Source organism: Megascapheus bottae, chromosome X, assembly GCF_031878675.1.
Source record: "Megascapheus bottae isolate mThoBot1 chromosome X, mThoBot2.hap1, whole genome shotgun sequence".
NCBI classification, from domain to species: domain Eukaryota; kingdom Metazoa; phylum Chordata; class Mammalia; order Rodentia; family Geomyidae; genus Megascapheus; species Megascapheus bottae.
In genome coordinates, this window is record NC_143547.1 from 12,638,299 (window position 1) to 12,710,387 (window position 72,089).

The following is a 72,089-nucleotide window of genomic DNA, read 5'->3' on the forward strand; positions in this document are numbered from 1 at the left end:
TGAAGAAAGGAACCTGTGCTCTGTGTTGGGTATATTCAATGTACCAGTGTCTATCTTTGAAGCTCTTACCACTTTAAAGAGAAAACTCAAGATGGAGATGACAGGTAGTTCTCTAGGTGACAGGATAGTTAAGGGTCTCCCTAGACAACTAATTTCATCCCATGTGTGGGTTCCAGTGGTAAACCTTTAGGAAGAGAGAATAAGAAATGTCACTTTGGCCATATAATTTTTTTGCATATATTTTTTCTTATAATTAATAGAAGGGTTACATTATATTCACCAGATAGAAGGTACATTACTTCATAAACATTGACACCCTTTCTCATGTTTTGGTCCCCATTTTGGCCTCAGAATTTTTGACAAGTTTGTTTAATGGACATAAATTTGTATGATGTGGTATTTTAAGATCCATGCTGAAGTTAAACACATTATTCTTGATTTTACTCTTGTTTTATTGAGCTTATATATTTCTGTTGAAGTGCCTTGTGCAGATTTTGCCATTAGAGGAGGTCTTCAGGTCACTAGGGGTGTACTCTTCAATTAGATTGTGAGACAATTGTTTCTTTCCTTATGTCTTTTTCTTTCAGGCCCCAAAGTAATCAGTTTGTCTCCCTCATACACTCATAGTATGTTGTCTTGTCACAGATCCCCAAGTAAAAAGGGCCAAAATGTCATGGACTGGACCCTCTGAAAACATGAGCCTAAATAGACATTCTGTCTTCATAGGTTAGTTATCATAATGCAAAGTGAACTAACATATGTGGCAAAGAAGGTATGTAGATATGGGTTCTATACAACATGAAAACATTTGCAGGGATATGTGTGCCAACTGCATAAAGCTTAGCTCAGCCATGGCTTTTAGAACAAGAAAGTAATAGGGTGGGTGTCTACATGGAGATAAAATATGACATGATTTCAATATACCTTGTAAATTCATATTGAAGACTGTAAAAGTGATTAGTGTATATGAATATATAATCATTTTATGACTGCTTTCTCATTTTTGTATTAGAAGCAAATGACAGTAAAGAAGTAGCAGAAATGGCACAAGTATATTATCTGTAGCTTCTGCAATATCCTCATCATTTCTGGCACCATGCTGCTCTCTGTAAATCATATGGGCCCATTGAAGCAGCAACCGACCCAAGTGGCATCAAGCTATTGGTATCCCCAGCTTGACTTTCAAATGTCAGTCCTCAGTAAAATAAACCAAGGGATCTAGAAAGCTAGATGGTTAAATATCTAGGGTAGCAAAAATAAAAGATTAACCTACAGCAGCAAAAATGATGCTCAAAGAATCATAAAAAAAGCATTTTAAAAGTACACATATTAGTGTCTCCTACTGAGCCAGGTCACGATGGCTAATTCCTGTAATCCTAGTTTCTTTAGAGGCTGAGACCTGGAGGATCATGGCTAGAAGCCAGGCAGAAAAGTCTGAAACTATTCATTTCATTTCTTTTCTTTTTGCCAGTTCTGGGCTTGAGCACTGTCCTTGGACTTTCTCAAGGTTAGAGCTCTACCTCTTGAGCCTCAGCACCACTTCCGGCTTTTTTCTATGTATGTGGTATGGAGGAATCGAACCCACTAGGCTAAACTTCCAGCCCGAACATTTCTAAGTATCATGTAAAATGAGAGATACAGCCATGCACTGGTGCCTTACATATGTATTCCTAGCTAATAAAGAGGCTGAGATCTAAGGATAGTTCTAAGACAACCTGGGCAGGAAAGTCAGTGAAATACTTTCTCCAGTTAACAACCAACAGTCTAGAAGTAGAGTTGTGGTATCAGCGATAAAGTGATAGCCTTGAGTAAAACAAAACAAAACAAAACAGAACAGTGTCACCATCTAGGACTAGCACAAAGTAGACAGACAGACAGACAGACAGACAGACAGACAGACAAGGTACAGCTCAAGTCCATGAACAAGCAGCCTGAACTAGGGCAAAAACCCTGAGTTCAAGCTCTGATAATAGCACAAAACAAAGTATCCTTGTGGCCAAGTCCAGAATTAAGATACAAATTGAGATTCTAAGATTAATAAAAATAAGGACACATATTTTCTTTCAAGCAAAGAAGTTAAATCTAAATTATAGATATCAATGAAAATATATGCAGTTCTATGTATGAATACATAAATACAGTAACTGAAGTATGGTATAGTATGGGGGAGAAGGGGAGGATTCCAATGGGGTAACTCATTTGAACAACCAAATTATACCAGGAAGCTGGAACATGATGGGAATGAGGGTAAGGTAGTGGGTTGGGGGGCAGACAAATAGAGGGAGGAAACCTGGGTAAATACAGTCATAACAGTCAATGTGTGTGTGTGTGTGTGTGTGTGTGTGTGTGTGTGTGAGAGAGAGAGAGAGAGAGAGAGAGAGAGAGAGAGAGAGAGAGAGAGAGAGAGAGAGAGAGAGAGAGAGAGAGAGAGAGAATGGAAACAGATAAGGAGGGAATGGATAGAGTTGGGAGAGATGAGGGGAATAATAGAAAGGGTGACACTGATCAAAATGCTTGTACTAACAAATTGACGAATTGAAACCCTTTTGTTCAACTAGTGAAAGATAATAAGCAAACAAATGTGACAAAAATATTAGAAAAAGCTGGGCACCAGTGGCTCACACCTGTAATCCTAGCTACACAGAAGACTGAGATCTGAGGATCACGATTCAAAGCCAGCTCAGGAATGAAAGTTGTGTCTTATCTCCAATTAACCACTAGAAAACTGGAAGTAGTGCTGTGGCTCAAAGTGGTAGAGTAGTAGCCTTGAGCTGAAGAGCTCAGGGACAGCGTTCAGGCCCAGAGTTCAAGCCCCACAATCGACACACCAAAAAGATAGAAAAAAAGAAAGAGAGATAGAGGGAGAGAGGGAGAGAGGGAGAGAGAGGGAGAGAGGGAGAGAGAGGGAGAGAGGGAGAGAGAGAGAGAGAGAGGGAGGGAGGGAGGAAGGGAGGGAGGGAGGGGAGGGAGGGAGGAGAGGGGAGGGGAGGGAGGGGGAGGGAGGGAGGGAAAGAGAAAAAATATAAGTCCATACCGACATAAAGAAGTAAAATTTGAGGCGGAATAAAACAAAAGCTGACTGACCCAAAAACAAATTTCTAGCCTGGAAGATGACATACTCAAAGGAACCAAAGTCAGTACCATCAATAATGACTCACATAGAAAACTGGGCATCTCCTCTTAGGAACCAAGTTTTGGGACTCATTCAGCATCTCCAAAAATGTGTGGATCAGGAATGACAATGATTGAGTGTATTCCACACAAATAGTCCAAATAAAGAACTGTGGGGAGAAATGATTCGCTAATACATTATCTGATCAGGAACGATTATTTTTGTTAGAAATGGAATGATTGATACAATTGTGATTTGAATGATACCTGGGAATTAGATGATACTCATTTCATAATGGTAATTTTCTGACTTAAAATTAAACATGTAGGGGATATTAGGAAATTAGGTGAGCAACATATTTTGTAGTTAAAAATTATAAAAAGTATACTTGTAACTCCTCTGCCAATTTAAGATTATTTTACCTACTTATGTAAAATTGATAAATATAGCAACGGTCAGTTGTGCCTGAAATACAGTATATAATCAAGCAATCTTTATAAAGTGATTTGATGAAAGAATTGAAAGAAAATGAAAAAAAGCTTTTCAATTTTGGTGGAGTTATTTATACAACTAGGAGACAATTAATGGATATACAGTTCATAAAAATAACTTATTCAGTATATAAAATTAGGCTATATTACATTTAAAATTAAGTTACATTACATTTAGAACTGTACATGTAACCTATGCCTTTTAAAGAAAAATGCCTTAAAAGAAAACAATAATCAAAATAGCAAGTATGAGTCAGTATTTATCAGCCACTACCACAAATCATTTGTGGAAAATGTCTAACACCTAAGTTTTTCAAAATGGTTCCAGGTGTAATGGCTCTCTTTAACCAATAGGTGGCAGCAGTGATTCCCTGACTGCTAGGCTCCAGTTCCCTAGGGTAAGGTTGCCTCTTTCTGTTGATGCTAATAGGCAGCAACAATTTTGTCATTTCCCTCAGAAGTTACTGCTGTTGCTCATGCCTGCCAAAGGCAGTGTTTCAGATATTGGTGCCTGCTGATACTTCCGTCATGTTGGCTAATGCCTGGTATTAAGAATGATTAATGTCTGAGCTGAGAATATTATCTCTTGTCATTGCAAAGCTACAAACGTGCCAGCATCATCCTTCAGAAGTCACCACTCTATTTTTTGAAGAGAACTAAACAATGCTGTAACCATGAACCTGTTTTATGTGTTAATTCAACTTAAGTTTTTCCCTTCCCTGTGTCATCATATTATATTAGGATTTATCAAGAGTCTAAGGATTTGGAACAGCATACAACACAAGTGACATATTCATACCATTCCTTGTAATTTTTCTCCTCATCAGTTTTCTCCACTTCCTGTGTTGTCTTTCCTAGAAGACTAATTAGAAGCCTACTTTTTGATATGCATAGATAGAAGTAAACTTGAAAGTCACCAAAGCATGATGTGTAGTTATCCTCTCTATATAAGAATGCTCTTCTGGTGCATATATGTATGCAAGCACATGCAAGCCAAGAAAATGACAAGGTTTTTATTTTCCAGGAAGATATGGCAGCCTCCACTGGGCTATTATACATTGCAAGTGTCTTATTCCCAATGGTAATGTTACCAGTGACACAGAACGCGTACTGAAGTCCTAAGATATCAGTGGAGTAGGATAATGCTTGCACTATCATCTCAAACTTTCTTCTTACATTTCATTTCAGCCTTACAAATATCATAGAAAGCCATCATTTTTGACTATATCATATAACTATGATATGTACACCTAATAACAATATAGTAAATCTAAAGTACTTATATTCAAAATATGAATATTTGAGATTGTACATTTTTTAATTGAAGCACATCAACTGTTCTTTAAAATAATTTTATCTGTGGTATGAATTTAGCCCTTTTATTTCAACAAAAATAACCATCAAATATGTTAAATTAGGCTTTTGAAAGAAACACATTTCAGAATTCATTGACATATTCAGCTACTACACATTTGATAAAGAAGTTTTCATTGTTGCAATAAAAATGATCATAGAAATTATTTATTGTAGGGAAGAAAGCAATCATTTAAAATGAACATTATATAAATAATAAAGTTTCTGTAAGAGAGGGTCTTCATTTGTAACCCTTATAAGTCATTGTATAATTTAAATTCCTATGGGATTTTCAATAAGGTCATATAAATTTTACACACATATACACAATTAGTAGGAAATGGAAGCAAGACTCAAACTTTCATGAATAACAATCTTTGAAAAACAAAAGATTAACATTGTATATGGGAAAAATGATAATTTCAACGACTGCATATAATAGTAAATACTCAATAAGATGACACTGCTATTAAAACATTGTTTTGAGGGATATTTTTTGCCAGTCTTAGGATTTGAACTCAGGGCCTGGGCACTGTCCTTGGGCTTTCTTAAGGCTTGCACTCTACCACTTGAGCCACAGTACCACTTCTGGCTTTTTTCTGTGTATGTGGCACTAAGGAATAAAACCCAGGGCTTAGTGCATGCTAGATGAGCACTCTACCACTAGGCCATGCTCCCAGCCCCAGGATATATTTTAATGAAAACCTCAGTTTGCTAATTTTACTATTTCAATTGTAATTTCAACCTTTGGTTTATAATCTTATTACATGGATTATATTCTGTAGCTGATGGATTATAAATACCACTAAGTATTTACATGCTACTTAAAAACAGTATTGTTAGCTGGGAATTTAGCCTATTGGTAGTGTGCTTGCCTAGCATGCACGAAGACTGGGATTTGATTCCTTTGTACCACATATATAGACAAAAGCTGAAAGTGGTCCTGAGTGTCAAGTGGTATAGCTCTAGCCTTGAGAAAGCAAAAGGACAGTGCTCAGGCCCTGAACTCAAGCCTGGAACTCGCCAAAAAAAAATAGTATTGTTAATGGAAGAACATCTAAAGATAAATAATATATTAAAATGAAGATAAAGAAGCACTTAAGAGTTTTTAATTGAGACTTTGCATTTTCTTCTATAGAGTGTGACAATGGAGGGATGTGATGATATAACTGGGTTAGAGGGTAGATGAACAGCCAATAAACTCTTATTCATACCTTAGGCATTTCCTCTTTGCCCGTGAAGGAATTTATTTCCTGACCTATTTCTTTCCCAAATTGGTTTTATGCTCCATTGAATTATATATTAGTAATCATGAATTTAAGAACTTCTCACAGATAGTTTTTCCCATTTCCTTTAAAAGACCAATATTTGTGTCAAGAAGGTTTTTGAACACTCAAGCATCTATATGAGTTCTTATTCCTCTTCTACCAAACTAATTGAGTTAGCATCCTTATGTTAATATCTGAAGGTATTTGCTATACCTATACTTGCATATACAATAAAAATTGGCAAGGCTTGGATTATAATTTTTGACTGTTAAAGCACAGCCAGAAACACCATTTCATGTGATTATAGCTTTTCAAGAACTCAAAAGAATGAGAGAAATACATTGGACTAGTTAATATAATAAACATTCAGATGAAAGGTAAACGGTTACACTCATGAGTTAGGGGCTTTTTTTGCCTTTAAAAATCAAATGCTTTTATAATCCAACCATTTCTCCTGTGAATGGGAGGTTTATTGGATGAGCAGAAAAATTTGTAGACTAGACAAGGACTAGATTCAGCTTAAAAGATCATTTAAAAAGCTTTTCTCGGAGATTTACTTGTTCTGGAAACTGCTTTCTCAATATACAATGTAAGCTACTTGTCAAAAGACTCGTGAATATTTAATCTACAAATGGTTTCTATTTTTACTATGGCTCCTGTAGTCAAGTGTTTGTAGGAGGTGTGAGGCACACTGGAGATGCAGCAGAATGTTGCGCAGTTGCTTTATCATTTAGCTTATCACTGGGCATTTTCTTTACATGATCTTTACTGGAACTAATAGATGATGGCAGTAAGCTAGTCTTAATGTGTTGTTATTGTTATTATTGCTGTCATTTTGTGATAAGGGAGACTTGTTCTAACAGTTATTCCCAGAAGTGCTAGTTAATAGAGTATTACAAACTTTTATTATTATCATCATCCTCATCATTCTCATTATCATTATTACATAGTTGTAGAAAAGGGATACAATTCTACAAAAGAGTGATTCTGGGGCCGGAGTTTGGCCTAGTGGTAGAGTGCTTGCCTAGCATGCACAAAGACCCGGGTTCGATTCCTCGGTACCACATACATTGAAAAAAGCTGGAAGTGGTGCTGAGGCTCAAGTGCTAGAGTGCTAAGCCTTGAGAAAGTCCAAGGACAGTGCTCAGGCCCTGAATCCAAGCGCAGGACTGGCAAAAAAAAGAGTGATTCTTGGTCACTCTTAACTTTTCTTTCATTCTATCCTTTCCTCCTCCTCCTGTCCCTAACCTCAAATTACATAGTTTAACTATTGCAGTCATGACAAATGCTGGTGAGGATGTGGAGAAAGAGGAACTCTACTGCACTGCTGCTGGGAATGTAAACTAGTGCAGCCATTCTGGACGGCAGTTTGGAGGTTTCTCAAAAAACTGAAAGAGCCGGGCATGGTGGCTCACGCCTGAAATCCTACCTACTCAGGAGGCTGAGATATGATGATCAAGGTTCAAAGCCAGCCCAGACACAAAAGGACCTCCAATTAACCTCTAGAAAATGGGAAGTGGGTCTGTGGCTGAAGGGTAGGGTGGTAAACTTGAACTGAAAAGCTCAGGGTCAGCACCTGAGCCACATTCAAGCTCTGTGACCCACAAAACACACACACACACACACACAAAAAAAAAAAAACCTGAAAAGAAACCTTCCCTATAATCCCGCCATACCACTCCTGGGAATCTACTCTGAGCATCATAACCCAGGATATGATAAGGACACCTGCACAGTCATGTTCATTTCTGCACAATTCACAGCCCCGATCCCCCACAGCAGATGAATGGATAAAAAATGTGGTATACATACATATATATATATATATATATTCAATGTAATTCTACATAGCCACCAGACAAGATAAAATAATGGCATTTGCTGGAAAGTGTATGAAACTAGAGTAAATCATGTTGAGCGAGATAAGTCAAGACCAAAGGAACAAAAGGCACATGGTCTCCTTGATATGTAGATAACAGATCCAAACAGTATAGGAGTGATGACATAGGTGATGACAAGGTTATAGACATGGTCTTGGAGATATAAATATAACTACAAAGACATAAAAATCTATGATGGGGGCTGGGAGTTTGGCCTAGTGGTAGAGTTCTTGCCTAGCATGCACAAAGACCTAGTTCGATTCCTCAGTACCACATACATAGAAAAGACCAGAACTGGTTGTGTGGCTCAAGTGGTAGAACACTAACCTTGAGGAAAGCCCAAGGACAGTGTTCAGGCCCTGAGTTCAGTCCCCAGGACTGGCAAAAAAAAATCTATGATGGGATATATATTCTATAGACATAATGTTATGTAGATCGATATGATATACAAACTCTCAGCTTAATTTTAATTATGTTCTAAAATTTATGTGCCAGTGATTACATGTAGAAATTCCCTTCTTGAATACTTGTTTGATAAATATGACATTTGAAATATGATGTAAAAATCAGTGTTAACAAAATCTTTCAATTAAAAAATACTGTTAAAATTCTAAACAACCAGAAGAATTTACAGTATAATTTAACTAACTCACCATCCAGATAATACAAATGTTCATATTTTACTGCAAAAAACAATATTTCCTAAGAATGACTCTAGCTTTATTGAAGTGTTATGTGAAGATATACATCAGTTCCTCTGTCTATAGGTTTCTTTTCTTCCCTGTTTTTCTTATTAACTAGGCATGTTATAAAATATTTAAAGCATTTTAGTGTATAATTAGAATCACAAACTACACTCACCAAAGTTTACAATCATTGCTGATCTTCATTCCTATAACTTCTAGGTCATTTCAAATAGAAACTTAATATCCATTAAGCAATAGCTCACTATTGTTCTATCCTTCAATCCCTAATATATTCCTCCCAGTTCTTGACAACGACCTTTCAATTTGTTCTCCAAGAATTGACTATTTTAGGCACTTCATATGTGCAATCATACAATACTTCTTCTCTTTTGGTATATTTTTTACTTAGCTTCATGTTTTCTTTTTTTTTACATTGTAATCAATGTCATTTTTATTCCTTCTAAAATCTACATAATACGATATTGCATTTAATATTATGTTCATTATCTTAGGCTTTTCATCTCTGAAATGCCTTTTGGGTATTCACTTAGAAGTACAATGGATGAATCATATAGGAATTCTGTAATTAATTTTTTGCTTTTTTTTGGTCAGTCATGGGGCTTGAACTCTGGGCCTGAGTGCTGTCCCTGAGCTCTTCAGCTCAAGGCTACTGCACTACCACTTGAGCCACAGAACCACTTCCAGTTTTCTAGTGGCTAACTGTAGATAAGAGTCTCACAGGCTTTCATGCCCAGGCAGGCTTTGAACCATGATCTCAGCCACCTGAGTAGCTAGGATTACAGTCATGAGCCACTAGCGACTGGCTTGTGATTCAATTTTTGAGCAAGTACTATTCTACTTATGCTCTGACTGTACTATTTTACATTCTTATCAGAGATACACCAGCATCCCAACTTTTCCATATTGCCAACAAATATTACTAGTTTTCCATTTTATGTGTGGTATCTAGGTTTGAAGCCACATCCCAAATCATTTTAGTTTTTAGATATTTTATGGATGATCTTACATTCTTTTGGCCTCAGACCACAATCCTACAATGTATGACTTTCTATGTAAGCTGTTATTGCAGAAGTGAATGATCAAGTTGGACTTCTTTGTTAGAAAGGGGTCTTGCTAACATTTTGTGAAGGCTGATGTTGTACCACAGCATCAAATTCTACCTCTCCAGTAGCTGGGATTATAAGTCTGAACCCCAGAACCCAATCAATTTTTCATGGTTCATAATAGCCATCTTGATAGAAATGAAGTGTTAGAGTTTTTTAACCTTTCTTATATTTTATAATATTGAATTAGACTGTTTCAAGTATGTATTTCTTTCTTTTGCTTTCTCTTTCACATTGTATCATAAAGCATGTACTATTTCTTGAATGCCCACTCAACTGATTTTGGGTAGTTGGATATGGCATAATTTTGGTTATGTTTTTTTTCTTTTATATCCCTTTCAAGATAGGAAGGCATTGTAAGATAAGTATATTTTAATAGCCATTACAATCAATTTCATTATGTAAGAAAAAGATTAAGGATTTGGGGGGAAATTACTGAAAGTCAGCAAAAAGATACCTTGGCAGAAATATTAAACAAACTATATACCTCTGCAGCTAAAATTTAATGGCACAATTGTTATAAAAATGATTGCGGGGACAGAGTGTGGCTTAGTGGTAGAGTGCTTACCTAGAATTCATGAAGCCCTGGGCTCAATTCCTCAGTACCACACACACAGAAGTGGCAGAGCCACTTTAGCCACAGTGCTACTTCTTGCTTTTTCTGAGCAGAATTGTTTCAAAGTCAGTGCTCAAGCCTGGAGTTCAAGCACCAGGACTGGCAAAAAAATCAGTGGGAAAAAATCGGTGGGGTGTTAGTTTTATTTATGTTTGGTATTATCATTATGGAAATAGTTTAGGGTTTTTATTCTCTTCCATTAGTCAACACAATATATGTCATGCTGTTTGCACTTGGCCCCCTGTCCATGGTGTTAGAACTCTGCTGAGGACAAGATACCCTTTTAGAACCAAGTTGCCCAAGTTGAATAGAAATATAGGCTCTGTTACTCGATGGTAACAAAATTGTTAAAAGAGCAACATCAACAAAAACTCAGATGTTACTCTGGATTCTAACTGGATTCTCCTAACAATTATGTGCAAGTGATGCCCATCTGTGTCTCTACATATCTGTGTCTCTACATATGGCTGGACAAAGAGAAAAGGTCACCAGCCAGTAGGCAAAGATAAGATGGTATTAGTATATTTAAGAAGATTTTATTTATATATAGGATGTTTAGGGGGAAAATAAGGCTTTAAGTGATATAAAAGGATAAGTTGGAGGGGCTGGAGTAATGGCTCAGAGTGCCACCTAGCAAGACTGAGATCCTAAGTTTAAACTGTAATATTACAAAAATAGTTATAGGAAGGAAGCGTTATCATATTCTGAGGAATTTGTGCAATCAGCTGCAGGCTAAGTCTTCAACTCCCAAAACAAAAGAGTGTAGAATTCAGAAAATAGAAATATAGACTTGTTACTAAACTTTCTATCATTAAGAATAAGTTTAAAGGGCCAGGAGTTTGGCCTAGTGGTAGAGTGCTTGCCTAGCATGCATGAAGACCTAGGTTCAATTCCTCCGTACAACATACATAGAAAAAGCCCAAAGTGATGCTGTAGCTCAGTGGTAGAGCTCTAGCCTCAAGAAAGTCCAAGGAGAGTGTGCAGGCCCTGAGTTCAAGCTCCATGACTGGCAAAAAAAGAATATTTTAAATGTATTCATTAAGCCCATATATTCTAAAGATGAGCTGTTTGTTTCTATTAAATGACTTACCTAAAACTTAAATTGGTCCTATAATTATGTATAGTATGTATCCTTTCCCAAATCTAACCTTATCTTAATTTTCCAAGTATTTAAACAGTCAGATGAAAAATAGGCTTCCACAAAATACTGATCTCAATGGACACTGGTGATAATTTCCCTGTAGATAAGTAAAGGAAGGAATTGATTTTCTCTTGGCTGTGCTCCATGATTTGAAAATAGGTAAAGAGCTAACAAAGTTAGCTCCAAAGATGCTCTAAACTTATCATTTTAAGTATGCAGTGAGGGGACTGAAAAGCTCAAAGGAGCTAACTTGCATTTGTAATGGCTAGTCTCTTGAAAAGTACATAAACACTTGCTTAGTTACAGTCCACCCATTAACCTTTCTTTATACTATTCAAGCTATACAAACATTGATTATAAAGTTCTCAAAATATCTGCTTTTTATATTTCATATTCTCATTTTAGCTCAAGGAAATATGATAATTGAGTCTGAAAAAATAGAAAAATAAACACAGTATTAGTAGAATAGAAAATATATCAGTAGACAACAACTGATAGACAGAATCCAATGCATAGACATGTAGAAAAAGTTCAATGTTGGTAAAAAAAATGTCTTTTTTATACTAGTCAGGGTAAAAGAGAAATTTACATAAATGGGAGATAATTTGATATACCATTGCATAAAATGGGAGACAATTTTATGTATACATTAATTACTAATTAAAGTGATTCTCTAACGTACTCATAAAAGTACAATAAAAAATGAGAAACTTAAAACTAAATCTTAGAGAGGGCAAAGTTTAGTATCAACAGCTAGAAATAACTTAAACCAAGACAAAAAATAGAATAATGCACATGATTTGGTCATAGTCAATTTGTTTATATGAAAAATGAAAAAATTGATAAATCAAATGAAACATTATAAGATCGTATTGAAAAATTTATAAAAGACAAAGAGATTAGTATCAAGAAATGCAAATATTAGAAAGGATATAAACAAATTAACATGCAGGCAAAAGATCAAAAAGCAATTTTCAGAAAGTAATTTATGTGCTACAGCATACAAATGGACGAGAACATTATAAAAGATAACCTAGCAATAAGGGGAAGTAAAATTTAAGGAAAGGAAACCAATACATACCACAGATTTTAGCCCATTATTCTAATAAAATTTGATTTTTGCCCACTGGTGTATAAAATCTGAAAATACCATTGTTGATAATGTTGGAAAGGGTTAGGCTATCACTTCCTTTGCTATTGAAAGTATAGCTGTCACTTTGTAAAATAATTGAACATAGAAACATGTATAGTTCATGACCCTGAAACTTATTTTTATTATTCATAAACATAATAAAGATAAACTGAAACATGTACATATAAAGTTTAGTTTAGTTTTGTAAGAAAAACTTTTGTATACATCCACACTATGAAAGACTGTATAGCAGTTAAGAACAATCAGATGTAAACGAACCTATTTACTCATGATATTGCTGAATGTAAGTCATCTTATATGAATAAAGAATATAAAAATAATTTTGTGAAAGCAAATAAATGATTCCAAACAACAGTATCATTTCAACATATATAAGTATGTGCCAGAATAATCAATGATGTAGGTTTCATTGATTTAACTCTTGGATATTATACAATATAAATAGTATATAGTGTATGTTAGATAGTGATAAATAGTAAGAGTAAATAATAATGTAAAAGAAGGTAATTGGAAAAGCAAGGGGAGAATGAAAATAAAAGTTAAATTTGATTGCCAGAAAAATATATAATTAAAAAGAGTTTGTCTAGAAGAAAAAGCCATAAAGATATGTAGAAAAGCAAAGGGTATTATTCCTTGACATGGAATGTTTGAGAAAGAACAAAGAAGCTAGTGTTATTGCGAATTGAATGAGTATAAAGTGTATGAAGTCAGACAGTAATGAATTAGGGAGAAAGCATTTATTATATATGCCCTTGAATATCACAGAAAGATTTCTGGCTTTTACTTTGGGAGAGCTGAGAAGCCATGGCAGGAGGTTGAGCCCAAAGGTGATATCATCTGGCCTAAGTTTTTAACAGAATCATCTAGATGGTTCTCTAGAGAATAGACTGGAGGGGAGAAACAGAAAAAACTGGAAGGGCAATTAGATTATTGCAGACAGCCAGACACAAGATGATGTTATTTTTTTATGAGGGGAGACAATTATAAGAAAGACAATTATAATTTGAAGGACAAGTCTCCAGGATTTCTAACAGAGAAGAAGCAACATCTGAAATAAAGTAAAAAGTCAAGTATGGTACAGAGGACATTTATCTGAAAAATTGGACATATATAATTGTTAGTAATTAAAGCAACCAAATATGGAAAAGGGACCATTTCATGTAGGGGAAGCAAGGTGGTCAAATTGGTCCATATTGAGATGTAAAATTAAATAGCATACCAAATCGCAAGAAGTTTAAGTTATAGCTACTCATTAAAAGGAGTCATCAGCAGGAAAATAGTATTTAAAATTTTGATCTTGGAGGCAAGGAGTTTGGCCTAGTGGTAAAGTCCTTGCCCAGCATGCACAAAGACTCAGGTTTGATTCCTTGGTACCACATATATAGAAAAAGCTGGAAGTGCAGAGTGAGAAAAGATCTTTACTAACCATACAACAGACAAAGGCCTCATATCTAAAATATATCAACAGCTCAAAGAATTGAATCACTCCAAAACTAATCTCCAAAGACACAACCATCCCATTAAAAGATGGGCCAAAGACTTAAAGAGAGTCTTCTCTGAAGAAGAAATAAAAATAGCCTATAGACACATGAGGAAATGCTCGATATCTCTGGCCATAAAAGAAATGCAAATCAAAACAACTCTAAGATTCCACCTCACTCCAGTCAGAATGGCCATGATCAAGAAAACTAATAACAACAGATGCTGGAGGGGATGTGGCTAGGAGGGAATGCGACTACACTGTTGGTGGGAGTGCAAACTCATTCAACCACTATGGAAAGCAGTATGGCAGTTCCTCGAAAGATTAAACATAGAGCTCCCCTATGGCTCAGCAATTCCACTACTTGGCATTTACCCAACCATCCAGAAACAAGGGCATACTAAATCCACTAGCACAACAATGTTCATTGCAGCACTATTTACCATAGCAAAGATATTGAACCAACCCAGATGCCCCTCAGTTAATGAGTGGATCAACAAGATATGGTATTTTTACACAATGGAATTCCATGCTGCTGTCAAAAAGAACGACATCGCCCCATTTGTAAGGAAATGAAAAGACTTAGAAAAAATCATATTAAGTGAAGAAAGCCAGACTCAAAGGAACATAGGCTCAATGGTTTCCCTCATTTGTCATAATCAGTAGAAACCTTTGGCTCTCCTAGCAGAGATTTGCAATAGAGCAAAACCTTGATACAAAAGGCCATATAGTATGACACTAAATGAAAGTATCTCTAGGATATAGAAACATAAGCCATATAATGAATGATTGTTATCCTTAAGGTACTATGTTATTTCTCATCTCTTTTGCTGTTCCTTGGTTATCTCATATTGTTACAGTACCTCACTTTGTTCCCTGATATATCAGATGTATTTGTATTTGGTTATTTTAAATTGGATAGAGAAGGGGGGAAAACAAGAAGAGGGGTCTGGATGGGGCGGAGGGAAATGGGGACCAAGACATGTGAAAGGGTATCAATGTATGTGAATTAATGCACCTTCTATCTGGCAAATATCATGTAACCCTTCTATTAATTACAATAAAAATATTTAAAAAAATAATAACTAAAACATAAACAAGAATTCCAAAGGAACATTCCTACAAGTAGAAAGGTACAGGTGAGTAACAACAGCCTGGGGAATATATGATATAATGAAATGAAATTGTGTAATACCTTTTTAATTCTATTTTGAATATAGCTCTCAATAGCAGGGCTTTTAAAATTAGCCTTTATATGTCAGCATTTAAATTTTCCTGTCTTTAATTCCCATTTCTCAAATTTCTCTTTCATACTGTCAAGTGAAATTATCTTGCATTTTAAATAAACCTTTAAAATTTTACATAAATTTGGAATTACGTGCACACGTAGATTAAGAAACAATATAAAAGATTGTGTATATTTTCACCCTGTTTTCCCCAATGGTAACACATTACAGTCATACAAAATACAATCAGGAAATTGACATTGTGAAAATATGCTGGTCACATTTATGTTATCCTAGGCTGACTTCTACTTATGTGTGCTTACTCATCATTTTTTCTCCTTTCCAATATCAAGCATATTAAGTATGTTATCATAATTACAAGACAAGAGAAAGGGTATCAATGTTTGCGAAGTAATGCACCGTCTGTCTGGTGAATATAATGTAACCCTTCTATTAATTACAATAAAAAATAAATGGAAGAAAAAGAAAAAGCTGGAAGTGGTGATACAGCTAAAGAAGGAGAGCTAACCTAAGGACAGTGCGCAGGCCCTGAGTTCAAGCCCCAGTACTGGCAAAAAAAAAAGAAAAAAAGTTTTGATTTTGGATGAGATTTTAAGTTTTGCTTATAAAGGGGTGAATATAGTTAGCACATAGGTCTAAAGGAAATACCATGATTTCAGTGACCAGAAAATCAAAAAACAAATGACAAAAGCAGATACGTTTTTAAGTCATGTGTAAGACAATGCCACATTTCAGGAATGAGAATAGTTCATGTCTTGAAAAGCAACAAGGGAAGTTTTGGTGACCTTGATAATAAAAGATTTGGTAGGTTGAAAATAATGGCAAGCATGCCCCCCAATATTTTTATTGTTTTAACAAAAGTGAACTTTTATTTTTATTGTAAATAACTTATTCTCACACTGTTCTCAATTAAGTCCCAGTCACAAGGAACAACCACCTTTGGAAATGGCTAGTTGCTGTGACAGAGAAGATGAAGTAGAAAACAATGCTGAGACATGAGGTAGCTCTCAAATATTATTCAATGAGAAAAGTGGAAGGGAGTCGATACAGTTTAGTTGTAATTTCACTGGAGTACAAGTATAACTGTAAAATATTTTAGAACAATAAACACCACCTAAATATCCTTCTCTAAATTGTTTAAAGTGTAAAGTTCTTATAATTCTTGACTAATAGGCTTAAATAACATTTAAAATAGTAAAATTAAACATGCAAGAATATTCAAAGATTAAATTTGTCTTAGAAATATTTGGATCCAGATCAGGGAAGACAGGCATGGCATTTAAACATCCAATTAGAGGAGACGATGGTACGGTCAAGACTATCCTGCTTGCTTGATTGCTTCTCACCACGTGTCCACCACCTGTTTCAATCCATGGCTTAGGGATCATTTATTCTCTGGACCGGTAAAGCAGGATTCACAATGTAATATTAGTTACCATTTGTAAGCAATAAAGATCAGATATTTTCCCAGGTATGGTGATCCATGCCTGTAATCCTAGCTACTCAGGAAGCTGAGATCTGAGGATCAAGGTTCAAAGCCAGTACCCCAGACTCTTTATCTCTAATGAACCTCTAGAAAATGGGAAGTGGGGCTTGGCTTAAGGCTGGGGTGGTAGCCTTGAACTGAAGAGCTCAGGGACAGTTCTCAGGCCAAGTACAAGTCCCATGACACCCCTACATATACATAAAATTAGATATTTTTCTTTATTAGCCCCAAAACCACGTGGATTTCTTGCAGTGGATAGGCATTGTAACTCAGAACTCGGTTTTAGGTCCTGTCAATTTAATCAGAGGTCATTTTACCTTAGTTACAAGACATCGGGTCTGAATTCTAGGTCCTTGGTCCTTGACACTTTTTTCATTTTTTGTATATGTGCATGTGGTAGTGGGGATTGAACTGAGTGTATTGTACTACTTAGGTAGGCATGTGTGTTATCACTCCATCTATAACCCCATTTGTTTACTTTTTGTTGGTTTTTCAGATAGGATGTTTTAAATTTCCTCAGGCTTTCAGAGTAGCTGAGATTATAAGCATGAACCACAACATTCAGCTTGTTTTGGGAAATAGGCTCTCACTAAATTTTCACTTGTTCGGGCTTTAAACTGCAATCTTCCTATCTCTATCTATTGCTGTGATCCTTTCTTTACTTTTTCTACTTCCTGTTGCTCCATCCTTTAGGCTCTAGATATAATGACACTTGGCTGCTTCTTCATAGCTGTCCTAAATCTCTTTTTGTCCTTAGATCCTCCTATTAAACATTACTTCAGAAAAACACTATACCTACCCCCTCTAGTTTATCTTTTCACATATTGAATCCAATTAATGGCCCTAAGACCTCTAGTGACTTGTCTTCAAATCACATGAGGAAATAAAATTAAATATGGCTTTAATAACATACCGCTATTTTCCACTTTGACATATATAGAATGCAGTTTTTTATATAAGATTATTTAACCAAATAGATTTAAATTATTTAGGATCTATCAGCCAAAATACAAACCAAAGTAAGTGGAAATTCACATGGATATTGCTAGAGCTGAACTAACTGGATTAAAAAAAATATGTCCCTGAACATGGCATTTATTATGGTCCTTAAGGAAATATTGTTCCTTTTCCCCTATATTATTAATATCGGTTTGGGCAATGAAGTACATGCTAGACTATTTATTTTGAAAAATATCTTATGTCTCAAGTTATACCTAGTTGAACCTCATATAATTCAGTTTAGAAATTATACTGAATTCTCTTAAAGTAGGTAAACATATGAGTATAAGGGGGGAGAATCTATAATATATAAAGAATAGATCAAATTGACACAAGAAAAGTTAAAACTTTGGAGGAAAATCCATAACTCTTTCGAAAAACCACTCTCTTTTTTCCAATGGAGGAGAGTAAAACTCTCACATATAAAACAACCTGAATTTGCTTGAGTCTGTTTCTACCCTGTGACTTTCATTAGTTCTTTTCGCATTCAACTTTTTCAGTCTCTTTTCAAGTGTCCCCAACTTGGTCCTTCCTAGCTCAGGATTTTGGCAGAACTAATCAAACAATAATTCCAGGAAACAAATTCATTCCCTCTGTACACAAAAGAAGGGTCATACATTAAAATGACCACATACATATAAACCTATAAATTTTCTACAATAACCTTTTTGTTTACTCTAAAAGGTCAACTTTAATCAGTAAACCTACCAGGCATTACTGACTAGTCTAGCTATACTACTGACCTAAATGATATTCTTATTCACCACACATAAATAATTGCCCACCATATTCGAAAAGCACTCAGAATTTACTCTATTGCCTAAATCAGTCCCTTGATATCCATATATTCTAATAACTATGAGATCTGTAAGATTGCCATCAACTGCACTCTATTTCTTTATATACCAGTCTTATTTGATTTTACATGTTATTGCCTGAATAGGACAGCTACCCACTCATGGTCCACAAACAGTGGAACAATATGCTGCTTCACAAGAATAAAGAGGCTCATGACTGTAATCCTAGCTATTCAGGAGGCTGAGATCTGAGGATCACAATTCAAATCTAGCTCAGGTAGGAATGTCTGTGAGACTATTCTTTCTGACAAACAAAAGAGCCAGAAGTGGAGATGTGGTTCAAGTTGTAAAGCACTAGTCCTGAGAAAAAATAAAGGAAACAATCTGAGAGACAGTGCCCGGCCCTGAGTTCAAGCCCCAGGATGGGTATAATGAGCAAATAAATAACTAAATAACTAATAAATAAATGTGAAGGACATGTTCAGTGATAAAGATGTCAGATTAATACTTTATCTCCTTTGTGTTATTTTGCCAGATCAATTTCATAGTCACATAAACAATACTCTGAAAAATATTAGTCAGTATTTCTCTACAAAGAACAGAAGTCACTCCGGCTACATCAGGAAAATATTCTTTACAGAAAATTCAATACCTTGCTATGTCCTTTCAATGTATGAAAACATATTGAGAGTGAGTAGATTGTTTTATTACTGGCTGTTTGTTCTCCCTATGTTAAAGGACTATACATCAAAGTTCTATTCTAGGTGAAATGAAAATTTTCCTAGTACAGCAAGCATTGTATATGTTCTCATCCAATCTGCTTTGATCAAACCAATGTTTACATTCTGGCAATACCATGTATAAGCCTTAAGAATCTTCTACTCTACCACCCATGGTCAGTGTTAGGAACTTGAGTACATTCTAGGGCTCTCTTGTTACTTCAGCCCGGATCTCAGAATGACAGATCTATGAAACACCATGGAAACTTCTTTGCAGTCTGAAACAGAACTGCCACAGTCAATATACTACTTATGAAAAAGAAAAACATGTTGAAGGAATTTGCAATTTTCAGTAAAAGTTGAATACTGAATTGAAGTTCTGAGACTGGATCTTAAGGGTATGCTGCAGGATTGAATAGCCACAGGAATGTTCCCAGAATCTACCACAAAATACTTTTAGTATACTCTACTGACTTGAATTGACTTACATGCCCACACTCACTTGTTAGGACATGTTTTCTTTATGTTGAGAGGTTATTTCAGTGGTTACTTTCATAAAACTATGGTGAAAAGAAATTTACATAAATATCTATATGAATTAATTATAATTAAAGAAAAATGTTTAAGTAAATGAATTATTTTTTTTCTCAAGGCTAGCTCTCTACCACTAGGCCACAGTCCTGGCTAAATGAATTCTTTGGAAAGAGATAAAATATACAAATTGGAAACAGAAAGAAAGATTCATAGCTAACATATTTGAACAAAGAAAAAAATATAACTATCAGGATATTGTTGATTTAGAATAAATATATATATACATATATATATATATATACACACAAAACTATCTGCACACACACACATACACACACACACACACACAGTCCTAGTATGAGGAATGAAGAAATTATAAATGGTCATAAGCATAAATATAGAACATCTTAAAATACTGAAGTGAGCCTAGTTACCTGTGGCTCATTGTTTCTAATCTAGCCACTTAGGAGGCTAAGATCTGAGAAATGTGGTTCAAAGCCAGACAAGGCATGAAAGTTTATGAGATAAGGGGTCAGGAGATTGGCCTAGGGGTAGAATGCTTGCCTAGCAGACACAAAGACCTGGGTTTAATTCCTCGGTATCACATAGATAGAAAAAAAAAGCCAGAAATGGTGCTGTGGCTCAAGAGGTAGAGCTCTAGCCTTGAGAAAGGCCAAGGTCAGTGCTCAGGCCCTGAGCTCAAAACCAGGAGTTGTAAAAAAAAAAAAAAAGAAAGTTAATGAGATTCTTATGTCTAATTAAACACCATAAAAACCAGAAGTTAGAGCTATGAATCAAACTGAAGCAAAAAATTCTGTTACAGAAACCAGGCTCTGAGTTCAAGCCCGAGGACTGGCATAAAACTCTGCACGTGTACACACACAAATACATGCATACACATCAAATACATGCATACACATCAAATAAAATGTTAAAATACCGCATTATGTAAAACAGAATGTGTCTGAGATTAAAAAAAAAAACTTCTTCAATGAGTTCTGACAGTATACATTATATATTTTGAAAAATGTTCTGAGTCTTTTTTTTCAATACCTGATCTACTTCAGGGCCTCTCACATGCTATGCAAGAACTCCACTACAATATGCTTAGCCCTTTAGTTTTGTAGGTTATTCTGACACAGGATTTTGATAACTTTTGCCATCTCTGGCCTCTAATTTGTGACCTTAATATCTGTGATTAGAGGCATGTGCCACTACATTTGGCCAAAACTACCCTGGGTCATAGTAGCTGCATTCATAGGAATTTGTCTTAAAGTTATAACCACAATTGATATTGCTTGGTGCTGGTAGCTAAGACCTGTTTGGAGTCAACATTGGCAAAAAATGTCCTGGGGGTGCAATAATGTCCATTTTTCCATTCTTACTACACTCATATTGCTCAGTGTAGAAGATACTTAAGAAATATTTAAATGGAACTTCTCATTCATTTGGGGAAAATTGAGTGAAGATCAAAACAATTCAACTTTTTTTTGTTTTAGAAGCATCTACATCAGTGAATTAGATTTAACATATTTTAATATAATTTAAGCATGATTCTTCCTGTAGAAATAGCTAATTGGCTTGCTTTTGTGTGTGTGTGTGTGTGTTTGGGTACGTGCTAGTGCTGGGAATTGAACTCAGATCTTTCTGCTCTTGTTTGGCTTTTTTGCTCAAGGATGTCACTCTATTAGTTGAGCAACATGTCCACTTTCAGCTTTTTCTTAATTAACTGGAGATTACTATCTCTCAGATTTGTCTGCCTGTGCTGGCTTTGAAACTCAGTCCTCATATTTCAACCTAAGTAGGTAGGATTTTAGACAAATTCCATCAGCACCCAACCTGTGATTTACTCTCTAATATATATTCACATTTATTTTCCTCTAATACCGTTTTTCTTCTTGCCTCTTTTCTGTGCTGGACTTACTTAATTGATAGAATTGTTTCCTTTTTATTTTATGGTTTTTAGGCTATATTCTGTGAGCAAGTTAAACACATATAATCACTAGACTCTCTTTGTGTGAGAGGTGAAATATTTCTTCTGGAAGGCAGATTTTAATTATGATTTTCTCTGCAGAATATTGGTGACACAGGGAAATTTACATTTGCTATTCTCTAAAATAATAAGGGTTTCCATGATTTATTCTTGCTTAAATCGGTTATTTTCTTTGAAAGACGTGTTAAAATATTCAAATGCTACTGATAACCTTTACCAAAATTATATTATTTTGTTGAAAGTTAGCATTAATATTTAATCTTCAGATGACTTACAGTGATTATGACTAATTTTATTATTTAAAATTCATAAGTTCCACTCATCAGGCACACAGGAACAAGTAGTTCCACATGCCTTTTCTGAGGTAGCCTTATCAAGAACTGAATCACAGCCTCTCCTCCTTCTCCTAAATTATCTCAATTTAAAGCTGTCAGACATCTGAAATATTAAATTTCAACTTAAGTTAAAATATCTGTGTGTGTGTGTGTGTATGTGTGTGTGTGTGTGTGTGTGTGTGTGTATCACGGGGCTTGAACTGAGTCTAGGCATTGTCCCTGACCTCTTCAGCTCAAAGCTTGAGTCAAGCCCCACTTCCCATTTGCTAGAGGTTAATTGGAAATAAGTGCTAAGGTTCTTTTGGCTTTGAAACAGTATCCTCAGATCTCAGCTTCCTGAGTAGCTAGGATTACAGGCATGAGCCACCATGCCAGCAAGAATATCCGTCTTTATATGAAAGATCATTTGCATATTTTACTACTGAAAGCAGCACCCATATTACTGAAAACAATATCATCTTCGATGACCACACTTATCAATTAATTTTTGACAAAAACGAACTGAAATTTTGTAATGGTTAATTGATACAAATGCAAGACACATTCAGGCACATCATACTGCTTTTAATTCTTCCTGCAATCATGTGATTAGGTATATCATTACCTATGTTATTCATAGAAGGAAAAAGATTAATTTTAAGCAACTTTCCAAGATCAACTTGGTGACAGGGATGATATCAAATACGTCTGCCTATCTATCTATCTATCTATCTATCTATCTATCTATCTATCTATCTATCTATCTGCTTCCATGTGTGTTTCATGCATCATGAAATATTATCATCATAAGGAAATAAACGAGAGAAAGATAAAGGGTGCCAGAAATAAATTGAGCACTTGTTAAGGATCTTCCAAGATTGAAAAGTTTGCTGGTTTATATAACTTTCAGCCTTAAAAAACCAGTGGCTGTGATGTAGATTAGATTGCTTGGCAATGCCCTGGTTTCAATCCCCAGTATCAGAAACAAAACTAAACAAAACAAGGTCCTGAAATAAACATAGACAAATTAGTCACCATATAAGCTAATACATATAAACAAGACAAAAGAGTATGTAACCATAGAAAAATAATGTACTCACTACCTAATGATTTTAACTGTAACCCCTCTATACATCACTCTGATAATAAAAATTAATAAAAAGCATTGTCTTGATAAATAACCAATATGAGAAACAAACATTATAATATAAACCAACAATAATTATATTTTTTTTACTTACAGCTTTGTGGGTCAGTGTTTTCTGTTCACCTAGCCAGAGAGGTTGCTGGTCTGAATAGGGTTCACTTTGAAACTGAAGTTAGTTGGCTTCATTCCTATAGCTGGTACTGGTTGTGAGTTCAGGCTGGCTACCTAAGACGGTAGATAGAAATGTCAGAGAGCCGGGAATATACATTCAGTAAAACTGTTTGAGAAAATTTGTTTGGCAATAGTCACAATTTTCCTAAAACAGTAACAATATATTGTCAAAATATTTTCCATAGCCCTATGTCAATTCATACTCAGATTCTCTAATGGACACTTTACTACTTGTTATCATTCCTTGTTCTCTCTCTCTCTCTCTCTCTCTCTCTCTCTCTCTCTCTCTCTCTCTCTCTCTCTCTCTCAGGTGATGACTTTGTTACTAATGTATTTGAGAAAAATGGAAGCAATAATGTAATCTCATTTTTCTATCAAACTGCTCACTACAATAATGCTTAATATGGGAATGATGCAGTGACTGTGAATCAAACGTCAATCTTTTGTTTTCTTTAAACTCAATGTATTCATTGTGCTATGACAAATGTTTCCTACAGGCATAGATTGGAAAATTCAGCACTAGTGTAATCAAGATTTTCCCTCACTTATAAATTCAATACAGTCTTTGTCAAAACCCCCAAAAGGATTTGGGGATTAAAATTGTCAAAATGATCATAAAATTTATATGGAAATGCAAAGATGTAGAATAAGAAAAACAATCTTATAAAAACAAAAATTGGAGGACATAAATTCTTATTTTCTCAAGTATTACAAAGCCACAGTCGTCAAGTTAATGTAGAATTTTTTTTGCCAGTCCTGGGCTTCAGCTCAGGGCCTGAGCACTGTCCTTGGACTTTCTCAAGGCTAGAGCTCTACCACTTGAGACTCAGCACCACTTCCGGCTTTTTTCTATGTATGTGGTACCAAGGAATCGAACCCGGGTCTTCATGCATGCTAGGCAAGCACTTTAACCACTAGGCCAAACTCCCAGCCCCAATGTAGAATTTTTGTAGAGAGGCACATAGATATATGGAACAAAATTAATCTAGAAATAAACCTATGCATTTACATTGATTGTTAGTTGTTAAATTATCCATTTTGTCAGATATATTTTCATTTGATTTTAACTGGTGTAAATTAATAGTATAAAGGGTTTTTGTCATGTCATTCCATATATTAATGTAATAGACTTTGATCAAATTCATCTCTGTTTCTTTTGTAGCCTACTTTTCAGTCCCTTCTTATAACAATTTTACTGGGTATAATGAAACTACTTTCATGCATATATAATGTACTTTGATTATATTATTCTCTACAAACGCCCACTTTCCTCACTCCCATCCCACTGACTTCCTGAAAAGCCATAGCCAACATCAGACTAAATGAGGAAAACAGAAACTGTTCTGTCTGAAATCAGGAAAAAGACAAGCAGATGCACTCTCACTACACATTTAACACAGTGCATGAACTCTAACCAGAGCAGTGAAAGAAAAACAATATAAAAAGATACAAATAGCAAATAGAAGAAGATCAATTTTTCCTATTTACAGAAAATATAAAATTATAATTAAAAGAGCCTAAAGACTCTACCAAACTTAGATCTGATAAACACCTTTTACAAAGCAACAACAATATAGGAAACTTGGTTGCTTTTCAACAGGCTAAGGGAAAAATGAGAAACATAGTCCCATTCACAATAGCTTCAAAAGCACAAAATATCTGGGACTCAGTTGAGTCCCAGATAAGGTTTCTACATGAAAGCTATAAAATACTCAGGGAAGACTTGAAAGCACTAGATGATGGGAAAACTTCCTCTATTTCATGAATTGATTAGCAGAATTAATATTGTAAAAGTGGTTACACAATGAAGAAGAATCTATAGGGTCAATATAATTACCATTAATTAGTATCAAAAGTATCATAACAGTTCATTCAGAGAACAGTCTTTTCAAAGAATTATTATAAGTCAATTAGATATGCATGTACCAGACCAAGTAGTTAACTTAAGTCATGCAAATGACTAGCAAGTAACACACTCCACTTCACTATCAGGGAGATGCAAATCAAGACCACAATGTTATACGCACTCAAAACCGCTATAATCAAAAAGAGAAAACACAAGATTGTAGACTAGAATCAAGTAGTACCATTCTAGTTTCTCAGCTGCTCAGAACTGACACAGCCAAAACATTTTCTCTAATTTGGGTGACTAAGGAAATGCACTGAAGTTTAATGTTGGACAGACAGAGACTAGGAGAGACTCAAGAGTTTCTGGCTGTTCGAACAGAGAACAAGGAAAATCGTATCCGTGTTGGATACATGTGGCAAAGGGGAAGAGAACAAAATGGGAAAAGGGGACAGATGTAATGCGAAAATATTAGACATGGAGATAGAAGAAGAGTAAAAAAATACAACAGCCTGAACTTAGCTGGTCTAGGCTGCATATTCTGTGGGAACTTGAGAATGGCTCTCCATTTTTTTTTTAAATATAAAAGTGAGATGCTGGACTGGGGAGCCATCTAGAGAAGATGATATTCAAGCTTGCAGCTTTTGGAAACCTAAGTTCCTACATTTTACCCCCTTGGATTTGATAGCAAGAATTCCCATGCAGTCCTGCCAGGATTTCCCTTGTCGCCTATTGTCTTCAGTGACCATCACTTAGGAAAGCTCATTGAAAAGCAGCTAGTTCATTGAATGACAATATAAATTAAATTACCACTATGAAAGTGTATAATTAGAAATGGTTAAGAGGGCTAATTTATTGATTTTATTGCCTCAATAATAATAAAAATTGCAATAGAAGGGAAATAAATGCAGATTTAAATATAAAAGGATTAACATAAATATAAAACTTATAAATGATATGAGGGTCTTAGTTTAGGGCAAGCCTGAGCAAAAATGTTAGAAAGTCCTCACCTCAACTAACAAGTTGGATGTGGTGGTTCATGTTCAACATCTCAATTCGGGAGTCACAGATAGGATGAATAGTGTCTAAAGCCAGTACCAGGCAAAAATTCAATACTTTATCCTAAAAATAATACCAAGTTAAAGGGGCTGAGGTTGTCAATCAGTTTTGGCAAGGATGTAGGAAATAAAGTTCTGATTGATCCATTGCAGTGGAGAATATTACACGAATACATGGTGAATGCAGCTATGTTGAGAAACTGTTTCTTCTTGGATAATCTTTAACTTAATATATAATCCCAAATTCAATTGTTAGGTATTCATCAGTAGGAAATAAAAAATTATGTCAACATATGGTTAGAGCATCATTTTTTCATAGTGATTCTAAATTGGAAACCACCCAAATATCTACGTATCAATACATGGGCAAACAAACTGTCATACTATACAATTGAACACTATCTGACAAAAGGAGCAGAGTATTGCTATATGTTATATGGAGGAAACTTGAAACTATTTATTATGCCAAGTGAGGCTGTGCACTTGTAATCCTACCTACTCAAGTGGCTGAAATTTGAAGATCATGAGAGGAAAGAGATTCTAATGGAGGTGTGGCTTAAGTGGCAGAGTGTCAACTTCGAGTGAAAAAGCTGAGTAAGAACACAGACCCTAGATTCAAGCCCATAGTTTCAGCATACACACAGACACACACAGACACACAGACACAGACACAGACACACACACACACACACACACACACACACACACACACACACACACACACACACGTGCGCACGCACCAGACAGGTGGGAGAGAGGAAGATGGAGGGAGAGGGAGAAAGAGATGGCGAGGTAAGAGACAGACAAATATTATTTAGTGAAAATAATGACTCAAAACATTATATATAATACAATGTTGTTTTCAAAATCTGGATTGTTGTGATAGTCAAACAAGTCCATAAGCTTACTAAGATCATTTAGTACTCTAAAATCATTGAATTAGGATAGGATGCTATATTATATAAATAATTTCTCAAAATTGTTAATAAGAACCAGGCACTAGTGGCTCACACCTGCCTGCAATCCTACCTACTTAGGAAGGATGAGATATGAGGATCAAAGTTCCAAGCCAATTGGAGCAGAAAAGTCCATGAAACTCATCTCCAATAAATTGCTCAGAAAAATCCAGAATTGGTACAGCACTAGTCTTAAGCAAAAAGGCTCATGGCAGCATCCAGGCCCTGAGTTCAAGATCCAGGATGGGCAAAAAAATGTTAATAACATGAAGGAAAAGCAGATAGATATCTTAGCTCTAATTACTGAGTCAGAGAACATAGGAAAAGCCAAGCCAAAATAGGGACATACATATAACAGGGAGGTATCTTAGAATAACAGCTGAATTCTGGGGGCAAAGAGCAAAATAAGTCCAGGGTAGAATTCCCAGTGCAAAATATTGCTAGGGAATTTTATTATTAAAAGTTGGTCCATTTCTCATTTGTTACTCATGCATAAAAATATATAATATTTTATAAACTCCTATTTTTATAAAACCATGTCATTTCTATAACTAGCTACTACTTTCCTTTTTGTCATGGATAATTAATATTTCACTTATACTTTTTAACTGAATACTGGAGATAACATTAGAACAATCTGCTATGATCAAAATGTTTGAGTGCCCCTAAATTTTATATATTTAAAATTAAGTGTAAAATACAGTAGCATTAAGAGGTGAGTTCTTTTGGAATGAGATTAAGTCAGGAGGGTACACCCCTCACAAACAGGATAATTGACTTTATAAAAGAGATGAATTAACCCTACTATCATGAGGTTTCATAAAGAAGGTTGATATCAATGAGGAATTAGCCTTAACTAATGTCAAATCTTCCAATTATTTGATCTTGGACCTATTATATTTCTTTTATTTTGAAGCTGCTATGTCATCCTGTAATAGCAGCTCAGAGACTAAAATTCAGACTACATTTAATCAAACTCTTTACCCTTGAGGTTAGTATTTTGTACTCCAGTACTGTGAAATTCATGTGATGGTTTCAATTTGCCAGTTGGATTTTGGAATACGCTGCATGCTATGACTTACTAGTTTCTATAGAAAATTATTAATCTGGATATTCTGGCATGAACTTGAATACATGGCAATGGATAGAAACATGACTAATGCTGTCTGGAGAGGTAATATAATACCTTTCTAAAAGCACTCAAAGATTAACATCTTCATCCTATTCATCACTGCTACTTGGTTTCTTTTCTTTTTGTTTTTTAATTCATGTTTTTATTGATCATACCTTCAGAATGGATGCAAAAATACATTATGTTTTTCCTAAGTAATATATCATCACAGCATAGAATAATTTACCTCAAAACAAATTATTCCTTGCCTCATAAACTAGTACAAATGAATAGTATATATTAAAGATCATAGAGACCTGTGTTTAAATCTCAGGTATATTTCTTGTGTTTTAAGTGTCTAAAGTATTTTAATCTTGTTGAAACTCTTTTTATCTATATAAAATACAGATTATTACCCCTACTGCATAGGAAAGTTTAAAGAGTCTTAACGTACACATATATAGTATATGCACACACATCTCATAGCACATTGCATGTAAAGAGGGAAATATATCTTATTCATTATACTCACCATTTTTTCTACTGGCATAGTCAATAAATGTGCTTTAAACTTTGACTTTTCATTGTACATATTTAAAGTAAAATGAGCAGGAATCATTCACTTCATTGCATATGTTTGTCTCTAAGTCTGTCTATGTTTATCTACCAATCTATTAACTGAGTCTTACTAGCTAAAAATAAATTTTAGAATAACTTCAATGCATTGAAAATATGCATATTTCCACTGAGTTTTGCAATGCACATGAAATTTCTAGAATGAGGTGTCACTACCAAATAGCATGACACATTCCAAATAGTAAAACAGATTCTCCCGTGTAATCGGAGAAGCAATCTTATAATTTTAGGGATATGGCTTGTATAACATGGAGACATAATTCGGTTACTGTAAGCCCTACTGGGGAGCTGTAAAGTAATTCTAACAGATTTTTTATAGTCTAAATGTACAAAATTCTACTTTCATACATTTTTCAATTTTGAATTCCCTCATTTAACCAAAGAAGTTTTATGACAAAATCATATCACGCTATATTTCATAAACTATAGCATTTATAGGTTTTGTTAGCAATTATGTATTCTAAATGCATGAAATCTTTAGGGAGTCAGTTTATCTAGAGGTGATGTACACTGTGGAAGAAAACTAAAAGATTGTGGTCTGAAGACACATCAGTGGGTTCTTTTGTGCAAGTAGTGAACTGTTTATATACTTTTGCCCCAGGTATCTCTATCGTAAAATCTCCTATTCTGGATTTCTAGAAATAATTGTTATTAAATAACCAAATTGATTCTCCCATATTCCAGAAGGAGACCCTAAGGCAAGGACATATACAAAAGTGTTATATTAGCTTGGCGTGGTGCCTCGTGCTTTTAATAATAGCTACTCAAGAGGGTGAGGTCTGAGGATCAAGGTTCAAAGCCAACCCGGGCACAAAAGGATCTGAGACTCTTATTTCCAATTAACTTCTAGAAAATAGGAAGTGGGGATTGGCAGGATGGTAGCCTTGAGCTGAAGAGCTCAGGGACAGTGCCCAGGCCAAGCTTTTTTGTTTTTGTTTTTTTTTAAATAAGACAGTTGGTAACTTTTTATTGAGCCTTTTAGATTACAATATGAAGTAAAAGGAAAAAGTCCTCCTCAACCAGTATTTTACACAACTATACCAAAATAGTTTAGATACATGGGATTGCATTTCTCAAAAACTGGTAAACACGTCTAAAGTCCTTGGGTTTTCCAGCTGACTATTCCAACCTATGCAACCTAAACTTTAAGGCCAAGTCCCATCATTGCTTGATTTCTTCAGATCTGAAGCACTGGTTTTTAATCGATGTCCACTAATTCCACTTCAAAAATGAGTTTAGCATTTGGTGGAATTCTGTTGAACGTCAAGGTAAATCACAAAGAGTTTCATCCCAACCCACAATAATGTTAGTATAAAATTAGAAGTTTTAAGCCACATGACCCATCCCCCAAAAAGTGATATACTAGAAAATACTCCTAGGCAAAGGGTTAAAACTAAAAAAAAAGAAGGGGGCAGAATCAGTCAGGGGAAAGGAAACAATATCAAACAAAGCCCTGTGGAGGGTGACTTTGGCTGCACTTACAGAGGATCTTTACATAAAATGTTGACCACCGAGTGCAAACTTGTTCAACCACTATGGAAAGCAGTATGGCAGTGCCTCAAAAGGCTAAACATAGAGCTCCCCTATGACCCAGCAATTCCACTACTTGCATTTACCCAATCATCCAGAAACAAGGACATACTAAATCCACTAGCACAACAATGTTCATTGCAGCACTATTCACCATAGGAAAGATATGGAACCAACCTAGATGTCCCTCAGTTGATGAGTGGATCAACAAGATGTGGTATTTTTACACAATGAAATTCTATGCTGCTGTCAGAAAAAATGACATCGCCCCATTTGTTAGGAAATGGAAAGAATTAGAAAAAATCATATTAAGTGAAGTAAGCCAGACTAAAAGGAACTTAGGCTCAATGGTTTCCCTCATTTGTCATAATCAGTAGAAATCTTGGGCTCTCCTAGCAGAGATTTGCAATAGAGCAAAACCTTGATACATAAGGCCATATAGTATGACACTAATTGAAAGGACATCTAGGATATAGAAACATAAGCCATATAATGAATGATTGTTGTCCTTAAGGTACTATGTTATCTCTCATCTCTTTTGCGGTCCCTTGGTTATCTCATATTGTTACAGTATTTCACTTTGTTATCTGATATATCGGATATATTTGTATTTGGTTATTTCAAATTGGATAGGGAAGGGGGGAAAACAAGATGGTGGGGGGGGAGGGTAATGGGGACCAAGACATGTGAAAGGGTATCAATGTATGTGAATTAATGCACCTTCTATCTGGCAAATATCAAGTAACCCTTTTATTAATTACAATAAAAATATCAAAAAAATTTTTGACCATCCCATTATAGCACAAGGAACTTTAGTATTTTATAATTACCTTCAGTGAGTTAAATGTTAAAACAGCCCTTGCCAGGGAACCAGGAAGAGGATTCTAAATTCCTAGGCACCACTCACTATCCCTGCACACAATCAAGTAGTTTACAGCAAGTGGACAGGCCTCAAAACAAAGGAAAACACAGAGAAAAATTTGCTGTCAGGAATAATAATTTACTGGTGAACATAAGAAAACAATGGACAAAAAATAAAGTAATCCTGTGGATATACTAAAATTTCTGGCAATTTTTATTTATTCGTTTTTATTTTTTGTTGGTCATGGAGCTTAGAACTCTGGGCCTCGGGGCTGTCCCTGAGTTTTTCAAGTCTGCCAGGGCTTACCGGCAGCAAATTGGGGTTCCTGAAATAGGGGGCAGGGACTGGAAAAAATAGAAGAGAGACAAACACATCGGGTCCAGGAGGTCTGCAGCCCACGCAAAAACTGCCGCCTCGTTTATTCTCAACTCAAAGCTTATATCCCTTCTTGAGACCAGGGCACTGCCAGGTGTTACATCCAGATGGTTAATCAGGGAACTGTTGGGGGTTACATTCATATGGTAAATCTCAGATCAACTGAACAGGAGAAGGCCAAAAAACAATAAGACAATCAAGCAATTATCTGATGCAAATCAAAGTACAGTTTGATTCCACTCTGGCTCCCAACAAAGTCAAGGCTACCACCCTACACTTTGAGCCACAGCACCACTTCCAGTTTTCTGGTGGTTAATTAGAGATAAGTGTCTCATGGTCTATAATGTCAGGTCTGGCTTTGAATCACGATCATCAGACCTCAGCACTGAGGTCTAGGTACCTAGGATCAGAGGCATGAGCCAACATGCCCAGCTGGCAATTTTTATTACTATATCCCATTTCTTTGCTAAAAATGTCTTTTAGGGGAGTCTCAAGTAAATCAAGATTCTCCAGTAAACCAAGAGTAAGATCACATTTAGTCTGTCATATTTATGGGAATACTGTTTTCTTCATTTTTTGAGCCATCTCAGAACTGTTTTCCTCTATGAATTGGTATAGTCCCTCCTCCCTTGATTTCTGGCTTTCATATTACTCCTTGAAACTATGGTTGTTGGATGCCTGCAGTAAGTGTCAAGTGCCATCAGTAAAGGAGTGAAGGAGGATAGGTATAAAAAAAAGACACTATAGAATGTAGACCTAACCCAGAAATGGTCAATGTTCGTGCTTATGATAAAAGAATTTCCTTTTGATTTATGTAAGATACCTTGACGCTAGAATGTGTGCTTTACCTTTGACTTAGGTAAAGATTTCCTCACTGCAGAGAAGTATGGATGATAAGAAGATCATGATAGGGCCGGGAATTTGGCCTAGTGGTTAAAGTGCTTGCCTAGCATGCATGAAGTCCCGGGTTCGATTCCTCGGTACCACATGCATACAAAAAAGCCGGAAGTGGTGCTGAGGCTCAAGTGGTAGAGCTCTAGCCTTGAGAAAGTCCAAGGACAGTGCTCAGGCCCTGAGCTCAAATCCAGGACTGGCAAAAAAAAATAAAATAAAAAAAAAGAAGATCATGATATTTAGGTCATCATGTTGTGTATTCTTTTTCAGAATAGATCAGCCTTCCAATGACACACGTATGACAGGTACTGCCTGTTTCCCTCTCCCCTTCACTTTCCTTTCCAGTCCTTCTAAAAGTAAGGAAACTTCCACCTTCTCCCCAAATATTGGCTCTCATGGTTCAAGGAAAAAAGAAAACCCTCTTAGATACCAAGATAATAAGCAAAGGTAATTTTCCATAATCATACTAGTTTTAAGAATGTGAATGATTCTAATTACAAGAAAACAAATCAATTTGTGAGGCAAATGATTTCCACTTCATTGCTTCTCAAGAAATTGAAATTGAAAGGGGGAACTTAATTAAATTGTCAGTGAATGCATCATGAAAAGAATATTTGATGGTGGGTTACTACTAGGTAATTTTTCCATGCACACTCACTGGAATTCAAGGGATAGAATGGGTATAAAAAATTTCTATTTCTCTGCTGTTTTATGTTTGTGAAGTGGTCTGTGAACATTCTTTATTATAAAGTTTTAAAATGAAGAAAAAAATCTTTGCTTAACTGTGGTTCACTCTAGGGATAACTAATGCTCATTCAGGATCAAGCTAACATAAAAAAGAAAATCTCATTCATCTTGTGAAAAGAAAATTTCAATGGTCTTTTTCATATTTAAGAATTATTTTTCAGGGGCTGCATGAGTTTCTCAATTGGGAGAGTGCTAACTGATGAGCAAAAGTGTCAGGTATCAAGTTTAAGTCCCTGTGTTGAACCAAAAAAATATTTTTTTCAAAATTCTCTCCTGGTCAAACTCTTTTGTTTAACTGATTTTTATATGATGAATTTAAAAGTCTGACATAGAAAATTCACTTAGATTCTGGATATTCAAATTGTGGTCAAGAGGGTAGGAGTATCACTTGAGTTTCAACCAGAGTCCAGGTATTCATAAACAACAGCTTGAGAAGAATTGACATGTAAAAATTTATCTAGAATTTCTGTTTCCCCTGGGCTAATTCTAGTGTACCTACCTTTGTTCTCATCTACATGTGTAATCTAATTTTTATTACATATCCTTAATACATCATTCAGCTCCTGCCTTTATACCATTCATTATAAAGTATTGATTCAAAGGTGATTAAAAAACACATATTACTAGCATCAATAGTACTCTCATCTCTTACATACATCTACCTCAAACACACAAATTTTCAATAAATCCAGAATCCTGTTTTCCTGTTAGCTCCTGTTGGGATTCTCAGTTTTGCCAATTTACACATCTTGCTGAGTTGAAGAAGTTTAGGACCTCTACTCTCAAAAGCAGCTCAAGACTATCGATTGATGGCCAGGAGTTTGGCCTAGTGGGTCAGTGCTTACCTAGCCTTCATGGAGCCCTCCGTACCACATACAAAGAAAAAGCTGAAAGTGGTGTCGTAGCTCAAGTGGCAGAGTGCTATCCTTGAGAAAGTCAAGGACAGTGCCTAGGCCCTGAGTTCAAGCCCAGGAATAGCAAAGAAAAAAATTTAATTCCTCAAATCCTTCTCTATCCATACTTTTCTTGTCTTTTCAGCGATATTGATGACCACTTAGATTCTGAAAGCATTATGGACTTACCTTTGTTCTTTAGCAAATTTTGCCCAATATGACTTCCTTGGATCATGCTTTCTTTTGACTCTAAAAATAACAGTTGTTTCTGCCTGGCACAGTGGCTTACACCTGTGATCTTAGCTACTCAGGAGGCTGAGATCTGAGGATCTCGGTTCAAAGGAACAAAGCCACCCTGGGCACTAAAGACCAGACCAAGAAAGTGTCATCTTCAGTTAATCCCCAGAAAACCAGTAGTGGCAGTGTGACTCAAGGTATAGGGAGATAGCCTTGAGCTGAAGAGCTCAGGGACAACGCCCAGTTCTAGGGGTTGGATGGTAGCCTTGAGCTGAATAGTTCAGGGACAGCACCCAGGCCCAGAGTCAGAGTTGAAGCCCCATGACCCCAAAAGAACAAAAGAAAAAGTTGCTTATTATGCTTCCATCTTCTTGCCATATTGTAGCTTTTTAATAAATACCTTCTTGTATAATTTCACTCTTACACATTGTCATACGATGATAAATTTGATCTGCATGTACTATTCATGAAATACAATTAGAACTGCAATTTCTTACTATACTAGATTTTGATTTGGGTTGCTTTTTTTGCCAGTTGTGTGGCTTGAACTAAGGACCTGAGTACTGTTCTTGGACTTTTTTAAAGGCTAGAGCTTTACCCTTGAGCCACAACACTACTTCCAGTTTTTTTTCTATGTATGTGGTGCCAAGGAATTGAACCCCGGATCTTTGTGCATGCTAGGCAAGCATTCTACCACTAGGCCAAACTCCTAGCCCCCTTTGGGTTGTTTTCTGTTGTTTATGTTTTCCTGGTATTTCTTCACAAGAAATGGAGGCAAATTCATGTTCTTCGACCACCGTTTGGAATAGAAAGGTTCTTGCAAGAAACAAAGATTCTCTTTATTTGCAATCAATTTCTGAATCATAGCCTCCGGCACATATTTGACTTTTATCATGCACACAGTGCATTTTACCAATTAAAATATTAGTTCTTGGGGCCGGGAGTTTTGCCTAGTGGTAGGATGCTTGCCTAGCATGCACAAAGACCCGGGTTCGATTCCTTGGTACCGCATACATTGAAAAAGAGCTGGAAATGGTGCTGAGGCTCAAGCGGTAGAGTGCTAAGCCTTGAGAAAGTCCAAGGACAGTGCTCAGGCCCTGAGCCCAAGCCCAGGACTGGCAAAAAAAATATTAGTTCTTACTTTTGTCCTTATTATTTCTGAGATTCAATTTAACCTTTGCAAAGTTTTTCTTAATTTCTATTTGTGCTGGTTAAACTTGACTGTCGAGTTGGTTGGAATTAGAAAAGCCTCGGATATGGCATGTTTATGAGAAGGTGTGCCAGAGATTATTAGCTCATGCTGGGTCTTATCTAATCAATTACGGTCTACACTAAGGAGCTCAAAATTTGAATGGAGTGTGGAAAGGCGGTAGAAAATGTGGTAAGAGGGGGATCACTCGGACGATGTCTTTGAAGTGCCTTTTGTGCCTTGGCAGCTTCCTGTTTTCACTCTGCTTCCTGGTTGCCATGAGTTGAACAGCTCTACATGGTGACTCTCACACCATGATAAGTGAACCCTCTGAAACCATGAGCAAAATAAATGCTTCTGGCCTTAAGTTGGTTCTGTCTGGAAATTGGTCATAGAAGATTCAAACTGATGAGAACCCTAGAGTTGTTATTTCCATTATTTATTATTTAGTAATGATAGAACTAAGAAAAAAAATGAATCCAATTTAGTACATGTTTGGCTTTTGGCTCTGGCACTTGTCTGAGCATTGGCTCAACTAGAAGTGTTACCAACTTTTTTTACAAAAGGATATAAAAATTTGTAGTTTCTCTCATTTCTGGAAGCATTGTGGGGTTACGCATTCTAGTCTTTATTTTCTTCATATTATATGGCTTAATTTACTTAGTTTGAAATTTTTGTACCTTATGCGAATTTGCTCATGAAAATTTTGACATTTTCATTATATTAGCAAGTACAATTTCAACGTTTATTTAAACTTATTTCTATTTATAAGTGCTTTTAATGCAAGCCAAATTTGTTCCTGAGATGAATTTCTCTTTTTCATGTATTTAAGGATGTGTTTATTTTAAAAAATGGAATTAATTCTTTACTAGAACATTATAGAATAGAATGGGTAAATCCAAACTTGGGCAAATGTATGATAAAACGTATACTTATAGATAAGAACCCTTCTTGTTTAGTGCAAGAACTTTTTGAATTCAAGACGGTGGGCCAAGCACAGGTATTTCCAGCTCCTTGTCAAAACTAAAACCAAATCAAACCAAAACTAAAACTCACTACTGTAGCAATTACAAAATGATGGAAAATGCATAGAGGTAGAAGATACAGACTATTATAGATTCAAATTTTTCTTTGATTTTTTTCCATATATTTTTTATTGTAATTAATAGAAGGGTTACATAATATTTGCCAGATAGATGGTGCATTAATTCCCATACATTGATACCCTTTCACATGTCTTGGTCCCCATTTCCCTCCCCCGGCCCCCACCCCTCACCTTGTTTTCCCCCGTTCCCTATCCAATTTCAAATAACCAACTACAAATATATCCAATATATCAGGGAACAAAGTGAGGTACTGTAACAATATGAGATAACCAAGGAACAGCAAAAGAGATGAGAGATAACATAGTACCTTAAGAACAACAATCATTCATTATAAGGCTTATGTTTCTATATCCTAGAGATCCTTTCATTTAGTGTCCTACTGTATGGCCTTTTGTATCAAGGTTTTGCTCTATTGCAAATCTCTGCTAGGAGAGCCCAAGATTTCTACTGATTATGACAAATGAGGGAAACCATTGAGCCTAAGTTCCTTTTAGTCTGGCTTACTTCACTTAATATGATTTTTTTCTAAGTCTTTCCATTTCCTAACAAATGGGGCGATGTCATTCTTTCTGACAGCAGCATAGAATTCCACTGTGTACAAATACCACATCTTGTTGATCCACTCATCAACTGAGGGACATCTAGGTTGGTTCCATATCTTTGCTATGGTAAATAGTGCTGCAATGAACATTGTTGTGCTAGTGGATTTAGTATGTCTTTGTTTCTGGATGATTGAGTAAATGCCAAGTAGTGGAATTGCTGGGTCATAGGGGATCTCTATGTTTAGTCTTTTGAGGAACTGCCATACTGCTTTCCATAGTGGTTGAACGAGATTGCACTCCAACCAACACTGTAGTAGTGATCCCTCCTGGCCACATCACCTCCAGCATCTTTTGTTATTAGTTTTCCTGATCCTGGACATTCTAACTGGAGTGAGGTGGAATCTTAGAGTTGTTTTGATTTGCATTTCTTTTATGACCAGAGATGTTGAGCATTTCTTCATGTGTCTATAGGCCATTTTAGTTTCTTCTTCAGAGAAGACTCTCTTTAAGTCTTTGGCCCATCTTTTAATGGGATGGTTGTTACTTTGGAGATTAGTTTTGGATTGATTCAATTTTTTGAGCTGTTGATACAGTTTAGATATGAGGCCTTTGTCTGTTGTTTGGTTGGTGAAGATCTTCTCCCACTCTGTAGGCTTCCTAATTAATTTACTAGCTATGTCCTTTGCCATACAAAAGCTCTGCAGTTCAATGCAGTCCCACTTATCCAGCCTTTCTCTGATTTGTTGTGATTCTTGGTCCTTATTGAGAAAGTTTCGACCTGTGCCAAGGAGGTCCAGTGTATGTCCTATTCCTTCTTGTAAAATTTTCAGTGTCGGCTTTTACCTCCGGGTGTTTGATCCATTTGGAGTTAATTCTAGTACAGGGTGACAAAGAAGGATCCAACTTTAGTTTTCTTCATGTGCTTAACCAGTTCTGCCAGCACAACTTGTTGAAGAGGCTATCTTTCTTCCATTCTATTTTTTGGCTTCCTTGTCAACGTTTAGGTGGCCATAGGTCTGTGGTTTAATATCTGGGTCTTCAGTTCTATTCCATTGTTCTTCAGGCCTGTTCTTGTGCCAGTACCAAGCTGTTTTGAGAATTATAGCTCTGTAATAGAGTCTAAAGTTTGGAATTGAAATTCCTCCAGCGCTGTTCTTTCTGCTAAGAAGTGTTTTTGCTATACGGGGTCTTTTATTATTTCATATGAAATTTTGGATTGCCTCTTCTATTTCTTTAAAGAATGACATTGGGATATTGATGGGTATTGCGTTGAATTTGTAGATAGCCCTTGGCAAGACTGTCATTTTCATGATGTTGATTCTTCCAATCCAGGAGCATGGGAGGTTTTTTCCATTTCCTTAGTTCTGCTTTAATTTCCTTTTTCATGGTTTTAAAGTTTTCATCAAAAAGGTCCTTTACATTCTTAGTTAAGCTAATTCCTAGGTACTTTATTTTCTTTGAGGCTATTTCAAAAGGAGTTGCTTCCCTGATTGTTGCCTCATTCCTCTCACTGTTGGAGTATAGGAAGACAGCTGATTTTTGAGAGTTAATTTTGTACTCTGCTACCCTTCCAAAGTTTTGTATCAGCTCAAGGAGCTTGGGAGTAGAGTCTATATGATTCTTTAAATACAGGATCATGTCATCTGCAAAGAGGGAAAGTTTTACTTCCTCTTTCCCTATTTGGATCACCTTTATGCTTGCTTCTTGCCTTATTGCACTGGCTAGGAGTTCTAATACTATGTTAAAGAGGAGTGGAGAGAGTGGGCATCCTTGTCTTGTTCCTGATTTTAGAGGGAATGGCTTTAGATTTTCACCGTTACTAGCTGTGGGTTTGTCATACACAGCCTTTATTATATTCAGGAATGTTCCATGGATTCCTAGTTTCTCCAGAGCTTTTAACATAAAGGTGTGTTGGATCTTGTCAAATGCCTTTTCTGCATCTATTGAGACAATCATGTGATTTTTGTCCCTGCTCCTGTGGATGTGCTGAATTATATTAATTGATTTGTGATTGTTGACCCAGCTTTGCCTCCCTGTGATGAAACCTGTTTGATCATAGTGTGTAATTTTTTTGATAAGCTGTTGTAGATGGTTGGCCAATATTTTGTTGAAAAGTTTTGCATCGATGTTCATCAAAGAAAATAGGTCTCTAGTTCTCTTTATTTGATGACTCTCTGTCTGGTTTGGGATGAGGGTTATACTGGCTTCATAGAATAAGTTTGGTAAAGAACCTTTGTTTTCAATTTCGTTGAAGAGCTTGAGGAGTATTGGTGTGAGCTCTGCTTTGAAGGCCTTTATAGAATTCAGCTGTGAATCCATCTGGCCCTGGGCTTTTCTTAGGTGGAAGTTCTCTTTCTTTGATTTTTTTATGTTACGTGTCCATACACTATTTTAAGAAGAGTATAATATTTTCCATATCATTTATATCTTAATAAATGTGCATAAAGTTGTAATTATATAAGAGCATCAAATGGAAAGGATAGCAAGAATTTGAAATTTTTCTGAAGATGAAGAATTACATGGGTATATATTAATAGTCATTTAAAGAAATAACTGAAGCGTAGAATATGAAGAATTTGCCAACAACATGATATACATATAACATATAATATATAACAGATATACATGTATAAAACCATTTGTGTGTGTATGTGCCATATCCATATATTACGATATATTTATAATCAGAGATTGACAGAAGGGTACAAAGTGGGTGACTAGAAAAAAATTTTGACCATGTATCAAGCAGTAATGCTCACTCTCCAAGTACTAGGAAGGATGCATCCTAATTTAATGACAAAATATTCTCTAAGAATAAATTGAAACCTGTATTCTTGAGAGTTTCTAAATAAGAAATTGGTTGCCTAAAACTGGCTCCTTTTAATGTAATTTGCAATGCTGGGAACTGATCTTATGGCACCAAGCATACTAGATAAGCACTCTACCACTGAGCCATTTTCCCATCCTTCTTCTGGTGGTTTTTGTGAAAAAACAAAAATATTGATGGTCAGAAATGATCATTAAAAGTCATCTGGCTCAGACAAGAGTCATTATAGGTTCATGAATGATCTGTCCTCATTTCCTCTTTCTATTTTCTGTGTGTCTGCTTGACACACAGAATATCACAGTATTACTGGCTGTATTGTTTGAAAAGCTGGCAGTCCTTAAGCTTTCCTTGTCATTTCAGATTTTGATTTTTTATAGATGTCTCCTACAAAGAAGAGGACTACTGAACATCAGAAGGTAAAAGGCATCAGTGTTTTGTGCTCAAACTCTTCAGGCCTAGTGTTAGGCCTCAGCCATTAAGCCACAGGCACAAGAGGGACATTTTGGGTAAAAGGAGTATCAAAGTACAAGAAGGGATATGTTAGTCTAATAGTCTGTTAGTCTGAAAATCAAAATCATATTAGGATTCCTAGTAGAGATAGAAACATAGCACTAGGGCCGTGAGTTTGGCCTAGTAGTTAAAGTGCCTAGCATGCATGAAGACCCGGGTTCGATTCCTCGGTACCACATACATACAAAAAAGCCAGAAGTGGTGCTGAGGCTCAAGTGGTAGAGCTCTAGCCTTGAGAAAGTCCAAGGACAGTGCTCAGGCCCTGAGCTTAAGCCCAGGAATGGCCAAAAAAACAAAAACAAAAGATAGAATTCGATTTTATGTCTAATTGTTCATATATTTATGTCTTTCTCTTTTGTATATGAAATGCTCATTTAATTAAAAATGACAAAAAGTTATAAACAGCTGCTTTCTCCATTTGACAGTGAAAAGGCCTATTTCCCTATTTTCCACTAGATATTCTTGGTAGGTGTGTGTGCATATGTGTGTATGTGTATGTATGTTATTTTTCCTTCATATAATATATGATATTCAGTAATATTTTTATTTGAAACATAATTGAAAGTGAAATTTGTTGTTCATTTCTAAAGACCATGGTAATATTAACTTCTTATACTCATAATTTTCACTATAAAATGTATTTGAAAGTTGCTCAAAATTACACGAATGTAAGGATGCTGGTAAAGATGAAAAGTTATAAGATCTGTATACAAACTTACACAACCCCTCTTTAAACACAATCTAAATTGTTTCTTATAAAATAAGCATAGTCTTTCTCTGTGATCTACCCATCATATTTCTTAATAATTATGTAAATGAGCTGAAAAGTTTACACAAGGACATTTACAGCAGCTTTACTTATGATTTTATGAAGCTTAAATTAACAAATTTGTCCTGCAGTAGGTGAATGAGTAAACCAACTGTGGTACTTCTAAACAATTGACTATTATTCACTTCAGTTAATTATAATAAATGAATATTGTTTCATCAATTATGTCAAATGTACTACACAAATGCTAAATGTTAATTAGGGAAATTATGGAAGAGGTGTTGGGTAAAAAGAGTCTATTAGACCTTTCTGCAAATTCTGCTCAATTTTTCTTTAAAAATAGACGGATCTAAGCTGGGCATTGGTAGTTCACACCTGTAATCCTAGCTATTCAAAAGCCAGGCCAGCCAGGAAAATCTGTGAAACTCCTATCTACAATTAGCTATCAAAGGCCAGAAGTGGATTTGTGGGTCAAGTGATGGACCACTAGCCTTGAGCAAAGAGAAGTCCAGGGAAAGTGCCCAGGGTCTCAGATCAAGTCCCAGGACTGGTACATAAAAATACATGCATACATATATACATACATAAATGGATCTAAAACTAATCTGTGAAGCTGAGTAGCAGTGGCTCAATCTTTCAATCCTAGCTACTCAAAAGTCTGAAATCTGAGAATTATGGTTCAAAACCAGCCTGGAAGGAAAGTTATAACACTACAATTAACCACTAAAAAAAACAGAAATGAAATGGTGACTCATGTTAAAGCATTAGACTGGAACCATAAACCTTAGGGACAGTGCCCAGGTCCTGAGTTCAATCCAGGACTGGCACCAAAAAAAAAATAGTCCATTAGTTACAATGCATTTGATAGGTTTGTAGTTATTAAAGAACATTTACAAAATTATGACTTGAATTTTTTTTATTGAAACTAGATATTATATCTATGGTATACTAACAAACTTATAAATACATCAGAGAAAGCTCTGAGTCATTTTAATAGTTTTTCATACATTATATCTATATTTTATTTAAATAGGATCATAGTGTTTTGTTATGCCACATATGGTAATAGAAAAAAATGTAGAAGAAAAAAATTAAAAGTATCCCTCTGGCATCTTGTTTTATAACCCCTTCTGGAGGGACTCCTTTTCATGTTCTATATTTTTGCATCTATATTTTTCTCCATGCACATAATATTAAGTATTAATATGATCAAATGGCCTCTTAAGACTTGCTTCAAGATTTCTTTCTGTCATTTTCCCATCTACATAGCTGTTTATAGTAGCTGCATAACTTATAACCTAATAGAAAAATATATCTAAATCTCTCTACTAAAATATGAATAAATATTTACCTAATTTGTATTTCAAATCAATTGAAATGTTATCAATAATTATACGTGCTTTGTTTTTACATAAATACCCCTATAGGATTAATTATTGGATGGCATGATTTCAGTCATCTGATTAATACGTGCCAAACTCATTTTTCAAAATGCTTCAGCAATATTCATTTTGATCAGTGTGATGTGAGAGTCTCTATTGCTTCACATTATGTGAAATGGTCAACCTTTCATAGTTATGGTCATCTGAGAGTCAAAATAAACTTGTTTTTGTATTTACCTGTATTTAAATTTTAAAATATAATTGACAACTGTTGAATTTGCTCAAGGTGCATGAAATGATTATATAAAATATATGCAAACTATATATGCATGGTTATGACAAATTACCACATTTATCAACATTTGACATTTATTAAATGTTAAAAATTCTTTTATTGGAAAAAAATTGACAGAGTCTCAGTATGTAGCCTAAGCTGGCTTTGAATTTATTACATAGACCCACATATTTTGATCTTTCTGTGTTACTGCCTCAGATTCCCTATGGGCATTCAATAGAACTCATGCCAATATGTATGGATACATTGGTTATAAACATACTTATTATGCACATATGTATATAATGAATGTTTACATATATGAATACAAATAAAACATATATGTATTTGTTTATATACACAATATCCCATAATTACTTTATTTATTGGCTTGTCCAATGACAATTAGATTGTTCTGTCTTTTGACCATTTTGAATAATGTTGCAGATATTGCTTGAGGACAATTACTATATCTTTGGTGTATGCTCCATTATTTGGGTATGTATGCATTAGACGATAGTTTTATTTTTGATGAATCTCTATATTGTTTTCCACAAAGTTATATCAAATTTAAAATACCACCAGCAGTGTTTGGGGACTTGTTCTCTGAAACATTTTATCACCATTTATCATTACTTACCTTTCTGTAACAGATATTCTAACAGGTGTGAGGGGATACTTCATGGTGCTTTTCATTAACATTTCTATGATTTGTCTATTTATGTGATTGCTTTGGAAAGAACATGCATTCAGGTGTTTTGTGCAGTTTAAAAATCAAGTTAGGAAAAATAGTGCGCAGAAATAAATCCACACATCTAGGGTCAACTAATTTTTATCAAGGGTGCCAAAAAATACAGCAGAGAAAGCAAAGAGTTTTAATAGAATATTGGAGAAGGCTCAAGGCAAAATGCAAAATTAATGAAATTAAATCCTGTCTTTTAGACATATAAAAATTAACTCAACATAGATTAAAATTAGAAAAGATGCAGGCTATTATTTAATCTTTCATATTTTACTCTGTTATGTACATGCATAGCTAATTTTTACCTCTCACTTGCACCACTGAAGCACAAAGCAACATGAGTGGTTAAGGTAAGATTGTGTCAGGACTGACCTCATTATAGCTTAACAAAAATAATAGCTAAAACAAAAACAAGAATTCCATAGGAACATTCCTACAAGTAGAAGGGTACAGGTGAGTAACAACAGCCTGGGGAAGTATATGATATAATGAAATGAAATTGTGTAATACCTTTTTAACTCTATTTTGAATATAGCTCTCAATAGCAGGGCTTTTAAAATTAGCCTTTATATGTCAGCATTTAAATTTTCCTGTCTTCAATTCCCATTTCTCAAATTTCTCTCTTATACTGTCAAATGAAATTATCTTGCATTTTAAATAAACCTTTAAAATTTTACATAAATTTGGAATTACGTGCACACGTAGATTAAGAAACAATATAAAAGATTGTGTATATTTTCATCCTGTTTTCCCCAATGGTAACACATTAAAGTCATACAAAATACAATCAGGAAATTGACATTGTGAAAATATGCTGGTCACATTTATGTTATCCTAGGCTGACTTCTACTTATGTGTGCTTACTCATCATTTTTTCTCCCTTCAAATATCAAGCATATTAAGTATGTCATCATAATTATAGTATCGGTTTAACAGTTTTTCTGTGGATATGATGTTCTACATTGCTCAGCATGGTTTTTTTAACAGTCTAAATGCTTTTGTTATACATTAACAATAATAATATGCCATGGAAATTAATGCCTAGATTGCAAATTTGTGACATCTGAAATTAACTTGATGAAGAAAGATATTTTTATTTGTGAGAAAGGGGTGAGTTTCTCATCTATTTATTTTAATTAATTTGTATACAGTCTAGGTGATTGGATTTCCAAATGAGTTTTTGCTTTCACAGTATTTCAGTGAGACAGTTTATAATTAATGCTGTAGGAAAGTACACTAAGGTAATATTTAGTCAATCTTTGTCAAAAGCAAACAAAAGCATAAATCTAGTGTGTGATGGATAAAACAACACAAGATTGTTTTAGAATAAATAGGTTAAATGTTGATTTGTTTTCCTTAAAAGTACATTTTTCTTTGATTAAATTCTATTTGTGTACAAGCACATCTTGTTTAAATTGATTGTTTCATCTGATCAAAACTGTAATTTATACATAGTCATTTATGTTTTAAAATAAAGTTATTGCTTAAGAGGACAAGCTCTACTATCTCTATTTTGAAATCTTCTTTGTTTTTTTTTTTGTAGTTGTTTGGCTCCTACATGGCATTCAAAGAAGGATCTCTTTAAAACCAAATAGAAATGGAAAAGCTAAGAACTTCACAACTAGGGAAAATAAAATGTGTTCTTCCTTTCAATTTATTATTTATCATTGTTGCTATTAGATTATTATTATTTGGCATGCTTATAAATTTTATTTTATTTGTTTCTGCTAGCTGTCTGGCCTCTACAAAATGCTTGAATGACCTTAAAGTATGCTGTGATTCTGAGCAAAATTTATTCTAATACTTAACAGGTATTTTACTGACAAAATAGGGCAAAAAGCTAAACCACAGGTAAAACATAGGAGCTTAGGGTGCATATGATTACAGTGTCTGCTCTAAATTCATTTTTTTCTAATTTGAAAAAGCTAGTATTTTGTGCATATGTTGGATAGGGAGCACAGTGATTTTTCTCTCTCTAATGCTCAAAATTTTTCTCATTGAGAAATATTAATCATATTTTTTTGCTGTTCCTTTTTAAAATCCAGTCAAAGAAGTCATTTCCATTTATTCTGCTACCTATTTTACTATTGTCAAATTTGGAAGGTAATCATTAGAAAATCATTCTTTACTTTTGCTATACAATTCATCAAAAAGTATGATATAAACCAAAGTTAAAGAGAGAACCATCATTAAGTTAGGAATATAGCTTGAATATAGCTCCTCTATCCAGAAATATAACTGTCAAACACTTTGAAACCATTTCACACTAACTGTTGATTAGAATTAAATAAAAAACACTTAAAATTATTAACTCTAGTTTTTACATATGTAAATGAATGTAAAATAATAGATGTTTCCTATAAGTTGGAATATGAACATGATTTCTCTAGATGGAAAATTGGAGGTAGACAAATTCTAGTAGATATATATATATATATATATATATATATACAAGCACAGACATTTAATCATGTATAGGTAGGAGGCTGTAATAATGGAATTACATTTAAGAGTACATTTAATTATACACAACCCTCTCAGTAAAATAGGTAGCAGAATAAATGGAAATGAATTCTTTGGTCTTTAAGAAGGAACAGCAAAAAAACAATATAGAATGAGTAGTAGTATTCATTGAGAAATATTTTGAGCATTATATAGAGAAAAGTCACTGTTCTCCCTTCCCAACACATGAACATTATTTAAAAACAAGGAAAACAAGATGAGTGGTGGGGGGGATGGGAAATGGGGACCAAGACATGTGAAAGGGTATCAATGTATGTGAATTAATGCACCTTCTATCTGGCAAATATCATGTAACCCTTCTATTAATTACTATAAAAATATATGAAAATATAAAAAAAATAAAAAATAAAATCAAGTTCTGAAGAAAAAAAACATGACGATGAAGCACAATGGAGAAGGCAATTCCAAACTAGTATATGCTCCTTCATTTATGATAGTAAAATTTGAGGTTAAGGGTTGAGAACCAGAAGTAGGCCTCTCAGAATAAAGATGAGATTTTTATTGACCATAGCAAGATCTCTATGTTTGTGTGTGTTGGAAAGCCGGGCAGGGGAGGGGTGGCGGGGGATCCTGGAGATTGAACTCAGGCCTGACCATTGTTCCTGAACTTTGTGCTCAAGGCTACCACTCTACCACTTGAGCTACACCTCTACTTTCAGATTTTGGTGGCTACTTATAGAGAAGGGTTTTGAAGACTTTCCTGCCTCGACTGGCTTTGAATTATGATCCTCAGATATTATTCTCCTTAGTAGCAAGGATTAAAGTTGTGAGCCACCAGTACCCAAAGATATCATTTTTTTTCATCTGCCAACCCCACAAGGGTGTCTCAATGTTTGTTTCTTTATTTTCCATGAAGAAAGCACTATACTTTGCTTTGGAAAGCACTATACTTTCCTTGTAGTCAATGCGTGGATTAAGGAATAGGAAGTAAGCCAAAACCAAAGGAACATAAGCTCCACGGTTTCCCTCATTTGTAATAATTAGTACACATCTAGTACTCTCCTAGCAGAGGATCACAATAGCTCAAGACCTAGGGACATAAGGTCATATAGGGTGAGGCTCAATGAAAGGATCTCCACAATATGGAAACGAGCTTTATCATAAGTGATTGTAGTTCTTAATGTACTATGTTAGTTTTCTTCTTTGTTGCCCTTTGTTTAATCTCATATTGCTACTGTATCTGACTTTGTTACCTGGTATAGTGTATGTACATTTATTTGTTTATTTGAAATAAAGGAAAGGGGGGAAACAAGATTACTGGGATGGGGTGGGGGAGGGAAATGGGGACAAAACTATAAGAAGAGGTATCAATATGTGAAAAGTAATGCACCTACTCTCTGGTGAATATAACTGTAACCCCTCTATATATTGCCTCGATAATAAAAAAATAAAATGAGAAAAAAAGAATAGGACAGATTCTCTCTGCTCAAAACACTACATAATTTGGTAAACTGCAGTTTTCCATTTAAGAATAGATTTTTTTTGCCAGTCCTTGGTCTTGAACTCAGGGCCTGAACAGTGTCATTTTAAGCTTTCTCAAGGCTAGAGCTCTACTAGCCACAACACCAATTCTGGCTTTTTGTTTTTTTCTATGTATGTGGTATCAAGGAATCAAACCTGGTTCTTTGTTCATGCTAGGCAAGCACTCTACCACTAGGCAACTCCTGGCCCCAGAATATTTTATTAACAATTCCCTCTGACAGTCTGCTTTTCTTGTGTTGCTCACACAGTTGTAAATACTATAAAGCTCTTTCCCTCATACAACTTATATTGTAATCCAAGACAGCACCAACAATTAAGAAATTAAATGAACCCAAAATATTCAAAATAACAATTAATCAAGTCAGGAACCAATGAGTGCTCTAGCAATATTTCAGGGAAGTAAGATGCATAGGAATAGATATTGCTCCAAAATTAAAGTGAGGTTTTCTCAAGAAAGCACTTTAATATATATCAGAAAGAAATATACCTGATATGAGTCCCTAATTTCTTTACCAGAAACAAGACCCTTATTTAAAGAGCAGCATAGTTTTATTCCCTCCTTTCCTACAGGGGGCATCTAGGACCATTTCTGAATCAGCAGGGCCTAATTGGATTTAGAAAGGACCCAATCGACTTAAGATATTTTTCAAAAATTTGTATGAGGGTTTTCTTTAGTATTTTAGAAGAACTCACACTGGCAATCCAAGTGGTTCGTTAAGGGAAATGATTATAAACATTCGGGTTTCTGGATTCCTAGAACAAACTGAGAATCAGCCGAAGGGAGAATACCAAACCAAATCATTGTAGAAGCATACTTGAACAATATATTTGACTTTACACTTTTAATATTTTAAGAAAAGCTTTTTCCCACAGTGAACCCCCAACTCTAAATTGGTATACTTAATGTATTATATTATGATCCTCTTTAATTAGGTACTCACAATGACAAGTTATTTTTCATACAGTCTGTGTCAGGGCTTTGAGTGACCGCCACATCTCTCATCCCATTTGTTACATTGTCTATTTAACTGAACTAGAGCTGGCTTTTCACTAAAGGAATGAGAGAAAGTGGGCTGTCCAAAGGAAAAGATTAGGGAAGAATATAAGTGGCATTGTTATAAGACACTATCACACTCTGTTGTATCTTTCTTTTTACCCTTCCCTAAATGCTTTACTTATAAAAATATTTACTGAGTATGAGTGCTATGCATGGATCCAGAACTGGGAAAAGATATTTATTTCCTTGTTCAAGTCCTATTCAGGTGGTAAAATAAATATATTTAGCAAAGCCCAAGGGGTAAAAATTCACTGTAAACGGTTACACAAAATAGCAGGGAAGAAACACCCAAATTCAGTAGTTGGAGAAAACTAAAGATTAAACATGTATTACAATGTGCAACAGCAATTTAAACAAGATTTCTGCCTGACAGATAATATGGCTTGTTTCTCAGATAAGAAAGATATATCCAATTAAAAACAGTATATTTATATCAATGATAACAAATTATCAAGAGTTTGCTGAGAGATGCTTTATCAGCAACTACACAGAGTGATAAATCATCATTACACGTCACCCACTACCACTGACGAGCACTAGTAAGCTTTCTGAGAGCTTGCTGACAAGTTTTCCCTTTATAATTAACCATCATTAAAAGGCTGCAGCTTTTTTTTTCTCAAAAGAATGAGCAATGACATAAAGGCAGCTGAGAACAGCTGCGACACAGGTGTCTGATGTTTGGTTTGTCAGGAGTAGTTCATCACTCATGAAGCAACCCAATTCCTCCTTTATATTTAATGCCACACGTTCTGTTGCATTAAGTGCAGAAATTCTCTTGCATTTATTATTCCTTTGTTATTATCAAAGGAATAAATATTTTTCCTCTGCAATAGTAAATTCTATCCTGATGGCTTAAGGAATGTTTTACACTAACATTTAAAGTATGCCATTAGGATACACTAAAAGGGAACAAGAATTGCATGGATAGGGTTCCCAGTGGTTGAGACAATATCAAAAACAGTGATAGTGTTAAAAAAAGAGTGATAGTGTAATGATAATTTTTATATTATTCAGAATATTATACTTATAGTAAAATTCCCCAGTCGAAAAGAATATTCAAACCAGAGATGAAAGGAAGTTCTTTGTTGCAGGAAAATGCTAGCTAATAAATTTAGATATGGGAATAAATGAGAACATCACTAGTGATCCTTGAAACCACTACCTTAGGCAAAAATCATTTGTTGAGGCAAGAATCTCCCACAGATGCTAAGATCATTAGGTGAAATGTTGTAGGGGAACAAAATGTTAATACATCTTCATAGCATAAAGGCACATATCCGTGGGAGAAGCTGAACGCAGTGCCACACACCTGTGATCCCATCAACAGGCTAGTCTATAATAGGCAGGATGAAGTTCAAGCATGCATTTAGGCAGGAAGTGAGAACTTATTCAAAAATAACTACAGAAAAATACGATTGGAAGTGTGACTCAGAAATATCATATTAATGTAGCAAGCTCAAGGCCCTGAGTTCAAACGCATAGCACCACCAAAAAATATTATGGGAGAAAAACCACTCTAATGAGTGGGCTAGCTATATTCAATCTTCACACTTAGCATGCCAGAATGGATCAAGGTGACACATTTTGCATGCAACTAGAAAGTACATGAATCACATGTGTAAACTTATGAAACGGTTAACATAAAGAAAGATTTAGATAAATTAGAATATGGGATATTCTACAAGGTAACTGACTTGGATGCTTTAAAATAAGGACTATTATGAAAGACACAAAATGGTGTAAATTTCTCAAGAATAAAAAGAAATGCAGCAAGTGATCCTTTATTTATTTTTTATTTTAATAAATAAGTAAATTAATGAAATATTTTCTGGTCCTAGGCCTTGAACTCCGGGCCTGGGCCCTCTCCCTAAACTCTACCACTTGAACTGCAGCAACACTTCAGTTTTTTTGTGTGATTAATTGGAGCTAAGAGACTCAGAGACTCTCCTTCTAGGCTGGCTTCAAACCACCATGCTCACATCTTAGCATCCTGAGTAGCTAGGATTATATACATGAGCCCACTGACACCTGGTGATCCTTGAATTTCATTTTTGCTCTCTAAAGCAAAAAAATATTATAGAGCATTTAGGGAGATTTGAATATAAAATTGATTGACTAAGCTCGTCAGCTTTGAGATCTTACTATGATATGAGTATGAAGATTATGCAGAGGGTGTTCTCATTTGGAGACAAAGAAAAATTATATAGATTATTGATAATATGTTTAATATGTACAATTTAATTTCAATTGTTTAAAAAAGATGATGCTAAAAAACCAAGATGATATTATAAATATAAGTATAGATCCAGAATATGCTTGAACTAATCTTTTGAAATGTTTTATCATCATATTGGGGCATGCTGATTTTTCTTATTTGTTTGCTACAAAAAGAAGTATTAACAACAGCATCTTTATTTTATAAAGTGAAAAGAACAAATAGTTTCATTTTGTTATTAAATATTAATGAAAAATTTGATCATGCCCAGCATACTCGAATTTTGAAATAGAAAGGAATCCATAAAAAAAGGAAACAGTCTGCATGATTAGCAAATTTTATAGTTATTTGTTTTTTGGATGTTCTGGGGATTAAATTCAATGCTCTGTACTGGAACCATGTCCCTGCGACCACCACCACCACCGGTCCCTCTCTGCTTTTATTTTGCTTTTCACAGAGGGTTTCACACTAACATTTTCTGGGCAGGTATTAAATTGCCATCCTCCTCCCTCTATTTTTGAGATTAAAGTTATGTATCACCATATCTGGCTTGGTTTTGAAACAGGATCTTGCTAAGTTTCACCCATACTACCCCTGAGCCAAGCTCTTTCTGTCTCTGCTTCCTATGTAGCTTGGATTAGAGGCCAATTGTCCACATTATTAAATTCTTCTTGAAAATAGGCATTTTTCTATGCTAGGCATTTTGTAATGTATTCAGTACTTTATCCTAACTTTCTAGAATAATGTAGACACAAATTTGTTGTTAAATAGATATTAGAAAGTATATGAGGTTATATTGTCATTGTATGTTCTTACTTAAAATTGTACAGTTCTACTATACATACATACTACTTTCAGAATGTTAACGCATACCCCCAGGGGAAATAAGCACATCAGCTTAAAAATCTTATGCATAGGCTTTTTGCCCAGTGGGTCACATCTGTAATCCTAGCTACTCAAAAGGCTGAGATCTGAGGATCAGAGTTCAAAGCCAGCTGGGTCACAAAAGTCCATGAGACTGTTATCTATAATGAATCACCAGAAAATCAGAAGTATGGCTGTGGCTCAAGTGGTAGAGTGATAGCCTTAAGGTGAAGAGCTAAGGGACAGCGCCCAGACTGAGCTCAAGCCCCATGACTAGGAAGGAAAGAAAGAAAGAAAGAAAGAAAAAAAGATAGAAAGGAAGAAGGAAGGAGAGCCTATGCACAGTTTCTTTGCCTTTAATTTTATAGTTCATACTAATTTCCAAAGTTATGTATCTCAGCTTCTTCTAACCCACTAACCTTACTCTCTTCACTAAAGTCATTGTGTGTGTGTGTGTGTGTGTGTGTGTGCGCGCGCGTCCCTGCACATGCTACTCCTCGGGTTTCAACTCTGGGCCTGGGAACTGTCCCTAGTAATAAAGATTCTTTGCAGCAGCATTGATTTCATCTTGAGATTTTCCCTACTTCCTTAAGTGAATTTCTTGAACTTGGAAATATTAAAATTTCTTTTTGTAAGATTCGTCAAAATATTTTTTCCATCGGGCCAGGAGTTGGGCCTAGTGGTAAAGTGCTTGCCTAGCATTCATGAAGACCTGGGTTCAATTCCTCAGTATCACATACATAAAAAAAGCCAGAAATGGTGTTATGGCTCAAGTGGTAGGGCCTTGAGGAAGCCCAAGGACAGTGCTCAGGCCCTGAGGTCAAGCCTAGGGACTGACCATCTTAAAATATTCATTGTTTATTTCCTGTCCAGCCTTCCTTTTACTTCCAAATTTTTGCCAACAGTCACTATTGTGTTTGGTATAACTTTGCCTTTTTCTTAAATGTAGTACAAACAAATGTGTCCTATAATAGGACAATTGTTAAATATTTCATAGCAATTGTTAATAAATTGTTAATAATTGTTTCATAGAAATAATTCTGTGATTGTATTGATGTATTTCTTTTTCTATATTTCCTTTAAAATATTTATTTATTTTTTTATTTTTTATTTTTTTATTGTAATTAGTAAAAGGGTTACATGATATTTGCCAGATAGAAGGTGCATTAATTCACATACATTGATACCCTTTCACATGTCTTGGTACCCGTTTCCCTCCCCCCCCACACCCCCCACCCGTCTTGGTTTTCCCCCCTTCCCTATCAAATTTCAAATATCCAAATACAAATCAATTCAATTTATCAGATAACAAAGTGAGATACTATAACAATATGAGATAACCAAGGGACAGCAAAGGAGATGAGAGACAACATACTACATTATATTTCCTTTAAAATATTTAATATCTCTTTTTTGTTAATTATCCAAGAGTTTCACTGGGATATTTCCATATTTAGATGTAATATATTTCATCTTATTCACATATTCTTCCTTATGCTTTTCCCATTATAAATATTTAATGGCTTAATTGTTTTATTTTCAGACCTACAAGTATACCATTCTTATTCTAAAGGAAATTTGGGGTGCTTAAAGTTTGGGGTAATTATCAACAAAGATGCTATACAGAAACATTCACACAGGCATTTTCAGGATGGTTAATTAGGTACCTAGGAATTCATTGCTGTATCTTTTGGGACTACATTGAATATTGGGAGAAATTGTCTAACTGCCTTCCACAAGTGGCTTTAGCACCATTACATTTTATTAAAAAGAAAAGAAATCTCTGTATGGTTAGCATTCATTGGTGAATTCCATAATCATGGAAATGGATTCATTAATAATAGTAGATTGAATAAGGCATCATTCAGGCTGGCCCCATGGGGCATTCATCAAAGAGCACTGCCAACACAGTCATTCCTAATGCATCCACCCAAGAATCAGCTTTTTATGTTGAGGCAATTTGGCCTGCAGCCAGATGGGGTGAAATGGTTTTGTGAATTAGTACAGAAAAAAAAGTTGGAGAGTACCAGCAATCATAATATGCTAGCTTCTGTGGAAATGAAACAATGTGTATTATGTAGGGAGCTTTGAAACTCCTCAGTATGCATAACAGCATTAAAGAGAATATAGCTGTCCTTCGTGTTTCACATGGAACTTGCTCTGCCAACACTGCTCATAACGGGATAAAGTGAAGACTGATAATACTCAGGTATGAAAATGAAACCCAAAGAATATAAAACAACTGGAGCTCATAATATGTTATCTCAACACATGGTGTCTTGACATGACAAAGATGGAATTGAAATATATTGAACAGAGTTTAGAAATGGAGTATATCCTTTTACCTTCTCTTTTCTCATCTCTCTTTTCTAAAACCAGAAATACTCCTCTCATTAACATAAGCCAGAAAATTCTACAAAGGTCACATTTTAACCTCTTTTTTTGTTTCCAGTCCTGGGCTTTAAACTCACAGTCTGAGCACTGCAATTGGGCTTTCTCAAGGCTAGTTATACTTCTTGAGCCACAGCATCACTTCCGGCTTTTTCTGTGTATGTGGTACTGAGGAATCGAATCCAGGTCTTCACGCATGCAAGGCAAGCACTCTAGCACTAGACCAAACTCCCAGCCCCATTACCTCTTATTTTTTTAATATATTCATGTAATGTCTATCCTGTTCCATTACCAGGGAAATAAATATAACATGGAAACACAGAGAGGAGGCTGAACAAGTAGAGCTGAAGTTTGTCTCAGTTCACACGCAGTAGATCAAACTCTTGTCTGTTTAATCGCAGTTTTCTACAACTACACAATACATTCATTAGATTTAGCATAAAAACAAAAGTTTTCTCTGGACATTTGGGTTTTTATTTCTGAAGGAATCTTATAAAACTTCTGTTAAAGAAATTGCATGCTTTTCTCTTGCATGATGTTTTTTTTTCTTTCTTTCTTTCTTTTTTTTGAGGGGGGGGGGTCATGGTGCTTGTACTCTGGGCCTGGATGCTGTCCTTGAGCTCTTCAGCTAAAGGCTACATCCTACACCTTTGAGCCACAGCCCCATTTCCCATTTTCTAGTGGTTAATTGTAGATAAGCGTCTCATGGACTTTTGTGTCCCAGCTGGCTTTGAACTGGGATCGTTAGATTTCAGCCTCTTAAGTAACTAGGATTACAGGCTGAGCCACTGTGTCTTGATCTAATTATCAGCTAGTTTTGTTTCCAAGTTTGAATTTACATTTTATACAACTGAGATTACAATTTTAGAATTATCTCTATGACAAAACACGAACATTTATTGGAAATTAGATTTTATTCACTTTAATGGATGGATAAAAAATATTTTTTTACAAAAAAGTTAAAGGTATTGAGTAAGCAGTTTTATCACATAAAATAGAAAATGTTCCCAGACTGGCATCGGCAACATGGCTGAGTAGGATATTCTTACCATTATACCTATGAAGAAACACTGCTTACAATAATCCACAGATGGGAACACTTCTGAGTCTCCTGGATGATTTTAACACCCTATAGGAGCAACCAAACCAAACAAATCAAACAAAAAAAAACCCCAACATATTAAAGAAGATAAAGAACATGCCTACATTTTACTATACCTACATTACCTTTTTCTAAGTCAGCATATTCCAGTGGCAAGAGATATTTCCTTGGCTCATCATTTTTCCTAGAGAAAATAGGGAGGATAACGGGAGTGCCAAAGGAGGGAGCATCAGCTTCCCCAGGATTGCATGCTATTACCCCTTGTCCTGTGTTAATCACCAAGGAATTCCCTGCTAGGAGCAGAAACAAGAGATGCTGGGTCCCTAAAATCACTGAAATATTGAAAAACCTCAAACCCTATTAACTGGACTGGCTCTCTATCTTCATCAAATGGTCATCTAGTACTTTTCTCTATTTTTTATATTATAGAATTGAAATAAAACCCAGTATTAAGGTTTTATTATGGTTTCATCCCTTAACTTGGGGCTTTGCAATAATGAAATTACAACAAATATTTTTCCACTTTACACACAAAAGATCATAACAATTAAACTCTATTATGAATTGTATATTTTCATAAAATATGATCTTTGTTGATTTAATATAAATTTACTTTAAAATTGAGAATCAGCACAATATATTGAAAGAAACAGATTACAAATAATATTCTAATTTATGGCTATATCTTTATACTTTGTTTACTCTTAAATACTTTTCATTTTACATAAATATTCATTCTTAGAATTGAATTCTTATTTCAACTCATTATCATAAGTAACTTTATACTGGTAATTACGGAGATGAAAACAAACTTTAATAGCAATTTTGTTCAGTATTTAAATTATGTTCAAATTGCTACAAATCATTTTACCTTTAAGAGTTCACAATTTAATTAGATACTATCACTTGAAAATAGAGGGAAAAATACAAAGTACAATATATGGAAGCAAGTGCCAAAGCTCAACTGAGTACATTCATACCACATATTCTAAAGGAAATCAGAGAAGGGAAATCACAAAGATTCCTAGATTAAAAATGAGGGTTCATATTGTGTGTGTGTGTGTGTGTGTGTGTGTGTGTGTGTGTGTGTGTGTGGTCCTGAAGCTTGAAATCAGGGCCTAGGTGTCCTCACTAAGCTTTCTTTGCTCAAGGCTCTACCATTTGAGCCACAGTTCCACTTCCAGCTTTTAGGTGATTAATTGAAGGTAAGACATTGATGGTGACTGAGTCTTCCATTGCTTAGTGCAGTTACTCTAAAGGGTTGGGTGGAGTCAAGGGAAAATGGGTGGATAAATAAGGAAGAGGGGTAGAATGTAGTCAAAAATCAAATGTATATCCTAGAACATTCAGAAAATTGAGGAAAGATGAGGGTATGGAAGAGATGAGTGAGAATATTGAAGGGTGACCTCAATTAAGGCATACTATGTTCATAAACTTGGTTAAATAGCAACTCCTTTGTACAACTACTTAAAATTAAAAGAATATTCCAGATATTCCTGCCCCTGCTGGCTTCAAAGCATGATCTTCAGATCTCAATCCTTTGAGTACTAGGATTACTGGTGTGAGCCACTAAAACATAGCTGGGTATAATTTTTACAGCTCAACATAAAGAGAAACTAGCAAACTGGAAATCTAGTTCAGCTAGAAAAGTATTTTCAAGTAATAGGTGAGTGAAAGTAATGATCAAAATAAGTTATTCTGCAAGGAGTTTAATGTAGCTGAAAAAAACAAACACTGGTTTGGTTGTTGAGGTGATTGGGTTTGAATATTGGCATCTACTGGTCAGTGGTACCACAAAGGCCAACTATTTCACCTTACTTATCTGACTGCACTCAAGGGTAAATTATGGTTATTGCAATTCATGACATTCAAAGATGTTTTCCACTCTAAAACAGCAACTAATTGAAGGTTCAGATGGAGGAAGCAGTAAATAAAGTAATTTAAGAGAAATAAATAGCTAGGAAATGACTTGAAACACAAGGAGAATTAGAATAATACAACATGTCATGCCTGAAGAACAATTCTTTATATCTATAATATATAGTTATAGTGTGTTTTACTTAATATCATGCTAATGTTTGTTTCCTTCAACAAACATATTTACATACTTATATAGTCTGCTTTCTCCATTTCACAATTTTCTATTTTGACCTTAATTTAAATTGTGTGATGTCTTTGTTTTCCTTTGTAATACCCTAGCCTACTTTCTATTCAAGTGATTATTCCATTTGAATTTTAGATCATTGACTTTTTAACTTATTTTCCACCTCACCTTTTTGAAACCATCCTACACATTTAAATACAATCCTATTTTTCCTGTTTCTTAATTTCCCAAATGAATTCTAAGTCTTTGAACTGATTTCCTTGTTTTGTTAACCTTACTCACTTCTAGATTATAAAATACCATCTGTTTCTTATCATGTTTATACATGATTTCTATTTAAGATGATTTCATTTAGGAGAAATGAAGTTTATTTTACTTGTTCCTTAGAATAAGGGTGACTATTTTTAAATGCATAAACAAGTAAGTATATAGAAATATAGAAATTTTAGTTTTCTTTATGTGATAGCTGGTAGTGAGACTGATCTTCTAAGTTGGAATATAATATGAGCTCTGTTCCTCCAACATAGGTAAGCAAATTTCATTTTATTCAGGACCACATAGGAAGTATTTTTGATTTAGTGATCTATATGGTCTCCATTGCAATTGCTCAACACTGACATTACAACATAAAAGCAATTGTGGGCAATCCATAGAATGAGTGTGAATATATTTCAATAAAATAACAGGCTAGGTTTCGTCTACAGAACATTGTTTACAGACTTCTGTTCTATCCTTGTTCTATAATATCAAATACGTCAAAAGCAACTATATGAATATTATTTCTTATCTTGAACTAAAGTGAGAAGTCTCATTAATAAATAGTAAAATCTGAAAATCATATCCTTATTTATAATTTGGGACCCTTATTTGCAAAATATGAAGCCAATCACATTATATGGAGAATTGTGATGGTTAAATTTTTGAAAGCTGATAATCTTGTTTGATTGCTGAAATGATAAGCATCATTCCATAATTTTAATAGAAAATAGAAATAAAATCTGTTCAGAAATTGTAAGGATGGCATTGCATGACTAAGTTTTATTATGTTTTCTTTTTAGCATAAAGGGAACTGAGGATGCTTCTGGATCACTAATATGATTTTCTTATATACCAGAACATGGTGGTAGAAATTTCCGTATTGGGAGAAGCAAGTTGAATTAAATTAGGAGTTTATTATAAAAATATAAATGAACCCCACTGAACTAACAGTAGAAGGTATTACTTAGCTTTATGAAAATAAAAAAAAATCAAAGATGTACTACCTCAGTTTTTCATTATCATAGAATCTTCCATCCATGATTCCTAATTATTTCTATCCCATTGTCCTTGCTGAAGGATGCCCATGTCTGTAAAATTTTAATATTTGTTATTTCATAATTTGGACATGAATATGGTTTTTGGCTTGCCATGCTACTGACACTCTATCTTACTTTAGCAGACCTTTCAGTTGGAGTATTCAGGGTCTTTCAGCAACAAATGACTACTCCTTAATGCAGAATCAGGGCAGGCATTCTGATTGCTCGCTGGCTGGCACTGAATTGCTTGGCTGTGAGTCAATTCATGTCCATTCAAAAGAGCAATAGTCAGAAGAGTAGGAGCATATGACCTGATGCCAAAATTTAAGTCACTCTAGGCTGAAATAAATTCTCTGAGTAAGAACTGAGGGCAATGAACAAAGTTGACAGATTTGTCTGCTACAGCATGAAAAGTAGCATTTGAAAAATTTGGGGAATTACTGTTCTTAGAATTAATATCAAAGCTCATCTGAGAGTAGGGTTTATAAGAAGAAAGATTCTTGCCATTAGTCAATAGATGGGAGACCAATGTTCTGTGTATGTAACTATATGATCCTTTTAATTTCCAAGAATGACAACAGACCTAGGAGATGAAAGGAGTTTGTGATTTAGAATTAGCCTTCATATGCTTGGATAATGAGGTACTTTAAAATGTCAGCAACAAACAGAATTTGTTCTGAGATAATAGAAGAAAGATAGGGAAGTAATATTGGGAAAAGAGTACATTGTAAACAGTGAAAAAATAAGATAGTGTGCTTTAGATTTTTAAGAGAAATAAATCAGTGCCTTGGAGGAGAAGCAATTACTTTCAAAATTCTAGACAACAGCTTTATTGTTCTGTAGACAATACTTTGTGTTCTGTAACCACTTCTCTTCTAGCCTTTTGCACAAATAATCTTCCTTAATGCAAAACCTTTTCCAGAATTAGTATTTTCAAACCCTAGTGAAATCACTAATCTCTGCTAAAACCTAGATTAAAAGTTAGGGTCTCAATTTTCCACATTCTCAAACCATACTGCTCATACATACTACTATTTAAATTTTCCTTATTTATATATTCTCATGTATCTTTTATTTCTTATTCATTCATTGGGTTTGGACTCTGGGCTTGGTCACTGTCCCTAAGCTCTTCAGCTCAAGGCTATCATCCTAACTCTTGAGCCAAAGTCCTACTTCCTATTTTCTAGTGGTTAATTGGAATAAGTCTCCAGTTCTTTAGTGCCAGGGCTGTCTTTGAGCCGCAGTTCTCAGATCTCAGCCTCCTGAATAGCAAGGATTACAAGTGTGAGCCACTGCGCTTGGCTCTCATGTATCTTTCTGACATTAGAGTGTAAGTTTGTGGGCATATACTACTTTGTTTATCTATAAAATGCTATAGTCTTGAAGAAACAGTAAATACTTAAGCATAATTGCAAAAGAGTCATTTACTTACTATTATCTGGTCACCTGGCTAAAGAAAAAAAATACACTCTTAGAAAACATATTTTGTTGTTAATGGGATTGATAATAGTAGAGACAACTTCCTTGTCTAGAATAAAATTCAGGTACTGCCAGTAGATCTCATATGGCCAGTAGGAATTTAAATATATAAAGTATGACCAAGGAATATTTTGAGAGATAATGGAATGATATTGGATGAGGGTAGATTGCAGAGAGAAGAGAGAGAGAGAGAGAGAGAGAGAGAGAGAGAGAGAGAGAGAGAGAGAGAGAGAGAGAGAGAGAGAGAGAGAGAGAGAGAGAGAGAGAGAGAGAAGAGAGAGAGAGAGAGAGAGAGAGAGAGAGAGAGAGAGAGAGAGAGAGAGAGAGAGAGAGGATCTGTGATTCTTATCTCCAATTAACCTCTATAAAATGGGAAGTGTGGATTGGCTCAAGGGTAGGGCAGTAGCCTTGAGCTGAAGAGCTCAGGGGCATTGCCCAGGCCAAGTTCAAGCCCCGTGGCCGACCAAAAAAATAGAAAGGGATCTTGGCTAGGTGCTAGAGCTATACTACTACTACTACTACTACTACTACTACTACTAATAATAATAATAATAAATAATAATAATAATAATAATAATAAAGTCCTTCATGTAAGAGTAATGCTGCTGAACCAAGATCTGTTGGATCTCTTTGTCCATTAACTGGATTTCATTTCCACCAGTTAGTTGGCTTTTTATGAGAGACATACTTTGGTCCCTTTGAGCTAACCTCAGATATCTAGAATATCTGATGATCCAAGGAAGAATATAAGTATATAAGCATACTAAAGTATAACTTACACACCAAAGTCTCACACCCATATGGAACTTCACATAAGATTATACCCTTGCCTGATTTTCTCTTGTTTTTCTCAATTTTGAGTTATCAATGTAATGCACATCTGCTGAAAGAAAGTAGAATCCAAATTAACATTTCTGTCATTTTCAGGGTAGTATATCTTGAGAAAACACATTTGGATTTTTCCAGGATTCATCATAAACTTTACTTTGCATATTTTGCTTTGTAATAGTCTTTGTAAGAGTGGCTGAACATTGAGCTAAGTTTCACTGTTAGGCTTCTAACTGAAACAGGAAAACAAATGATTTTCTGCACTCTGTTTTGACTTGTTTTCTCTTCTTGGTTATCAGCAAGCAGACACTCTTGTGGTCTCATTGACTGCTATATTGGTGGAGATGCTAATGATCTAACTCCAACAGATGCTTGGAAGCATAACAGTACTTAAAATATGCAACCAACAGAAAGAAAATATGTGGGTTGTTTGACATACACACAGAGAACTCTTCCTATAATTAGAGATGATTATGAATGTTAGGAGATCAAAAGCAACTTTTGGGGGACTTGAAAGACTAAATATAAACTGCAAACAGACACCAGCAGGTACACTAAATTTACAAGTGGCAGAATTTCTTGTAAGAAGATGCTAAGTCATTTTTATAGTTATTTGCCTTCTTAGCATTTTATGTATACTTTTGAAAGAGTATCTTAAATAAACCATTTGTTACATATAGCTTCCAGCAGCATAATTTATTTTCATGGTTCAACATTCATTCTCTGTAGTAAAATAAAATAGGAGAGAGTACTATGGCATATAACTACAAAATGAAACAAGTTTTCTCCGTGAATATGTTCCCACTGGATTGCTTTACATGAGATACTAAGTCTTTAAAGCCAAATTTACAATTCAGAATTATAGAACTAAAATACCAAGAAAAGTTACAGCAAAACTTCATTTACTCATTCACATTTAAAATTTATCATATTTTAGTTAGATTATTTAACTTTTAGAGATAACACCTATTTTGTGTGTTAACACTGTTTTTCAATTTTATAATAAACACACAAAACTCACATAGAATTTATACTGACAAAATTCTTATTTACTTGAACTTTGGTATAATAGGTGCTTACCTAAAGAAATATCTCCATACCAAGGTTATAATTATATTTCCCTAGAATACTAATATTGTTTATATATGTATTCTGTTCATATAACAAAGCTGATGGGATTATTCTTAGAACATTAAGGTTCATATAGGAGCTGTACCTAAAAATATATACTCTCCATGGAAAGAGTTGCAGACCTTATAGAAAACTGGAGTACTGACCTAGTAGTTGAGTGCTTGCCTAGAATGCACGAAGACCTGGGTTCGATTCCTAGACACCACAGATATAGAAAAGTCCGCAAGTGGTGCAATGGCTCAATTGGTAGGGTTCTAGCCGTGAGACAAAAACCCAAGGACAGTGCTGAGGCCCTGAGCTCAAGCCCATGACTGGCAAAAATTTAAAAAAAGAAACAAAACTGGGGTTCTTAATAGGAGAAGTTAGTACTTGGTAGGTAATCTATATTTTTGGCAGGTATTTTGTTTATAATGAAACTATATTAAGATTTGTGGAATGGAAGGCCATTTTCCTCCCTGACACCAGCATCTCTTATCTATTTAAAAATGGAGGGTGAATGAAGTCAGAATATTCAATGTACGTATGTGAACATGGAAATAAGAAAATGGAAGGAATGGGTAGGGTTGGGTGATAAGGGGGAGAAAGAAAAGGGGTAACAGCAAATAAGAAACGTAATCACAAACTGACAAACTTAAAGACAATTTAAACTATTTAAAAAAATTCTTGGTGGGCCAAATTCATTCATTATTTATTTGAAGTAATCCTATTTTGTTCCTAAAGGTTCCAAAGAGAGTTTTATCTGTCTTCTGAGCACTTTTAATAGAATTTTATCATAAAACTATTCTTCTTCATTTGTACTTAAAGTCCTCTAACTGCCAATATTCCAGACATCAAGACAGGGTCTACGTATGTTCAGAAACGTTCATAATAGCACAATAATATGAAGAAGTTAAATGCCTGTTTAGAGTTCATACTGTAGCCCAAGGTCAGATACATGGGTTTTATAAATAACTGTCTGTGACCATTATAAATGTATAAAACATTATACAATACCAGCCTAAAACACTTACTATCTAGCCCTTTATTGGAAAAGTTTGCTGCTCCTGGGTTTAGATCTATCTATACTAGTTATTCAGAATGAATAAATATATAACTGTACAAACAAAATGTCAATTAGTATTAGTTGATACTCATGTAGAAACTTAATGTGTAATCATGATCACCTTTTTGTCAACTTGGCTAAGATACAGTTCCTATTAATTCAGACAATTTAGACATCAGGTAAAGTCTTCAATCAGTTAGAAGTAACATATTGCCTTACATCATCTACATGGTCTGATTCAATTCGTTGAAAAGTGTTATGAGAAAAACAGAAGTTTTCAAGAATAAATTTTCAATCTACTTTTCCTGAAGTCCTGTCTTACAGATTTCAGAATGTCCTTGCCAGTCCTCACAACAGTATAAACCAGATCCTTGCAATATGTTCACTAGTTCACATTTTCTACCAATTTTATAAGTTTGATTGACTTCTGACTGCATGAATCTTTGTGATTGGAAAAAATTAAAGTTCACTCCAATAAAGAAGCATATTTCCACCATAGGAAAGATGTATTAAAATATGTCAAAATTCATTTAGAGGAGGCTTGAAAAATCTTATCATAATTTTGTCCTGATCTGATAAAAATAAAATGGTATTAAGTTAATTTTATTGTGTCACCTATTTTAAATGATTATATGATTAGAAAACTGTCAAAAGTTCAATTAATATTAACCAAATTATCTACATTTTTAAAGCCAATGTATTACTTTACCTCTATATCATATAAATATACATATAAATACATATATATACATATGTATAGAGAACAGAAAAGTTTATATATGTAGGTGAATATGAAAGGTATAATGGTAGTATATAAAATATATACACAAATATATAGATACACATATATATATATACTACCTTTCATCAGAGACAAGATTTCCTAATTTATTACTACCACTTGGTTTGTGATGGGGAATGGGCAAGTCAAACCAACTAAAAGTGGGAAAATGAAACCATAGATCGCTTTTGGTTTGTGTAATCTCTTTTTTTGATATCTCAGCATATTATTTTTTTCTTATGTGAAAGGAAGTCTGCTGTTTGACTTTGCTTATTAAGTAATCATCCTTTAGCACTGAGGGCAAATACTTGAAATACTGTTCTTTTAGGCCTTCTGCTTTGCAAATAAGCTCCCCCATCTTCAAACCCCATACTTATTTTAGTATTCACAGAAGTCATAGTGCATTGGTACTTCCTTCCAGAATCCAAACTATAACATTACAGAGATATCAATCTATGGAATTTCAACAAAGATCTACTTGACAATTGAAGTGACATTCTGAACAAAAACTTTTATTTACTCTTACTAGGGAAAATACACTGTATTTTTTTAAAAAGCTATATTTGGTGAATTTAAAACTAATTTCATCATTCTTAATCACATATGAAAGATAATTATATTACAGGTCAGATTTTCTGGGATTTCAACTTGATTTTTAAAAACTGCTACTTCATGATTGTCAGGTAACCTGATAGTTCCTGAGTCTTTGCTTTCTATGGGAAAATAAGAATGATAAGATTGCATTGGTTTCCATGACGTCATTTTCAGAATCAAAGTAAATAATCAGAACACTCTTGTTTTTGAGTACAAAGGTGATACAATTTTAAGAGGTGGTATCAGATAATCTTCTGATGATTTAATGTATTTTCCTTAGCAAAATGCACATATTATCACATGCATGGATTTTTTTCTCATGAGTATAAGCTGTCAGTATGGTAGAATACTAACCCTTGATCTCGTCCATGGAGTTTATATGTCAATTTCCCCTTTAAAAGAGCTATGTTAATTTAAAAATATTATTTTACATATGTGTATAATATTAAAAAAACAAATTGAAATCAATAAACTAAATGGTGAATGTACACAATTACTTAAAATGTATTTTACAAATATATTTTCTATTTTACAGATATGTTTATCATGTCATTCTACTACTAATCATCAATTTACTTTTCCACTATCACTTTTGAGAATGACATAAGTATACTATTCTCTAGAGCATGATGAGGTATATTGAAGGACAATAGTATAATAAAGTATAAATAATCCAAGACAAAGGTATTACAGGGTCTCCTTATAGCTTTAGAAACTGAAGAAAAGAGGAAAAAAAGCATACATCACATGCATAGGCTCATATTATTTAATGAGCTTTTGCTTCAGGGAGAAATCCTTATTTATAATAGCCAACCTGCCATTGCTCATTATAAGTCAAAGTTCTGTAAGTTTAAATGAATACCAGTAAGCCTAGAACCTATTAGATGTAAAGTTTATATTGAGACAATTGAAAAATGTTTCAAAATACAATGTACAGCAAATAACTCATGTAAAAAAGGGATGATAATGAAAACCACCTATTATTACTCCTTTTTTAGGTATTTTTAGGTAGAATCTACAAAATTATTACTGTCTACTCCTTGGTTATTCAGCTTGTATATTTGTACCTTGCATCTCTGAAGTTGAGAGAAATTTAATTCAGACACTTATCTGTAGTTAAGATACACACTGGCTTAGCTTTGTAATTCTGATGGTAATAATGATAGTCTTTTCAAGATCACTTGTTTCTGTTCCACCAAAATATACACAAAACATACAGACCTCTAAACTTTTAACATTGTGACCATAGCCAATTTGCCATTTTTACCTACTGACCTTACAAAATGAGGTTTTAAGGTCTTTTGCTTGTTGGCTTGACACACTATTATTTGAACTATGACTCCAACCTTATGTTTTACTGGTTATTTTTAAGGGTCATATGAGCTTTTCTGCCTGAGGTGGAATTGAACTGAGATCTTACCTAATGAGTAGTTAAAATTACAAGAATAAACAGTGGGATCTGGCTCCACTGAATTATTTTCTCATTTTTATTACATGAAAAAAAGAAGAGACAACTAAAAATTAAAATAATTCATTTGAAAAGGCTATAAAATAGTTCCATTTTATATATTTTCATATACTTTACTTCCGAAATGACCTACATTCTATTGTTATGTACGTTACCAGGTAACAGATTAGGAACTCGAAAAGATGCCAGTAAAATCGAGGGAAATACAATTTCTCAGGCAATATTACCAACAATTCATTTATTCCCTTATGGCCCCTAATTGATGCCCTTTTGAGTAAAGTGCAGGTACTTTTCCATTTGATATAGTTTCCAGGTGTATATGTAAAGAAGGATACAGAGTAACATGAATAGAAACATGATTTTTATTTTTATTTCAAGTCTATGGGGAGTAGACATATAGAGCATGCTGTTCAGATACAGAATTTTTTATTTAATTGCCCAGAGTTTTCCTTAAACTCAGTCATTGATGAATAGTCATTACTTATAAAGATGTTTGAGGATTTTACAGAATGCATATTATGGAACAGCAGGCACAGTTGACATTCCTGACAGATCTAGTTCAAGTCCTTTATCAAACATAGTATAGGCGATATTTTATATTAGCATAAGTTAGTTGTACAAGGGTGTTTCATAATGACATTTCCATGTATGCACAAAATGTCCTACAGTCAAACTTATGCCACTCTCTAACTCTTTCTTCCTTTCTTAAAATAAGGTCAACAGGCTTCATTGTTCTAGTTTAATACATCCATTTCAAGTACTTCAATTTGTTCACTTTCATTCAGTCTCCTCATTCACCCTCCCTCTGCCAACTAGTACCTATTCACATCAGAACCTATTTCATCTTGACATTCATTTTTTTACTGTGTGTTAGTTATACAAGAGGGTTTCACCATATATTTTGCATATACATTTATTATATTATATTATGTTATATATTAATCAGATTTACCCCTTCTCATTGCTCTTTCTCTGAAGCACTGTTCTGTTCACTTTCAGTAAGTTTCCATATGCCATCTCCATGTTTACACGCATTGTATTTTAACATTATTCATCTTCGTTTATTTTACTCTTTCTCTCTCAAACAGCCAGTTACAATTATATTCAATGTATGTGTAGTTATGACTGTGTTCTATGTACATGTTCTTTTGTTTATTTGATTGGTTTTCATCTTATTATTTTATCTTATTTTTATTATACATCATATGTATACAGGGGTTACAGTTACATTTGCCAGATAGTAGGTGCATTACTTCTCATACATTGTTACCCCATTTTATGTTTCTGTCCCCATTTCCTCTCCGCACCCCCTCCCAATCTTCTTTTATGTCTCTTTTCCTTTGTTGTCCTTTGGTTAATCTCATATGGTTACTGTATCTGATTTTGTTACCTGGCATATTGTATATATGTTTATTTGTTTATTAGAAATATGTACAATTTTTTGTGTGAATGTGTATATGTATATCTTTTAGGTCTAGTTTCTACAAATGAATAGAAATAGATTGTTTTTGAAATATAGGGCTATGTTTAAATTTTGGTGTGGCATTAACAAGAATGTTAACAATAACTCCATTTTGCAACATTAGGAAGGGATTATATAATTTCACTGAGTAGAAAGTAGACTTAGAGAAAAATGAATTTCATGCATCATCAAAGTTGAAGCATTTTTAAATTCCTTTATGAATATGACCTGAATATTAGATGTACTAATAAAAGGAAAAAACTTTTTGAGAGTTAAGCTGTATAAAAAGCCTTATTATGATGCAAATTACGCTAATCTTATTTCTTAAAATAAACACATTTAATTATCATTTACTCATAATTTTCTCAAATCATAGTTAAAACTTTGCACAGCTAGTCCCTAGAGATCATTATCTTACTTAACTGATTCCAAATTTTGTGTCTTTAAATTTTAAAATGAATATGTGTCTGAGGTTTTATGCTTTCAAACAATGTAAATTTGGCATGATATTAGTACAATCTATAAATATAAAAGTTATATATATGTAATACATGATATGATTTCATGCAATTCGACTAACATGGCTGAATATTTTACTTGATCTCCCTACCATCTCATATAAGTAATTCTTTCTTATGATGACTTTGTAAACATTAACTTTAAAAGTGACATCAAAATTAGCTAGCATACAAATAAGGATGCAAGTATAATGACATCATGTTCTAGTATGATACTGTTTTATTTTTGAAAAAATATTCCATCCACAAAATGTTTAAGGAGCCACTCACATGAAAGTAGTACTTCTATGCCCTAAGCATTTCATTTATCATTTCCATCTTAAAATTCTACCACTATACTTGTGGATTCTCCATGTTTCTTCATACTTTAAGTACAGCTATAATAGGCAATATTGATTTAAATATAAATATATAGACGTTACCATACAGTAAAGTGCAAAACATGGCCATGATTATCAATATAACAAGAAAAATATCAGTAATATTTAAAGATATATTTCACCAAGCTCAGAGTTAAGTGCTGGTTAGTTATTTTTTTGCATTAGATTTTTTATTTCTATTTTTTCCTATATTTTTTTGTAATTAATAGAAGGGTTACATTATATTCACCAGACAGAAGGTGCATTTCTTCACAAACATTGATTCCTTTTCTCATGTCTTGGTCCCCATTTCCCTTTCCTCACCCCCGCCCCTCATTTGTTTCCCGCTTCCGTATCTGATTTCAAAAAACCAAATACGCATATATACAATATATCAGATAACCAGGTGAAATACTTTAACAATATGAGATAACCAAGGGACAGCAAAAGAGATGAAAGATAACATAGTACATTAAGGTTAGTTATTTTTTTAATATTTATACATTGCTGAGTGCCATTGTCACTCATGCTTTGTAATCCTAGCTAACTGATTAGGATTATGACATCTGAATATCGCAGTTCAAAGCCAACCTGGAAAATCCCTTTATACCCTTATCTCCAATAAATGACTTAAAAGGCTAAAAGTGGAGCTTTAGCTCAAGTGATACAACACGAACCTTCAGCAAAAAGAAACTAAAAGACAGCACCCAAGACCTAAGTTCAAGCTACAAGACTGGCAAAACACACACATACACACGTACACACACACACACACACACACACAGTGTCTATGAATGATCCATGTTAAAAAGAGTGAAGCCAAATAAGCTGAAGACTATGTATTAAACAACAACAAGTATAAAGTTTTTCCAGATTCTTTATATAGCTATTGCAATAAAAATTTATTTTCATTAAATGTAAGTACTAAAAAGAACAAACTGAGACATTTGTAGAGAAGTAACATTTTCAGTAGACCATATTTAGCCGCACACAACCTTTTTGTAACAATTAATTCAATAGTCAAAAATTCACATATACTCAGTTGGGATAAATTGTAGTTAATTTTCTTATTCAATTGGATATATCTGTTTTAGAAAGGAATGTTAACCTTGATTTAGCTGCTTTTCAACACTGTTCTTAAATAAGATTATAAAATTATTCATAAATACATAAATGAGTTAAAAACACTAGAATAAGTGCAGAGCTGAAGTACTGACCTTGACTCTTTTCTTTAAACATGTTTATAATATAAAAAGGAAAATAATACTCAACGATTTATTAATGATACACTTGACCATTTTTTTTAGTTTTGTGCCTTGTCTTTAATTTACAAAATGTTTTTCATTAATAATATTTATTTTTTCTTGAATGGAATCAAGCATTTTAATAAAGGCATCATTACCTCTGCACAGTCTCCAACTCCCACAGACAATGAAAATGCATAATGTAAAATAAATTCTACAATTAAGCTACTTGTAGCTTAATTGAAGTCCATTTATTTTGGTCTGCCTTCACAAGTAAAACTTATTTCAGTTAACAGATGGAAAGAAGTCTGGAGGTCTTAAACCTAATACTACTCTAATAAGCTCAACATAAGGTTCTTATTTCTCTAACATAAAGCAATTTAATGTAAATGATGATACACAGTAAATATTACTTAGTGCTCATTATGAATTGTTAAATCCATCATCACAGTATGTGGTTCAGGAACTATGAGTTTAATCTACTCAAATACCATAACATGGGTGTATAAATATGTACTGCCTCAGAAACTAAAGTGTATTGCATGTGCTAAAATCACTATTTTCAAATACATTCTAACTGGCATTCTATAAATAGAATTATTATGACTAATTACAATTTGATGTCTTTTACAAAATGGTTGTGTACTTGTACTACATCTAAAAGATTAAATTAAATTGGTATCAATTAACAGCAAAAATAGTAAAATTTATATGTGAATTTATTTTCAATCGGCATTTTAACCTGTAAAACTCTTGTATGTGCTTGCTTCAAATTGGAAAGTATAAATTAATTTATAAATTTTAAACACGTTCATTAACTGATGCATAGAACGAAATATGCAAACTCACATGTTGCAATAGATTCAAATTGTAAATATTATTTGTTAGTTGAGAATTACATTTATCTGATATCTATTTGGGGGAGGGATGAAAAAATAATTTGAGATAAACTTGTTTTAAGTATTCCAACAAATGAAAACTAGAACTGAACACATGTTATATTTACCTACATAAAATGTACATTGAAATATACGTACACACACACACACACAGAGTGCGTTAGTTCCAGAATGGATTCATCTTGCGACAGTTGCCTGTAGAATTTATTTCATTTTTCCTCTACTACTACCAATAAAACTAGTCATTTCTAAACTAAAATTTAAAAAAATCTATATTTCACTTGTAGATTTAAAGGAAAAGTGATAATATATGTGATAAAGTGTAGAGTTACATTTCTCTTATTCTAACATGAACATTAGAAGTTGTTCATGAACTAGACATTCCTTGAATTTGTTAGGCTGTTATTCTGACCATTGTAAACTATGGCCTTGGCTTTCACTCTTTAATTCCTTGCATTCTCTCTTCTCTCCTCCCCCTTTCATGGTATTAGGGATTGAATCTAGAGCATCAGGCCAGCAAAGTGAATAGTCTAACACTTTGCCATTTCTGCAGTCCTAGGACTTTGTTGTTTCTATGGATCCATTATTGACGGATCATTCTATTCTTCAAAGTATATATTTTATTGTTATTGTATAGGAGATGTACAGAGGGATTATAGTTAGATAAGTCTGATAAAGAATACATTTCTTTTTGAACCATGTCACCACTTCCCTCCCATCACCACTCATAAGTTGTAGAGTTCATTTTCTACATAGTATCTAGTGAGTCCCATTGCTATTTGATAACATATTGTCTCACCTTTTCTGTATCCCTGTTACCCTCCCAAAGAAAAACTAACAAACGTGACTAAACGATAAAACAACAAAAAGAACAATTAAAACAAAAATCTCATTTCCATTTCTTGGAGTTCATTTCATAAATTTGGTGTGTGTGTGTGTGTGTGTGTGTGCATGTAAGTGTGCATGTCTGTCTGTCTGTCTGTCTGTCTGTCTAGTCATGGGGCTTGAACTCTGAGCCTGGACACAGTCCCTGAGCTCTTCCAATCAAGGCTAG